A 72,089-nucleotide genomic window follows, 5' to 3' on the forward strand; every position below is an offset into this window, starting at 1 on the left:
TATGTGATATGACTTTTTGGTTCCAAAATGTTTGCCAGCAGCTTTTGGTGATTCGAAAGATTACCAGGCTTTTTCGTCTCCCTCATTTGAAAGCTGAGAATCTAGCACAGTATGATTAATAAGTGATTGTTGCCATTTCTCGACCATGCCATTTTCCCTTCCTCTCCTCTGCATCTCTCCTTCTCATCTCTTCATCCAAGTATCATGCATTTGAAGAGCTTCTAGCTTTACACTATATCCTGACTTACCATTAGAATCACGCCATATCTACTCTGACATTCGGCCGTCTCCAAGACTTGACCGTTACATTATTTTCCATGTCTTGAAATTTCTATTTCACTGATCATATGATGTTTGGGTATCAATCCTTGCTGTAAATTATTGTATTTACATAATTATTATCCTTTTAGTATCTTTCTTTCCAGTTATGTGCAGACCAATACTCATAGTCGTCAAGAGTCTCTGGTGCACTAAAGTCATGGAACAATCAACTCAGCCTACAATTGGAGTTGCTTCTGGTGCTGCCCAAATATCCCATTCTGCCCATACATACCGGATGCGGTAGGCACTATACCGTCCCATTCTGCAGACTTGATGGATCCTGAGAATCGGATGCTAGGTAGAAAGTTTAGATGGTTGGGAGAACCGAACTAGCAAAAAATCCTGATAAGTCAGAAGGACTGCATATCTGGCAAAAGGACTCGGTGTATCAGTGTAGATCAGACGTTGAGTCAAGAAAAGACCTGATGGATCAGAGATTGAACTTCAAGCATGGAAGTTTGACACATGGTAAGTGAGGTAAGCTCATAGAGTGAGTGCAGTGAGGTCGTGTCCCAGTAGAGATAAACTTTAGATACTGATCCAACTAGGTTTCTAAATTGAGATCAAGACAATCATAATTGTCTTTATCATGCATATATCTATTCTAACATTGTTTTGTAAGCAGGGGCATAGCTAGAATCTAAATTTACCTAGGGTTGATTGTCGAAATGTAATAAATTAAATAATTCAAAACTATAAACAAAAAATATGATTATTAATTTTTAAAACTATAAAACAAAAGTATTTAATATTTAATACATTCAAAATTAAAAAGCGCGAAAAATACTTTTGAAGTTGTGCGCTTCAATTCGTCTTAGAATCAAACTCATTAATTATTATATTATCATCAATTTTTCAACTAACTCCCGTTCAATGTAGATGAGTTGTTTTAACAAGTTTCATAGCTAAAAATACTCATTCATTGTTGCTGTAGAAACGGAAAGAGTTAAAACAAGGCGAATTAACCTGCCAATTAAATAAATATATTAGATTTAATATATAAGTAAATAATATAATTTTAATATAAACTATAACAAATAAGAAAAAATTACTTGTCAATCAAATGATAGGTTCCTGACTTATTTGTTTGAATTAATCTTCGACATAATTCAGAAATAGTTGATAAATTTTTAAATCTTTCATGACCAACAACATCAAACTTATAGTGATCTAATTATATTCTCAAGTGGTGTAAATCTTGTGTATCAAAATCAAGAGGATAGAATTTTTTCAGCAAGTCTATAAATGTGATTAACATTAAGAAGCTAAAATTTCCTTTAGGTTCCAAAGCACAACTAAGTTTAAAAAGTTCGACTACCTCATCCTTGAATCTACTATTAAGTTCTTCAATTTAAAAATCTATTGCAGCAACAGATACATCAAATCGATAGTGGTGCTTAACTGTAATTGAGTTATTTTGTTAACAAAAACGACTTGTAGCATATTTATAATGAGCTTCCATATGAGATATCTTAATGTCATACTTGACACAAACTTCTTTCACATAACTAAGTAGAATAACAAAACCTTCTTCTCTCAAAGAATGAAGCAAAGTTTTAGTAGTTGAAACAGAATCTATTGCAATTAAAATATCTAGAGATTTCTCTTGCAATGCTCAACAAAACAGATTTATTATCTCCATTATCTTTTGCATAAGTGTAATATGAATAAGAAATCAAAAGTCTTCATTACAATCAACAAAACACTAGCTTCACCACGGATGGAGTTAAATGACCCATTAGCCACTATATTTTCAAACACGGTAATCACAGAGCTATACATATCAATCATGCAACAAATTGAGTCAAAAGTAGAACTCCAACGAGTCTTTCCAGGTCATAGTAAATTGCCAATTTGATTACTTCCTCTACCGGTATCACGTTCACCAGTAGCTATCATATGTGCAATTTCAATTCTTTAAATAGAATGTAACTCAGCATGGCATTTAGGAGATGCATTAATAAGATTATAAATTTAATTTAATTTTGAAAAGAATAACCAAATGGATACTTCTTTTTCAACCGCTACAGTTAATGTTAGTTGAAGTCGATGAGTGAAACACTGTACATAATATGCACATGAACAATCTTTCAAGAAAAGAGCCTGTGTAATCCATTCCAAGAACCACATATCCTTGTCCCCGCATGTTGTGAATATGCAAGTCATAACAACCAAGAGCATTAGATATTTCTATCTTAAGTGAATTCATTCCAAGAACCACGCATATTGCTAGCACCATCATATCCTTGTCCTCGCATGTTGTGAATATGCAAGTCATTACGACCAAGAGCATTAGATATTTCTTTCTTAAGTGTTATGTTACATGTACAATGACAAAAAACCGCTCTTGTAAAAAACATCAATATCTACAAATCTTAATACAATATCCATCTGCTCCTTATTAGATGTACCTCTTGTTTCATCAACTAAAATGCAAAATTTTACATCACCGATTTCTTTACAAATTTGGGTTCTCACTTGGTTGGCAAGAATAGTTAAGATATCTTTTTAAATATTTGGTGAAGTATACTTTACATTTTTTGGAGCTTTCTCTAAGACGATGTTCCCAATACTCTCCTTCATTTTCCCCATAAATTTTATCATCTCAATAAAATTTCCGTGATTATTAGAAGATAGAGACTCATCATGCCCTCTAAATGCACATGCTTGTAAAGTAAGCCATCGAGTCCTCTCGAGACAATGCGGTGGTTAAAGCATAGGGTGTTGCCACATTAGGTCATAGGATCGAAATTCGGTGCGTCCGAGCATGCCTTCCCCCATGCCTTGGCCACTGCACTAATGGTTAGAAGCAACCCGTGATTTACCTCCGTGTTGGCCTAGGGACGAGTGATTTACCTCCGTGTTGGCCTAGGGACAGGTTGACGTGGGGGCTGGAGGCAAGCGAATTGACTTTTCCTATATTGTAAGGTAAGTCATCGAATGCTTTCAATAGTTGTAAGCCGCAATCTGTTCTTCAGCTTTTCTTCTAAAGATTGTGCATTCATCACTCTGTTAATATGATGAGGAATATTTATCAAATTATCAAGATATTCCATAACATTATTATGTGGTGATATGTTGCATCCTATATGTATTAAAAATATGCATCTATCCCCATCATTAACTCACTTCTAATATTTGAATCCGTCGATCGTAAATGCAGGACTGCGAGGATGCTCATGTTCAAACAAGAAACATGGAAAGCAAAATGTAGCATCTTTCGAAGGAGAGTACTCAAACCAAGTAAATTTTGTAAACCAATGACTTTGAAATCACCGTTTTTGACTTCCGAATTTGGTAGGTGGATACTCATTCTTAATAGGTTGATATTGTCTCATCATAATATAAGCTTGTCTAATTTCATCCCTTCTATTAACAGGATATTTCCATATCGGAGTACGTAATGCTGGATTAAGTTCAAGAGAACTGACATCAACATGATCACTGGAATTTGATATATCAATATTAGATGGAAGATTCCCCTGACTTGTCAATGTTTGCTCTTTTGCTTTAAAAAATGAATTGATAGAATACAAAAATTATCATCATCCAATGAGGAAGAAATACTCCATTATGATCAATTTAATAGCAAACAATAAAGAAAAGTAACTATTGACAGTATTAAGGAATATTCTGATTTGATTTGACAACATTAAAGAATATTCTGATCTGATTTGATTTGATATGATTAAGGAAATGACATAGAAGGAAAGGAATTAATTTGATATGATTAAGGAAATGACATAGAAGGAAAGGAATTAAACCTGTGATTGAGAGATATTTTTATTTTGTAATCTTCCTTTCTAATGTCTCTTGCATCCTCCTATTTTAGTCGGACTCCTTGTAAATTATACAATAATGAAAAAGAGTTATGTTCTTTTTCTCTTCATACAATTCCACATGGTATCAAAGCAATAGGATGTAAGGATGAATTTTAAGGAAGCTATGGTTGGCTATGGTCCAGCATCTTCGGATGCCGGAAGTGAGATGATACTTTTGGAAGCAAAAGCCCAAGCAAATGCTCAACTGATGGCGGGTTTTCTTCCTGACAACTCTACTGGATCTCTCCAAATTACTCTTCATAAACTGAATGGAAAAAAATTATCTTGAGTGGTCTCAGATAGTACAATTGGCAATAGATGGCAAAGGAAAACTTGGGTATCTCAATGGTGAAATCAAACCTCCAACCACAAAGAATCCAAGATTCGAGCAGTGGCGGTCTCAAAATTCTATGGTCACTACTTGGTTAATAAACTCTATGGATCCTATGATTAGAAAGTCATTTATATTTCTACCCACAGCTCGAAATGTGTGGGAAGCTGTTAGAGAAACGTATTCAGATTTGGACAATCATTCTCAATTGTTCGAATTAAACACTCGACAGTGGAAAATGAAGCAAGGAGATCGTGAGGTAACAGCTTATTATAATGAGATGATGATTGTTTGGCAGGAGTTGGATTTGTTTGAAGAAGAAGATTGGGAAAATCCAAATGATAGTGCTCGCTATAAAAAGAAGATAGAAAGAGGTCGGGTATTTGTGTTCCTAGCTGGTTTGAACAAGGAACTCGATGAGGTTCGAGGGCGTATCCTGGGACGAAAGCCTTTGCCTCCTCTAAGAGAAGTTTTCTCATAAGTACCTAGGGAAGAAGCAAGACGATATGTGATGCTAAAAAATATTCCTGAATCAAAACCAGAAATGGAAGGGTCCGCTCTTGCAGTTCGTGGTGCATAATTTGAAGGAAATAGACAAGGAAACCAAAGGCCTTGGTGTGACTATTGCAGAAAACCGTGACACACTCGTGAAAACTGCTGGAAGTTGCATGGAAAACCAGCATATGGGAAGAGGAAACAAGGCAGTGATAACAAGTTAGGGGGAGCGCATGAAAGTCGTGCCCTTCATGTGAACCATTCAGATCCAAAGCAGCAATCTTCCTCAGAATCTTTTCCCTTCACTAAGGAACAAATGGAGCACTTACAAAAACTATTTCAGTCTCAATCCTTAGGAAATTCTAATTCTTCATGTGCCCTTGCTGATTCAGGTATTATTACCATCGGTACTCTTGCATATACCAAATCTAATGGCTCCTGGATCTTAGATTCAGGTGCTACTGATCATATGACTAGTATTTCGCAATATTTCTCTTCTTATACACCAAGTGCAGGGAATCAAAAGATCAAAATTGCAGATGGTTCCTTTACTACTATTGTAGGAAAAGGACCAGTACCTATTTCTCAATCTATAACATTGAAAGATGTTCTACATGTTCCCACCCTTTCCTACAATCTTCTATCCATCAATAAATTCACCCATGATCATAATTGTAGAGCTAATTTTTGTTCCTCGCATTGTGAATTTTAGGATTTAACCTCGGGGAAGATGATTGAGGATGCTAAACAGGATGGTGGGCTTTACCTCTTTAATGAAGGGTCAAACCATAAAACTTGTTTCAGCTCTATTTCTGTTCCAAATAATAGTGAAATTTTGTTATGACATTATAGATTGGGTAATCCTAGTTTTTAATATTTAAAATTGTTGGTTCCCAAGCTGTTTATTAATAAAGAGCAGCCAGTTTTTCAATATGAATCATGTGAATTAGCAAAACATCATCGATCTATTTTTCAACCTCAACTATACAAAAAATCAGCACCTTTTATTATGATTCATAGTGATATTTGGGATCCTTCTAGGGTGACCACTCTTTCTGGGAAATGATGGTACATTACTTTCATTGACTATCATACTAGGGTCACATGGGTTTTTTTGCTAAAAGAAAAATCAGAGGCTGCAATGATGTTCAAAATTTTTTATAACATGGTTCAAACTCAATTTCAGACTCAGATTAAAATTTTTCGAAGTGATAATGGAATGGAATTCTTTAACAATATGTTGGGAAATTTTTTTATGAGAAAGGAATTGTGCACCAAAGTTCATGTAATTATACACCCCAATAAAATGAGATTGTTGAAAGGAAAAAACAAACATCTCCTTGAAGTTGCTAGAGCCTTGAGTTTTACAACTAAGGTTCCTAAGTATCTTTGGGGAGAAGCAGTTCTGACAGCAACCTATTTGATTAGTCGAATGCCAACCCGAAATTTGTCGTTTAGAACTCCAATCCAGGTTTTCACATAATGCTTTCCTGATTCTCAGTTAGTGACAAACATCCCTTTAAAAAATTTTGGAAGTGTTGCATTTGTTCATAATTTTGATCCTAGAAAATCAAAACTTGATCCAAAAGCACATAAATGCATATTTGTAGGATACCCCAACAATCAAAAGGGTTACAAATGCTTTGATCCAATTTCGAAAAAAATATTTGTCTCTATAGATGTCACTTTTCTTGAGGGAACTTCATACCAGAACACTCATCTTCAGGGGGAGAACAAACCTAATAAAGATGAATGTGTTGATAAATCTGACTTAACCTTTGCGCTTGTTCCTAATGATGCTCTATCATTAAAAGTAAAAGAGGTAGAAAATGGGGAAAATATTGAGTCTACCGACAAACAAGAACACTCAGTGATAATGCCATCTCAAAATGAACAAAATGAAATAACAGAAATGGATGGGAAACGATATAATGGTCTGGTCTATTCAAAGAAAAAGGAAGGTCCTAGTTCCCAACATCCTCAAGTATCCAATCAGAGGTTCAAACATGAAATTCATGATTCACAAGACCCAATCTTCCAAGTAATCCTGAGTTTTCTAGTCAACTGGGTCTTCCCAATGCTCTTAGGAAAGGTGTTAGATCTTGTACAAAATATCCCCTGTCAAACTTTGTGCCTTATGAAAATATTTCACCTTCCTATTGTACATTTATTTCACAATTGTCTAGTGTATCCATTCCTAACAGCATCCAGGAAGCCCTGAATGTTCTTGAGTAGAGAGAAGTTATTCTTGATGAGATGAAAGCTTTGGAGAAGAACTCTACTTGGGAGAAAGTGGATTTTCCTAATGGGAAGACAGTTGTTTGTTGTAAGTGGGTATTTACTGTGAAATGCAACTCAGATGGATTCTTAGAGAGGTACAAGGCCGCCTGGTAGCTAAAGGATTCACTCAGACTTATGGAGTAGACTACTCCGAGACTTTTCTCCGATTGCTAAATTAAACACAGTACGAATACTTCTATCTATAGCTGCTAACCTTGATTGGCCATTGAATCAGCTAGATGTGAAGAATGCATTCTTAAATGGGAACCTAGAAGAGGAGGTTTATATGGAACCTCCACCTAGATTCACTGAGAAATTTGGGGATAAAGTGTGCAAGCTGAGAAAGTCTATATATGGACTCAAATAGTCCCCTAGAGCTTGGTTTGACAGGTTTACAAGGTTTGTTAAAGGTCAAGAATATACTCAGGGTCAATCTGATGATACTCTATTTACTAAAAGATCCATCAAAAACAATATTCCAGTGGTGATTGTTTACGTGGACGACATAATATTGACTGGTGATAATGCTGAAGAAATGAGCAAATTGAAGCAAAACTTAGCAAAACAATTTGAGATTAAAGACTTGGGTCAACTAAAATCCTTTCTGGGAATGGAAGTTGCAAGATCCAAGAAGGGCATAGTGGTTACCCAACGGTTACCCAACGGAAGTATATTCTGGATCTTTAAAAGAAACTGGATTGAATGACTGCAGACCATCAAAAACGCCAATAGATGTTAGTGTTAAACTTGGAGAAGTCAAACAAGGAACTCTTGCAGATGTAGGAAGGTACCAAAAATTGGTTGGAAGGTTGATTTACTTGTCACACACACTTCCTGATATTGCTTTTGCTGTGAGTATGGTAAGTCAATTTATGCATTCTCCATTTAAAGAGCGCCTTGAAGCTACATGTCGAATTCTCCGATATTTGAAAGGGACTCTAGGAAAAGGACTCTTCTTTAGGAAAATTGATAAGAGAGGGATTGAGGTGTATACTGATGCTGATTAGGCAGGATCAATCACTGATAGGAGGTCAACTTCAGGGTACTGCACATTTCTTTGGGGTAACTTAGTTTCTTGGAGAATCAAAAAACAAAGTGTAGTTGCAAGAAGCAGTGTCGAGGCAGAATTTAGATCTATGGCTCAAGGGATATGTGAGGTTCTTTGGATTAAGAAGGTCCTAGAAGATCTTACTAAGGAAATTAATCTTCCTATAAAGTTGTACTGTGATAACAAGGCAGCGATCAGCATTGCTCAAAATCCAGTTCAACATGACAGAACAAAGCATGTTGAGATTGGCCAACACTTTATAAAGGAAAAACTCGATGAAGGGATAATTTGCATGCCATTTGTGCCAACTTCACAGCAAGTGGCAGATGTGTTGACTAAGAGCTTGTTGAAACAAGCATTTGAATTTCAAGTCAACAAGTTGAGGATGATAGATATCTTTACATCAACTTGAGGGGGAGTGTTGACAGTATTAGGGAATATTCTGATTTGATTTGACAACATTAAAGAATATTCTGATCTGATTTGATTTGATATGATTAAGGAAATGACATAGAAGGAAAGGAATTAATTTGATATGATTAAGGAAATGACATAGAAGGAAAGGAATTAAATCTGTGATCGAGAGAGATTTTTATTTTGTAATCTTTCTTTTTAATGTCTCTTGCATCCTCCTATTTTAGTTGGACTCCTTGTAAATTATACAATAATGAAAAAGAGTTATGTTCTTTTTCTCTTCATGCAATTCCACAGTATCCACTTATACAAATAAAAGTAACCAAATTGATTAATAAATCTATTATTCTATTAATAAATTTAATCAATTTATCAAAAGAAAATAATAGTAGTTAACTTGTAGAGATAATATCAAAAGAAAATAAACCTGCAGCGATAGTCATATAGATATCGTGTGTTATTTGAGAGAAGGGATGTCGCGGTTGTATTCATCGAGTCGCTGTCGGATGCCTATACAGGACATGAATATGAGATATCAAGTGAAGGATAATGTAAAGATCTTTAAGAAATAGAGAGATTATGTTGGATCGAGACCGCGCTAGAGGGGGGGTGAATAGCGCTCGTGGCTATTTTGTTCGATTATCGGAATCGTAAGAATTATTGGAGTAATTAAGCAGCGGAATAAAACAAAAACAAGCACACATAGACAGGAGGATTTTTACTTCGTTCGGAGCCTTGATCGACTCCTACTCGAAGGCCCGCGATCCTTGATCGCTTCTGGTGGGCAACAACTATAAGCTCGGAAAAAGGATTACAAGATGAAGTACAAGTAAATGGAAAAACTAGTTATACCGACGACAAGAGTAGAATTTTGGAGCTTCGGGTCGTCGGAGACTTGTAGCAGCACTTCCGGGTGTCTTTCGGAGCAGCACGTTGAAGAGAGAAGACTTGGAATGCGTTTTCTTGAAGTGCTGGTCGAATCCCCCTTATAAAGGGTGTTCAAGGCGCCTTGAGGGCTGTTCAAGGCGCCTCCATGCTGCCTGGTCTTCCGCGTGGATCAAAACTGACCTGGTCGAATTTCATCCATTCAAGTTCAAGGCGCCTCCAGTGGTGCTTCGAAGCCAGCTCAGCTTTTGCACCCGAGGCGCCTCCAAGCTCCATGGAGGCACCTCGGACACTGTTCATCCGAGGCTTTAGGTTGCTCCTTTGCACCTGCAAGATACGTTAGTCCCAAACACTATCCTGCAACACAAAGTTAGCACAATACACATGATAAATGAAGTATAGACAGTCTCCGGACTGTCCGAGTCTGACTTCGGGTTTTCAACCGGAAACCCTAGGTCGAACCGACGCCTACTGTTCCCTCTTCGGGGAACGCGTCCTCACCTACTCCACTCAGGAGATTTACCTGTTGCTAGTCGATCCTCCAGATCGACTGGACTTTTGCTTAGCACTCGATGCTTCCGGACTTTCTGCTGGACATCCGCTTCCCCGGCTAGTTCAGTCTTTCACCTAGTTCGCGACACCAGGACTTTCCACCTAGGGTTACCACCCCCTAGGACTTTTGCCTGAAGATATCGACCTACCAAGACTTTCCGCATAGGGTTACCACCCCCTATGACCTAGGGTTACCGCCCCCTAGAGTTTTTCCTTTGCCTAACCGCAGCTAGGACTTTTCTCCACCTATGGTTACCACCCCCTAGGACCTAGGGTTACCACCCCCTAAGATTTTCTCCTGCCTAACCGCAGTTAGGACTTTCCTGAAACACTCATTCAACATGTTAGATAACAGAGAATCTTAACTTTGAATCTCTTTGCCATTATCAAAACTTAGGTTCGATCGTCGGATGCTTCCTGCACCAACAGATTATACAATTGAAAGAACGGATCTGCTCAAACCCAGTGAAGGAAAAGGACAAAGAGGATTGAAACCGAAATGATTCGCACCTGTGACTTTGCAGCTATGAGGAGGAACAAGCAAGGTTGCGACATTGGTTGTCTTGCGGTGTGCGGCAGAAACGTCGTGTGAGGGGTAAAGCATTGCAAATTTTTTAGTTTAATTAAAGTTCTAGGCGTATAACTTTAATTAAACTAAATTTAATAGGAAAAAAGTCACTGGACTTTAATAGGTAAAAAAATAAAAGAAAATTAATAATATTGTTAGAATAAGTAAAAGGGTATTTTTGTCTTTTGGTATATATCTTCTTTCTTATATAAAGGCCTAACTCGTGGTTCCCAATACACGAGATTTTAGGTTTTGCTTTGAACATGGTATCAGAGCCAAATTAAAACCCTAATTTCTTTCCTCCTGCGCCGTCGTCTGTCTCTCTCTCGCGACACCCATCCTCTCGACGTCGTCCTCTCGCGACGCCGTCTCACGACGTCCATCTTCTTGCGGCGTCGTCGCGACGCTGCAACATCGTTCCTCACCACCAGTTCCAACGCCAGACGCTGACTTCGCCGCGGCCCTCTCGCGTCGCTTAGGGTTTCACCGTTGACCCAGACCTGCGCTTCGACGTCGTTCCTCGCCACAACACCCGGCGCCAGACGCTGACCGCGACTGCGCTGGCCCTCTCTTCGAATCCAACCTCACGGATCTTCTCGTCCGTCGCTCAAGCTATGGCGTTGCTTTCGTCGTCGGGGACCCCAGGCCAGGCCTCTCTTCTCACCCTAGACGTCTTCTGTCCTAGCTTCAGTTCGAAGCCAACAAGCCCGGTCCTGTCAACATAATCCTTCGACGCTGATAGTCGAAGACGTTGGCCGCTGCTCAGAGGTATTCACTGTCGCCGGTGTGTCCAAGTCTTCTAACGTTAGCAGCACCAAGCTTCGACGCTGTTGTCCGGAGTTTTTCCTCTGCCCTGTCACCAGCAGCCCCTCTCTTCCAGCACAAGCAAATCACTTCATATATTCTAGCAGCCCGGTTTATTCATGGCTACATCTGGCGCCCCAAAGCCAGATACCCCAATCTTTACCAACCATATCATTGCACCTCTTTCTTTTGAGCAGTTAGATGGTAAAAATTATATCTCTTGGGTATTTCACATTGAGCTTTGGCTTGTTGGACAGGGTTATGAGACACATCTCACTCAAACTGAAGAAGATGTTCAAGTCGCCGATCTTCCTCTATGGAAGAAGGTTGACGCTCAGTTGTGTTGTATTATCCGAGCCACCATCCATCCATCTCTTAGAAATGTCTTCCGTACTCACAAAACCTGCAAAGCTGTCTGGACACAAGCTCAACAACTCTTTACAAACACCTCTCGGCGACTCTATCAAGTTTGTGAAGATCTTATGACCATCCTCAGCGCCCATCAGATTAAGGATTCAATGTCAACTTATCTGGGTTCAGTCTCTAACCTTCTTTGTGACTTCAATGAACTGCTCCCACCTGCGGCCGATCCTGTTGAAGAGCTTGAAAATCAGAAGAAAGTTTTTATGTCTCTGGCTTTATATGGTCTGCCCACAGATTATTCTCATGTCCGTGACCAGATCCTGGGCAGCCCCACAGAAGCTACTATGGAGAATACCTGGGCGACTCTTCTCCGTGTCCCGGCCAAAGTCTTGACGATGCCTTCTTCTGTTCCTGTTGACTCGTCAGCTTTGGTCTCTCGACACAAAGGACCTCCACCTCGCAAGGGTGGCAAAGGTCGTCCTTGGTGTGATCACTGCCACCGACTGGGTCACACGATTGATAAGTGCTGGAGTCTACATGGCTGTCCTCCTCGTACTGCCCAGGTCGTTCAGAGTTCTGTTGCTTCTTCAGCTTCCACTTCATAGTCAACACCGGATTCGACTCCAACACCTTCTTATACTGACTTTTTGAAATGGTTTGAGGATCGTCAGGCTTCAAGTTCCACTGCTACCATTGCACACGCTGGTACTTCCTTTGCTGACATATCTCGTTCTTCGGGTCCTTGGGTTCTTGATTCTGGGGCCACCGATCATATCACTGGTAATAAATCTCTATTTTCCTCCCTCACTACTTCTGGTAATTTGCCAATTGTCACCATGGCCAATGGTTCCCAAACTCAATCCCAGGGTATTGGCATTGTTCATCCTTCTTCATCTCTTTCCATTCATAATGTTCTTTATGTTCCTGGCGCTCCCTTTAATTTATTATCGATAAGTCAACTTACTCGATCTCTTGATTGTATCATTTCTTTTACTAATACGTCTGTTTCTTTACAGGACCGGAGTACGGGGAGGATGATTGACTTCGGATGTGAATCTCATGGCCTATATAAGCTTCAACAACCCTCTTTTGTTGGTTCGGTGGCGGCATCTCCACTACTTATTCATGCTCAGTTGGAACATCCAGGTCTTAATAAGTTAAAGCAGTTACATCCTAGTTTTTCTCACTTAGAGTCTTTATCTTGTGAGTCGTGTCAATTGGGTAAACATATTCGTAGTTCTTTTTCTCCTCGTATTGAGAGTCGGGCTATGTCTCCTTTTGCTTTGGTTCATTCTGATGTTTGGGGTCCGAGTCGTGTTTCTTCTACAATGGGGTCAAGGTATTTTGTTACTTTTATAGACGATTTTTCCCGTTGTACGTGGTTATATCTGATGAAGGATCGTTCAGAATTGTATTCTATTTTTGAATCCTTTTTTCTTGAAATAAAAACTCAATTTGGTACTTCCCTTCGAACTTTGCAAAGTGATAATGTACACGAGTATTTATCTACTCAATTTCGTACCTTCTTGACATCTCATGGTGTGTTACATCGCACGTCTTGCCCTCATACCCCTCAACAGAATGGGGTTGCAGAACGCAAGAATCATCATCTCCTTGAAACCACTCAGACTCTTCTTCTCCATTCTAATGTCCCTCATCAGTTTTGGGGTGATGCCGTACTTACTGCATGTTATCTCATCAATCGCATGCCTTCATCCACTCTCCAAGGTAAAATACCTCATCAGATACTTTATCCGCATCGGCCTCTTCATCCTCTACCACCTCGGGTCTTTGGTTCTATATGTTTTGCTCATGCTCTTGATCCCGGCATTGACAAACTCTCTCCCCGGTCTCACAAGTGTGTCTTCCTTGGGTACCCACGATCTCAGAAAGGGTACAAGTGTTATTCCCCTACTCTTCGTCAGTACTTCATCTCTGCTGATGTAACATTCTTTGAGTCGATTTCTTTTTTTGGTCCTTCCGCTTCACAGGTCGAGGTTTCTCCCTCTCCACCAGCACCAGTAACTATCTTTTATCCTCAGGAGGCGCCTCTATCATCTCCAGCGTCTCCTCCTTTGCAGGTTTATCAGTGTCATCCTCGTTCTGCTTTGCCGCCGACCAACACTGACACTGTTGTGGGCACATCTTTGGAGCCAAGTCCTTCATCGTTTCCTCCGGTCCCATCTCCTGACTCTGATGTTCCTATTGCACTTCGAAAGGGTATGCGTTCCACTCGTAATCCTTCTCCTCACTATGTTTCTTTAAGCTATCATCGTCTTTCCCCATCCTATTATTATTGTCTGTCTTCCTTGTCGTCTGTTTCTGTTCCGAAGACTGCAGGTGATGCCTTTGCCCATCCAGGATGGAAACAGGCTATGCTTGATGAAATGAGTGCCCTACAAAGCAGTGGGACTTGGGACCTCGTTCCTCTACCTCCTGGGAAGTCAGTGGTTGGTTGTCAATGGGTGTTTATGGTGAAAGTTGGTGTAGACGGCATGGTTGATCGGCTTAAGGCTCGTCTTGTCGCTAAAGGCTATACTCAGGTATTTGGATTGGATTATGGCGACACCTTTTCTCCTGTTGCCAAGATGTCTTCTGTGCGTCTTTTTCTGTCTATTGCTGCAATTCGCCATTGGCCCCTTCATCAGTTGGACATCAAAAATGCATTCTTACATGGTGACCTACTCGAGGAAGTCTACATGGAGCAACCTCCGTGTTTTGTTGCTCAGGGGGAGTCTTCTGGTCTTGTATGTCGCTTGCGGAAATCTTTATATGGTCTCAAGCAGTCACCCAGAGCATGGTTCAGTTGATTTAGTACCATAATTCAACAGTTTGGCATGACTCGAAGCGAGGCTGATCATTCTGTTTTTTATCGCCACTCATCTACTGGTTGTATCTATGTAGTGGTTTATGTTGATGATATTGTCATCACAGGTAATGATCATCTTGGAATTTCACAAGTAAAACAACATCTTTTCAAACATTTCCAGACAAAAGATCTCGACAAACTCAAATATTTTCTAGGGATAGAAGTGGCACAGTCTAAAGATGGGATCATTATATCCCAAAGGAAGTATGCAATGGATATTCTAGAAGAAATAGGAATGTTAAACTCAAAGACAATCGACAATCCCATGGATCCTAATGTCAAGCTCCTACCAAATCAGGGGGAGCCTCTTTCAGATTCTGAACGGTATATGCGATTGGTGGGGAAACTAAGCTACCTTACTGTCACTCGTCTGGATATCTCATTGCAGTAAGGGTAGTAAGTCAGTTTCTTAGCTCTCCATGCAAAGAACATTGGGATGCAGTAACTCGCATTGTTCGATAAATCAGAGGTGCACCAGGAAAGGGTCTTTTATATGAAGACAAAAGACATACTCAAGTCGTAGGGTATTCTAATGCAGATTGGGCAGGATCTCCCTCTGATAGGAGGTCCACTTCTGGATTTTGTATATTTATCGGAGGTAACCTTATTTCTTGGAAAAGCAAAAAATAGAATGTTGTGGCAAGATCCAGTGCAGAGGCAGAATATCGAGCTATGACTATTGCTAGTCAAGAACTTATATGGTTAAAACAGTTGCTTCAGGAACTAAGGTTTGGAGAGGTTACACAAATGACACTCATATGTAACAACCAAGCCGCTATGCATATTGCGTCAAATCCAGTCTTCCATGAGAGAACAAAGCATATTGAAGTTGATTGTCACTTTGTCAGAGAGAAAGTCATATCTGGAGAAATATCTACTAGCTTTGTCAACTCAAATGATCAGCTAGCAAATATATTCACTAAATCACTTAGAGGTCCCCGGATTGACTACATATGTAACAAGCTTGGTGTATATAATCTATATTCTCAAGCTTGAGGGGAAGTGTTAGAATAAGTAAAAGGGTATTTTTGTCTTTTGGTATATATCTTCTTTCTTATATAAAGGCCTAACTCGTGGTTCCCAATACATGAGATTTTAGGTTTTGCTTTGAACAAATATGATGGGGCTAAAATTTAGTTTTTTTTATAGGTGGGGCTGGAGCCCACCCTAGCCCAAGGGTGACTCCGCCCTTGTTTACAGGGTAAATGTTTTATTTGTTCTAACCTTGTTTTGCAGGACAAAATGCTCTAACTCTGTTTTACAGGTGTCCCGTTAACTAAAAAATATGTTATTGTTATGAATCCGTAAGAATACAGAAACGTCGTAGTAATATAAAAAATTGTCGAATCCACAGGGACTGTTGATTAAGCACTAGAGATGGCGCAAAATAAGCTATCTAGACAGTCAAAAGTTGGCTTTGGCACTTGCGGACTAACGAGAGAGATTGAAGAGAGAGAGAAGGTTGAGAGAAAGAGAGAGAGAGAGAAGAGAAAAGAGAGTAGAGAGAGGGAAATAGAAGCTTAAAGGTGTAAGTGATTGTGGTTGGTTTGGGAAGGCAACTCTAGGACTTCGGTTTCATTGTAATACTAGTTGATGTCCTTGTATTGGTAATCTCCTACCCTCAATGTGTATGACTTGTAAGAATTTCCTACTATATTCCGGCACGATCCTCTTGAGCGGATGCTCTGGAGTGCCTCTCCCCATGAGTATCGAATGCTCGAAATAGAGAAGGTAACTTAAAGAGTTCAGTTAAAGGGATACCCTCTGTCACATGAGAGCCCCCAGTTAGACATCTCTATGTTACACAAATTTCTTCTAACACTAGATAGGGAGAAGCCCATTAATTAAGCATATAGACAATTCCTTGTAAAGAATTGACCTCTATTTCAAAACAACTCTCGAGATGTCTAGTTAAAGAAAAATACCCTTTGTCACAAATGGCCCCCCCAGTTATACGATCTTGAACGTTCCCTCTACGTGACGACCAATCAATACAACACGTTCATCAAACAACACAAATGTAGCATCGTTACACATGTGAGAAGGGGATGAATCATGTGGTTTTAGAAAACTTTTCTTTTTTGATTTTATAAAGCAAGTAACGCAGAGGAAAAGATAGAGACAGAAACGAAAAAGAACTAAAACTCAAGCGGTTTTACTTGATTCGAAGTCTTCGATGATTCCTAGTCCAAGACCCAGGTCCTTCAGACCTATCGATGGATAATCCACTAACTTTTCTTCCGGAATAGCTGGAAGAGTGATTGAATACAAAGAAATAAGATAAGAAAGTGTACATTTTCCTTTTTCAAATATGTATAAGTATAACTGTAAAAACAAGTTACCAACATGAAAATGTCGAAGTAAGAGCGCTCGTGTGTCGGTGGCGGTCTGTCTACAGTAGTCGGGCGTAGCAGTGTCATATCAGAATAACAGCATGAAGTTGGAGCAGTCGAAACGTCGCACGATTGCGTAGAAGCTCGTAGAAGAAGTGTTTTTAAAGCACTGGTGAAGACCCTCTTTTATTGAGCATTGAAGGCCCCTTCCATGGCACTAGAGGTGTCTTCAATCCTCCATCTTTAATCCCGAACAATGTGCCTCTTATCGTCGACGAAGTCCTCAATGCTATCCAATTGAAGGCACCTTCAAGTCTCTCCAAGGCGCCTTCCTTCGCATGGAAGGCGCCTATGGTACTGTTCACCCTAGGTATTTTGTGCTCCTTTCGCCCTGCAACATGTGTTAGTCTAACAAAACAAAGTATACCCTACCAGACGAAGTTAGCACAATAAACTAGCCATATCAATTAGATCTTGTCTTCCCGAAATCAAAATCTAGTCATGGTCTCAATTTAGATTTCCAAAATGGATCTAAATTGAACTTACCCCTAAAGTCCCTAAATGGGGCCCGTCCTCACTGGAACGCTCTCCTCCAATGAATTATCTTACTCATCTTTGCAAAATTGTTTAATTCTTCCTTGGTCCATTAGGTCTTCCCGCCAGTTGTCAGGTCCACAGATCCAACTGGACTTCGGCCAACTATCAGGCCCGCTGACCTAGCCAGACTTGCCACGAGATATCAAGTCACTCCTTAACATATCTGGACTTCTAGATCAGCTATCAGGTCCTCCATACCTAGCTGGATTTTAACCTGGTGCAAGACCACTCAAATAATACACACTTAGTAGAAAGATTAGATCACAACACATCTGGCTTTAATTTACTTGTCATTCATCAAAACTCAGGTATAATCATTGGTGCCAACTGCACCAACAACATATACATAATTAAAATTCACACAAGCATTTAATCAAACATGAAGAAGGCACTCACATGTCATGGAATAGAAAATTATCAAATACATAGTGTTTATATCAATAATCATATCACAACTATTCCCTACGATCTAGAGTTCGGAGAACTACTCCATAAACACGAGAATGGATCCAAAAGACATAAGGTAGGCAAGTCTAATCTAATATGAGAAGAGAGAAAAACCCGAGTCTTCAAGATCCAATCCCTTCCTTTGGAGAGGATGGCGATGTGGAGCACGACTTCAGATGTTGACGGATGACCGAAAAAGTGGTAGATGTAGACCTCTTGGGTCCAAAGACAGGGTGTCATGACCATTCAATAGATATTCCATTCAAGACGTTCATTGATCATGTGGCAATAGGTGATTCGCTCGTAAGATGTTCATTGATCATGCTATGAGTAATCCTCATTTATTGGATTATTACTGATGTGGTAGAGATAATCATACCACGTGACATGGTTCATAACTCGATCAATACAACCCTCTCGATAACTTAGTCAACATAGCCCTCAATCTGTCTGACTTAGGGTAGAACTTGGGTCAGGGTCAACCGACTCGAGGTGGGACTTGACTCAAGTTAGTCAGTTCATGCCTGAACTCGAGTCAAATCAGCCAACTCCTGATCGAGCTCAACCCGAGTCATATCGAGGATAACCCTAACCTGCTAGAATTCAAGGCACACGATAATTACCAAATAGGTGTCGATTATAAAAAGACGTTGATGGTCATAATTGTGCCAATTAGAGAAAGAGGCACATCAATTACAGATATACGCCCTCATCACTTTATCTCCTATATAAGGTAACGGTGGCAATATTAAAAGGTACTCAAAGAGATTTAGTTCTACTAGTTTTCCCTTGACTACTGTCTTTTATTCGACTCTCCTATTAAATTTGAGTTGAACGTCGGAGGAGCCTTTGCCTCTCTTCTAACTTCTTTGATTAGTCTTTCCGCTCCGCATTGTCTAGAGGACTTCACTCAGTACTCTGTCAATAGAAGTTGAAAGAACTGGCTCGATAACAATAAATTCAACAATAGCCAATTCAACATAAGCTGACCCAACATGGGCCAACCCAATAGAAGTTGACTCATAAGGAATCTACTGGATGCAACCAAAAGAGCTCAACCGCAATTGTGACTAGGAGTCAACTCAATCCTGGATCTCAAACCGAATTAATTACTAATGTAATTATAAAAAGCTATTTAAAAAAATAGACTTGGCTTTTGAATAATTTAAATTTTCTTCTAGGTCAATGTTAATTCTTTGATATTTTTTTTTTATGAAAGTATCCTTGATCCTGTGATAATGAGTGGGACTAAATACTTTGATTGGAATTTTCGCTGAATCATACCATATAATTCCAGTAAAGCTACCAATATAATTATGAAAGCTTTTTTTTTAGAATTTTAGACCAAGTTTTCCATAAACTTAGATTATTGTATAGTTTAGCATTAAGTTTTCGGTATATTTCTTATTGAAAATATACTTGGTTCCACTAATAAAGGAGAGCAAATAATTCGATTAGAGTTATTGCTTAACCCAATAGTTCCAACAACAATAGCGATGTTTGGAAAGTATAGTTTTAATATTGGCCATGTACAATCCTTTGACACTTACACAGGATAAGTCTCACAGATCATGAGACTGATATTGTAGGGTCGTTGGGATGACAGATTCCATCTTTTACTATCACTTAAACCGAATATGCCCAATATACCAGTTGAAATATAATGAGAGGCAATTCCTCTAGGAACAAAAGGATAAAAGCCTTCAGCAATCCATGTTAGACTACAGGTTTACTTTTCCAGTTAGTCCATAAGGATGAACACCTATGTTACACTACCATACTAACCTATTTCATGAAATGTGTCAAAATCAAAGCAAGTCAACCCTAAAAGCATAGTCCAGTGCATGAAGCTCCCGCCATGCGAGGTCCTAGGGAAGGATTCATTGTACGTTGCTTTATCCTGCTTTTTGCAAGAGGCTATTTCCAGGATTCGAACCCATGACCTTTTGGTAAGAAAGTAACAACTTTACCGTTGCGTCAAGGCTCCCCTTCTAAAGGCAAATCAACCCTAAGATAAATAAATTAATTCCATTGATCTTTGCAAATCTAAAGAAGGTTTGCTCCGATGTCCCTAGCATAATGTTTTTAGGTACCAATACACCTAACGTTCGATAGTTTTTTAAAAAAAAATACAAACTAAAAAACATAATATATGCCCTTGCCACAAATTCATAACTCAATTAGTTTCTCGTGAAATACTTCAACCATCTCATGAATTGATTATTGCTAAATGAGTCATGAAGGATATAACAATCATATCTTCTATATGCATTGGATTAAGAGTGAAGAAAAGTTAGACCGGTCATCTCAAAATTAGTCGATGTAAACTGAATATCTAGTGTCAATTAATGTGTATATAATTCACTTGATCGATAACCAAGGTTGTATGCATTATGTGGACCGAAATAAAAATCACAAGCAAACCCATAAAGATATTGATGCAGGACCAACCTAATATGACTCCTTAAACTTCATAGGGATGACTTTTGACTCGGAACTCGAGACTCAAAATCAAGCTATGTAGGCAGTCACACGTGCAGAATTCAAAAAACTACATTTGTTACAAGGGAACACGTAATCGCCAAATTTCAGGCCCAAAAAATAATATTTAGCCCCTCGTTGGAGCTTCCGAAGATTTTTATTACAAGTTTTAGTTATTTCTATTTTTACAATATTTAGAGTATTTTTGATATTTCTGATATTTATAGGATAGAGTTTGTCTATATCAGCGTCCTGTAATATTAATTTCGATTTCTATCAAGAAATTTCTTTTTTATAAGAAATTTCCATTTTTTATGAGATTCCATAAATTGAGATTTCTTTTATTTGTTTGTTTTAGGATTTAGAGTTTATATAAATATCTATTTAGTTGTATGAGGAGGGAGTCTATCTATTAGTAAAAAGTTTCTTTTTTTGACAAACAAAGAGATTTCTCTTTGCCTTTTTGATTTTCTCTTCTTACCTTCTCCTCAATTCCTCGTCTCATCCCCCCATAAGATAATTGCTATCTTTTCTGACGTCAGATACCCCTTAGTTGGAAAAAAGATACTATTTCAATTTAATTTGCTATAGACCTAACTTTTCAATAGATTTTACATGAAAAAAGATTAATATTTATTCTATTTCCTTGAAAATAAGGGAACAATTATGTTCATAAGAACAAAGAAAAGCAAATCAATTCGATACCCAATAAGTACGGAAAAGTAACGGAAGAATTATTTTTAGGAAAAAGTATTTACATACTTATCATTTCTCTGTATTCATTTTTACTATACACTTTTAATTCTATGGATAATACTCTATGTATAAGATACAATAAAGAAAAAAAAAGATAAAGATAATAAAGCCATTCTTAAGTTTCTATATTGATATAGTACTCAATTTTATCTTTAAACTAATGCTTATTGGTGTTCTAAAAATCAAGGTTTAAAATTTCGATCCGTATCAAGATTTCGATCTTGGACTGAAATGATACGGTTTCGGTATCGTATCATGTCGTGCCGATATAGTTTTGGTATTTTTTAAATATAAAATATATTAATTAAAAACTAAAATATTTAACATAAATATTTTAAAAATAAATCAGATAAAAAATAATCTTTTAAAAAAGGAAAAGATATTTAAAAAGATAAATAAATAAATAAAAATTTTATCATAATTTTAAAATTAAAATAAATGAAATATAAAATTAATTAGATAATTTTATTAGGGTTTAATAAAGTCTCTTTAGATTATCGCCATCATAACTAGGAGTTGATTAAAAAAATTAACCTAAGTTTAATTATAAAAAATCTGAAATCTAACACCACTCGCGAGCCCGCAAGACTTTGGTGCTGTCGCAGGTTGCGCGACCAGCCATAGCCGCGGGGATTGCATGACTCTTCGGCGCGACCACGTTGGTCATGCGACCCCTTGCAGTGACCGCAGGGTCATTCGATGTCTCCACGACGGCAGCGGAAGGGTTATGCGACCTCTCTGCTACTATTGCAGGGTCGAGCGACCCCTACCACGGGGTCACGCAACACGTCGCACCTGTCGTGGGTCCGGTGCAGGGTCGTGCCGGTGTCGATCGTCGAGCGGAACGAGACGTTTCACCCGTTTCGATCGTTTCGACACGGCACTTTAAATCATGCTAAAAACACCTTTTTCGAATGCTTGAGAGGAAGATGCAACTTGAGTTATAATGTGACTTATTCCGCATAAAAAATAATTTTTATTTTGAAATTCCAACAGTACTTGGGTAATGAAAAATGGTAAAGTTGTCTCCATTGTATCCTTTTCTGTCATTTCTTATTTATGTAAACCTTTTGTAGTTTCAATTTTTATTTTATGCAAGTGGACATGAGTTAAATTCTTCATTCCCCTAGTCACCAACACCAGAGATCCACCATACATGATCAAATCATCCATTTACGAGGTCATCTGCAACGTCGTATGCAAGTTCATTCGTTTCTGAGCCAGTAGCTAATCCTTCATTTGTTTTGTCACGAGTTTCATCTTCGTTGCAATCGTTCCACATGAACTCATTCTTTGCTAGAGCTAGCAACCCCCAAACCTTCATTTTCTAGCCGCAAGGCATGAGCAAAGGCACAACAAGGCAAAGCCCCTAGCCTTGATTTTGTAGCCGCAAGCTATGAACACTGGCATAACAAAGCAATTGACTAGGTATTTTCACAATTAAATCTCATTTGTCTTCTTATACATTTCTTCCTCTTCATCATCTCTCCTTCTCCTTGGTGATTCCTTTTATTTTCTCTTTCATCCTTTTCATTTATTTTCTGTTTTTTCATGTTTTGGAACCTTTAGGAAATTTTTTTTTGAAAAAAAAAACAATAATTTTACAATAATAACAAGGATTGAAATGTTTTTCCCTTGTATGATTCTCTTTGGGATGTCCTGCGTATTTAAATTTTTAATTGTATTTGTATTTTTTACTTTTTCCTCTTCTTTTGTAAAACATTTTTTGGACTGTGCCTTGATTTTTATAGCCATCAATAGTTTTTGAAAATGTTTATGATCTTTTACACCACACTTTCTCACATAGATGCAAGTTTACTACTTAGGTATCAACTCAGCTACGCCCTAAGTACCACACTTTCTCATATATTTCATGTAACAGTGTATATTTCTTAAAATATATCTACTTTCATTGAGACTATGTTTCAAATCTACTTCATTAAATTAGTAGTATGTTAATTCCAAAAGGAACGCAAAATGGCTAACAACAAAAACAGATTTTTCTTAAAGATAATTTCAGTGTGTTTTTATTTTATTTGATTGCTTATTTCATTATCAATACTCTGCAACTAAAACAACAGAAGGCCGGTTCCCCCCTCCTTTTTCAAGGTATCAGGTGCAGTGAGGGTCTTCGGTAACTGGAACAATAATGGAAGATGACTCAGAAGCAAGTTCTATTGATGTTGAATTGAAGCAGTCTGAAAAGGTCAATGCATTTTCCTTCTTTATATATATTACATTGAACAGTAATCATAAAGAATGCAAGAATTTGTATTTGACTAGCTAGCCACCAATATTGATGTCACTTCCTTGCCAATTGATAGTTGTATTTGTTTGGTTGAAAAAGTAATCTTATTCTAATAGATTCAATAACCTTTTAAATCCCAATGCTCAAGCTCTTAACTTGAAAGCATGTGATCAGTCATCCTACAATTTTTAACTTGATTTTTTTTCTTTGGAAAAAGATTTGAGTGACATGGCTCTTCATTGACTATGACTAGATCAGAAGTTGATGCATCAATATACGAGGACACCATGGCTGTAAACAGAACAAGCCCACAAGCCATTGAGAAAAATGCTAAAGAACTATATTGTGTAGCTACATTGACCAAACTGAAGAACAAAATGAGAGTTATGAGACCAAGTAACACACCTAGAATGTAAGCCAACTATATTTCTGAAAGTTTCCTGGCAGAAATGCACATGGATCTCTGTCTGAGTGATCTTTAGATGAGCACTCTCTCTGCCTACCTTGGGTCTCTCCATCCTAGCAGAACTAATCTTGTCTTCATATGAATGTATTGAACAACTTAGAATTCTTATTTAATGACACGAGATAGTTTTATCATCTCTTTTGTCTATATAATATAACGATAAAATGAAAATGCTTCATAAATCCATCTTAATTGTTAAGTCAGAGGATTCACATTTGCACCTCGACCAGCAATCTTGTGAGAGAGGAGTATCTTAAATAAAGATGAAAGGAATAAAACAATAAATTAAGGCCTTTTTATTTTTTTTTTAACAATACTTTGACAAACAGAATACTTTGGTAAAAATAATAAAAACAGAAATATTAAAATTATATTTATGTGCCAAATAGATATATACTAGAACTAGATTTAGACTATGAACCTTTTGACTAAATTACTTTTATTTGAATCATCCTCTACCAAGAAAAATAACTGGATGAGTTTGAAATGAAATCATCTTCAAGAGCCAAAGTATTTGTTTGATTGTCAATGAAGGAATAGAGCGATGCTTAGAGGTTTTTCAAAATGATTTACAATAAGTGCTAGCATTGTGATTAAAGGAGGATCCAGTGAAAAATCATTAGACAGAGACTTCAATGTCGCATTTAGTAGCAAATTTAAATTATACAAATTCTTTAACTCAGTTAGCAACTTACAAATAAAACAAATTCAACAAAAAAGATAGATTTCAAAAGATATTAGGAATATATCAACTGGAAATGAGTAAGTCTGTTGTCATACATTCCTATATGGAGAACCATAAAACTCCGTGAATAGGGAATTCTTATATAGAATCTTGAAAATGATAGCTACTTGTTAATGACATTCTAGTGTGAACCTTTAACTAGTTTGTTAAAAAATTTATCACAGGAAAATGTTGTTGAACAAGGAAGTGGAGAAGAAGAGGCTTCATTGGATGGGGAATTCGTTAAGGTAGATAAGGAATCATTAGATGAAAAAGAAAGCTCAAACTTGCTCACATCAACAGATGAATCAACAGTGAGCTTGAATGCTGGGGAATTAGAATCAGCAAATTCAACATCAGATCTTAACTTGCCCCTGGAAGGGAAAGACAGTTTCAGTTACAAGCTAAAACTGTAAATCTGGAACTCGAACTTTTAAATAGGAAGGAATCATTAGATGGAAACGAAAGCTCAAATTTGCTAGAACCAACAGTGAGATTGAATGCCGGAGAATTTGGATCAGCAAATTCAGCATAAGATATTAACTTGCCACTTGAAGCAGAAGACAAAGAGCAAGAACTTCAATCTGAAACTATAGACTCACAAATCAAAGTCGTAGATTCAAAGGAATCATTAGAGGTAAAAGAAAGCTCAAGCTTGTTTGAAACAACAGTTCAATCAACAGAAAGCTCGAATGTTGGGGGACTAAGATCACCAAATTTGGCATCAGATATTAACTTGCCACTAGAAGCAGCAGACAAAGAGCTAGTGTTTCAACTTGAAAGCATAGACCCAGAACTCAAAGTTTTAGATTCGAAGGAATCATTTGATAAAAAAGACAACTCAAATTTGCTCGAAACAATAATTGAATTGACAGCAAACTCAAATACTGGGGAAGTAGGACCAACAAATTCAACATCAGGTAGTAATTTGCCACTAGAAGAGGAAGACAAAGATCCTGAGTTTCAACTTAAAACTGTAACCCCTGAAATCAAAGGTTTGGATTCCAAGGAATCATTAGAGGTAAAAGAAAGTTCAGACTTGCTCAAATCAACAGTCAAATCGACAGGAAGTTAAAATGCAGAGGAATTAAAATCTGCAAATTCAGCATCAGGTATTAATTTGCCACAAGAAATGGAAGACAAAGAGATTGAGTTTCAACTTGGAACAGCTAACCCAGAACTCAAATATTCTGAAGACACATTGTTGAGGTTGGAGGTTGAGGTAACAAATGATGAGAAAATCAACAATGAATTTAAACTTGGGAAGGAAGTGTTGAATGATCAGATTCCAAGAGCCGAACAAAGTTGCAATTTTGATATTGAAGAACTCGATGCATTGTTATCTGATGGCATAAAGCAGAAGAACAATGTTGATATAAATGAAGTATTCAATGCTAGCCAGTGCAATGAGCTGAAGATTCCAATGGAAAATATTGAGATTGAAGCAGAGTTGGCGAAGTCAGCTGGTGATGCTCACTCAGTTGAAGAGCTCTATAAACCTATTGACACACAAGAAGAGTTAGAATCAATAAGAGCTGTGGGTCTGGAGGTTGAGGTAACAAATGATAGGTTATAAAAAAGCAACAATGAATTTAAACTTGAGAAGTGTTGAGTGATCAGATTCCAGAAGCTGAACAAAGTCACAAATTTGATCTTGAGGAATTCGATGCATTTTTATCTAATGACATTAAACAACGGAACAATGTTGATATAAATGAGGCATTCAATGTCAGCTGGTGTGATGAGCAGAAGACGCCAATGGAAAATATTAAGGAGATTGAAACAGAGTTGGCCAAGTCAGATGGTGATGTTCATTCAGATGAAGAGCTCTATAAATCTATTTGCACACAAGAAGAGTTAGAATCAATAAGAACTATGGGGCTGGAGGTTGAAGTAACAAATGATGGGTTAGAAAAAAGCGAAAATGAATTTAAACTTGAGAAGTGTTGAATGATCAGATTCCCAACAGAGTCACAATTTTGATCTTGAGGAACTTGATGCATTGTTATCTGATGGCATAAAACATCAGAACATTGTTGATATAAATGAAACATTCAATGTTGGCTGGTGTGATGAGCAGAAGATGCCAATGGAAAATATTAAGGAGATTGAAGCAGAGTTGGCAAAGTCAGTTGGTGATGTTCATTCAGTTGAAGAGCTCTACAAACCTATTGGCACACAAGAGAAATCACAAAGAACTATGGGGTCGGAGGTTGTAACGAATGATGGGTTAGAGAAAATCAACAATGAATTTAAACTTGGGAAGGAAGTGTTGAATGATCAGATTCTGGAAGCCGAACAAAGTCAGAATTTTGATCTCGAGGGACACAATGCATTTTTACCTGATGGCATAAAGCAGCAGAACATTGTTGATATAAATGAAGCACTCAATGGCAGCTGGACTGGTGAACAGGAGATGTCAATGGAAAATATTAAGGAGATTGAACCAGAGTTGGCAATGTCAGCTGGTGATGTTCATTCAGTGGAAGAGCTCTACAAACCTATTGGTGCACAATAAGAGTTATGGGGTTGGACAATTTGGAAATTGATAAAGTTAATGCTAAGAAGATGGAAGACGAGATAATCAAGCTAGGGAATGAGCTATCAGAAGCTCAGGCTAAGGTTGAAGAAAACAATGAAGAAACAAAACATACTGAATCAAGGGATCTATCAAGCAAAACACAAATACGCTCACCAAAAACTGTGCTCTCCTTTTCCAAAGAAGATTTCAAAGCAAAGTTGATGTTCCTGGATGAAATTGAATGAAAACTTAAAGAGAAGGATGAAGAGTCACCCAAATCAACCACAGAAAATGAAGCTTTTCAAGGCACGGCAGAAGATCTTAAAATAAAATTATTGTTGAAAGGAAGAGTATTGCATTCAATTAGAGGCAAAATTGCATTGGACAAACAAGAACCTTGCTAAGACAGAGTCACTTCTGCAAGAAGCATTATCGAGTAAACATGAGCTTCAACAAGAGCTGGCAGAAAAAGTGCAGAAAGACAAAAGTTAGAGGACTTAACTACAATTCAGGGTAACAGTCTTTCTGAGTACGAAAATCTAGTTTCTGCTTTGCAAAATGAAGCAAAATCTTTGAGAGCTAAATTGGAGGATGTTGAGGAGAAACTGGAGGCTTCAGGTGTACAAGAGAAAGGGTTACATGAAAAGCAAGGATGCGCTAGAGATGAGCTAGAGCAGCAGCTAAAGGCAACTGAGGAAGATAGTACAAGATACCTGGATTTGAAAACTCTTCATGAGACATCAACAAAAAATTTGGAGTTGGAACTTGAAGAAGCATAAGAACTTTAAGGAGAAGGTATACAAAGCCAAAGAATTGCAGGAAAAACTGAAGTCCCTGGAAGATCATATAGACTACTTTAAAGGTCAAGCTATTGAAACTGCTCAAAGATTTACATCACTGAAGACGGAGATGGAATCAAATGCCACAAAGGTGCTCTCTTTTGTGCACAATATTGAGGACATTAAGCAGAAGGCCTCAATTGATGCAAAATTCCGGGTTAGTGTACAAAAATTATGCAAATTTGGAGCTGACTGACCAAATACTTTTATTCATTTTGGAAGTACTCTATGCATATGAAATTTAGACATAATGCAAAATGGTTTTATTTATCATAATAAACTGAAGAATGCTATTTGACATAGCACCTGTGATGGAGGATAATGTGCTCACTGAAAATTATGGATCCTAGATATAACAATTCATTCCATAATAGTCCAAGTTAAAGTACCATTGAATAAACTTTAAAAAAATTCACATGGTGATCTGGAAAGTGTTGTAAGAGAGTGCAAATAATTTATCTAGAAATTCACAGTATTTTGATCTCAAGGAAAGCATTCTCTAATTCAGATAGCTTATCTCCCAGATCACTGATTGATTTATCAGAAGTTTCTGAGTCATCAACCATCAGAAGGGGCTTTAAGAAAAGTATATTTGTTGAAAGGTAAAAGAATGTATACAAGCCACATCTTTTTTGGTAGAAAATAATTCAAATGAAACTACTGAAGTGTTGGAGAAAATTGACTGATGAGATTTAGTAACTTTCGGACTAATATATGTTTATTTAAAATTAATTGTAATGGTTGTCATGCCAATCTGGACATAGATTCAATTAAGCAGGGATTTCAAGTACTTCATGGAGAAATTGCAATTCTTAAAATTTTGAGGACTACTACTTTCAAGATTGCTAGTACAAAATGCAAGAATGGCTATGCAAAGTAACTTTTATAGCAAAGTGTATTATGTAATATAATGATGGACTTTTCTTAGTTCAATTACCATTCGAGATTCGACTACAGAGCTGTTTTTTCAAAAAATTCTCGAAGTTTCAGTCAATCTTAACCCATGTTTATCTGTAGTATGTTTCTTACAATGATATTATGTAGCCTTTCTTCATGCATGTCATGCTATTGAAGTGCAGGATTGACTCCACTAAGGAAATTTGTTCAAAGATTAAGAACAATTATTATTTTTGGATATGCAATTTTCTAATATTTGGCAAGCATATGGATAATTACAGACCACAAAACAAAGTGAAGAGCTCTCCCTGGTTAATGAAGAAGTCACTGAACTGAGAGAGAAATTTAGTCAAACATCTGAAATTTGGTGTGAGTTTGGAGCAGGAATTTTGTTTCCATTCATGCTTAGTTTTGAATTTATTTATTTCACTTTGTATGTGGCGATGTTTTTGACAGTATCAATGCTATTTGTTTTTTTTTTTTTGATGATGTAATAAAGGGTTGTTTTTGATATCTGAGTGGTTGCTATCTAATTGTTGATTCATAAGTTGTCCCAAATATTAATCACGTAATTTGATAAAATAGCAAAAGTACTTTGCTTTTTCAGTCCTTGTTTGGTTAAATGATTATTGATTAAAACTTTGTTTAATTCCTAGAAAAAAAATTAAAAATTCAAGAAAAGATTTTTTTGGTGTTTGGATGTGATACTAAAAATTTTTAGAAAATATTTTCTGTAAACTAGCCCACTCGACCCCTAGCTTACCTGGCTCAACTGAACAAGATGGTCGAACCATTTGACTCACTTGAACTGACCTAACTTCCCGACTAGACCACCCTACCCAACCAAGAAAGAGCTCATACAAACAATGTTATCAACAAATGCAGACATGTGTAACGAGGTTGTAGAGAAAGCAAGCGATAGGGATGAAACACTATCGTACCCTTGTTGGTCCTCGATTTCTGAAGCACGGACTCGGATTTTGCTATTGGTAATGGGAACGTGGGAATGTGGGTTACCTATGATGTCCAAGTTGTCTATATTTTCACATGGCAAAAAAAAAAGGATAGTCCGGTACACGAAGTTTTCATCATGCGGGGCCCGAGGAAAGAGACATTATACGCAGCCTTACCCTGTCTTATATTTTCACAGGGCAATTTACTAATATATATCTTAGTATTTTTATTATATAACGCGTCCAAATAGAGAAAAAAAAAAGAAAAAGGGAAAGAAAAGAGAGAAGAAGAAGATCCATTAGGTGACGAGATTTGGTTTATAGAATCGTCAAAAAGCATTCGTCACTATGACCTTCTCGCAGACGGCAAGAGATGAATTTCTCCATCCAGCGTTTCTTCTCCTCCTTCGAATTTCACTACAACGAGGTATGATTTATTGTTATGTACAGTAAATTTCAATTATAATTTCTTCATTGGTATTAGAGCATTAGGAATTATACCTAATTGTCATTTCTCATCGTCGTTTGCATGACTAATGTGTCATAGTAGATGAGTGCCACGACTGCATCACGACACTAGGATGTCGACAGTAGGGTCACAGGGAGACCGAAGACAGGGTCACGGGTAAGCGACCGAGTCGCTCGTTGGCATTAGCGTCGCTGCTTGGCAACGCACTGCACCAGTTTGAAAATTACGACAGTGTCACTATTTCCACTGGAGGCGGGCTTTAGGCTGTGGGGAGATGCTGGCGAAAGCGTTTCGGAACCGGAGAAGGCTTCCCGTCTAGCCGGCGATGCGCTAGTGGCTCAGACGCATTGAACAGCAATCGACGACGTCATTAGGCCGAGGTCGACCTGTCTCCAGCGTTAGAAAGGACCGACGATCGCTCGAGTAGGCCAAAGATTGGCCTTTGTGGCAGGCGACTGTCTATCATGGTTGCGTGGAGGCAGTGGTGCGTGACGTGGGTGGCATGTGGCGGAGAAAGTGTCGAGAAAAAGAAACACGAAGCACAGTACTTCGTGAGAAAAAGTTTGATTTTAATAAGTCAAATAAATATAAAAAAGCAAAATAATATTTTTTTTCTTTCATCTGCATGATAAGTTTTGTATATAGAAGAATTTAAAATTAATAAAAAAACGTGAGTAGTGGGCTTCACATAATGACCAGTCTGGTTCAAGTTGAATGGGTTTGAACTAGATGGTCTAATTAGATCATTAGGTCTTAATCAGGTTCAAATCATTAGTTGATTTAATGAACCAGTTTAATCAAAATCAAAATCAATTTGGGTTGATTTAATTGGGCTTGGACCAAATATGATTAAATGATCAGATTTGTTTTATTAGGTCAAATTTGATCAAATGGATTAGATTTGCTATAATGGTTTAGACTTAATCCAATGGATATTGGTTTGATCAAACGAAAATGAGTTTGATCAATAAGTCTGAAATTGGTTGAAATGAGCTTAGATTAAACCATAATAGAACATAGGTACAGAAAATCTCTATCCAATTAGATTAGTTCTAACGAGAACAATGGACCAAGCTTAGGATCTGGATTCTCGATCGATCAGTCCAATGGGTCAGTCAACTGAGACTCCTGTAAATCGAGAAGATTTATTTTTCTTCATTTATTATGTTGGTTCTATGCCTATATAAATTGAATTAAGACAGTTTTGTACTGGTTAGTCAGTTTTGTACTAACTTATTTAATTTTAATTTTTCAGATGACTAGTCACAATATACAACAACATGAGCTTTGACAGGAGATTAAGGAGCTTGATTATGACTCGGTTCACTGAATCGGATGGCTTATTTGTCGGCTCGATCGGTTGTTCTGGAAACTCGAACAAGAAGAGTTTTCAGTACACACACAGAAGATGGGCTCTAGTTTATTCACTACCAGAACATCTTAGGCAGATAGCACTCCAACTTTGGGATGATTCTGAAGAGTACGTCTCATATTCAGAGATGTGTAGACATTTACTTCATTTAGTTTAGGGGCCCTCAAGAATCAGAAGAGGGTCCAGAGGAGGATCCTGACGAATCTGAGGATGATTCAAAAGATGATTCTGAAGAATTTGAGGAGGATCTGGAAGAATGTGTGGAGGATCTAGAAATGGATCCAATAGATAATTTCTGAAGCTATCCCACCTGAGATTACCCTAAATGAGTTTATGTTGAAAAGGATAATGTTAGTCACAACACTAGTGTTTGTCCTAGTGGGAGCGGTGTTAGCCTATCTAGTTTATTAGAGTTATGTTATTGTTATTGTCATTATGTATGAACAATATTAGTACATTTAGTTCATAAAAGTTATATGTTAACAATATGCAGCATATTTTTATGTTAATGATATGTTCATTCATATGTTTATTTATGTTGTTTACTCTACATAATGTATGATAAATGATTAGTTTATTTTATTAAATGATTAGTTCATTTAACTAAAGAAATCATGATATAATCAATGATTAGTTCATTTGTTAGGATGTGTGTAATAGAATTAATTAATATTGATTTGATTGGTCATACGAATGATGAGTGAAAATAGAGTTATCACTTGATTTTGTAAACTAACTCAAATTAATATTGAGTTAATCATAAATTGCATGCATATAAATTATTACACTAAATATTAAATAATGTGTTTATTTATAATAGATTATGACAACCAAAAACTTTATAACTGAACTCAACAAGAGTGAAAAATTTAATGGGGATAACTCTAAGATCTGTACCTCATGATACAATATGTACTTGAGAAACAAAAAGTTCTGGAGGCTATTAATCAGGTTATGGTAGAACCTGTAGATGGTCTCACTACACAGCACAGACGAGATATTAATGCCTATAAGGCATGGAAAAAAAAGACTCCACTACAAAGGGCATATTGATTAGTTCAATGATAGATGACATAACTTTTGAGTATGAGTCATATCTTACGATTCATGCAGTCTGGGTAGTCCTTAAAGAAAAATATAGTGGAGTAAGTCTGAGCAAGCTTCGACAACTGTCGATCAAGTTTAACATCTACAAGAAGTGTCCGAATGTTTTGATAGTCCAACACCTTAGGGAGATGAGGAACATGATTCGGAAGCTTAAAATCATTGGTTATGAGTTAACTGTTGAATAACAGGTTCAAGCAATTATTCGTTCCCTTCCAGATTCTTAGGAGATCATGAAACAGACCCTAACTGACAGTGAAAGTATCAAGACTTTCATTGACGTCTCACGCCATGTAGAATTGGAGGCAGAGAGAGTTTAATCCATAAAGATTTCTAGACTAGCCTATGTGGTTATTGGTTCTGTTGGATCATCTGGATCCATGAAAAAGAAATGGTTCAAAAAAGGGAAGGGAAAAAAGAAAGAAGAAAGAAGAAAAAAGTTGCTACTGTGGGACAGGGCCCAATCAAGAAGATAAGAAAGAAGACTGGAAAGAAATCTAAAAAATAAGTTGACTTGTTTTAACTATGGCAAAAAGGGCCACTTCACTCGAGAGTACACTGAGTCAAAAAAGGTAAATCCAAATGTGTCTTCTTTTTCCGAGCATTTTTGTTACTAGTTCAGTGTTGTTAGCTGATTCTTATCCTTTGTGGATTATAGATTTAGAAGCAACCAACCATATAGCTCAAGAGCGAGTTATATTTGTTAAGTATCATCGGGTACCAGCTGACAGCAAATGGATCTATATAGGAAACAATGTAAGAGTTGAAGTCAAAGGAGTCAGCACTTGTAAACTCAACCTCCATGGTGGTAGTGTTTTGTTTCTACATGATATCCTGTATGCTCTTGAAATTCTACGAAATCTTATTTCCGTGACATTTCTTATTGATTTAGGGTACTATATTAATTTTTAAAGTTGATGTGTTGAACTTAAGATTGACTCAGTGTCAATCGGATATAATTTTTTAACAAATGGTTTTATGATTTTTGAAGTGGAACCAGATGTCAATTGTGCTATTGAGGGTTATTTTTAAAACATTGCTCTAACTAGTGATCCATGTATAACTGATGAGGTTTAGCATGCTAGATTAAGACACATAGGATAAGAACATATGAGTCGGTTGGCTAGAGAGAGTCTATTAGGCACTCGGGCTAAGATTTACTTGTCTATATGTAAGTATTATCTTGTTGGAAAAGTAACTAGGAAACCATTTAATAAGACTATTAGAGTTGTATCACCATTATAATTAATTCATTTAGATATTTGTGGTCCAATGAATGTGAATGCTAGACATGGAGCTTCTTATTCCATTACATTTATTGATGATTTCTCTTATTTTGGTCATGTATATTTGATTTCTCATAAATCTAAAGCATTGGATTGCTTAATTCATTATATGAATGAAGTTGAGAATCAAACAGAATATAAAGTTAAGACTTACACACTGACTGTGGAGGGAAATATTTGTCTGATATGTTCAAGATAATATGTAATGATAGAGGAATTATTAGACAATTGATAATCCCTGAAACTTTATAGTAAAATGGGATAGCTGAAAGAAGAAATAGGATTCTTCTTGAAATAGTTAGGTCTATGATGGCGCAGACTAATTTGCTGATCTCCTATTGGTGAGATGTATTATTAACTATGACCTATATTTAATAAAGTGTCTTCAAAGTCAATTTCATCTATCCCATATGAACGTTGGACAGACAAAAAATTATATTTAAGTAATTTGAGACCCTGAAGATCAGTTGCTTATGTTCATAATTGTTAAATACGACAAATTTAATAAGAAATATTATTGGAGGAATAACCTTATAGAATTTTCTAGGATTTTTTGGATTTTTTTTTGGAATTTAAACGGAGCCTGTATGATATGTATAAGAGGATGAATCAATTGGGGTAGAAGAAAATCTGCTTCGATTATCCTTTAAATGGGAGTTGATTAATTCCATTAACATAATCTTTAATTATAAAATGTAGGTTTGCCCTTCTTATGTAACGCCCGAAAATTCTCAAAATAATTATTAGAAATATCCTAGTATTTTTCTGGAATTTTAGGATATTTTTACGGAATTTTTAGAGTAGCAGAAGTAGCAAAAATAAATAGAATCATAGAATAGCCTACACGGGAATTGAACCCGAGACCTATGAGGCCCTATGTCTTATAGATAGCTTTAGTAACCAAGTGAACCCAGCAGGGCCGTGCTGAAAGGAAAGGGGAACAATTATATTTATATTTGAGTTGGGCTGAATTACCCACTTAATATAAATAGGGAATTAAGTGAAGAGTTATTTTATTTTAGCGTAACTCTCTCCTCCCTCACCCTAGTCACGCCGCCCTCTCTCTTTCTCCCTCATCTTTCGGCGCCAACCACAAGCAAACCTAGGGTTTCGCCCTAGGGACATAAGGGCTCTTTCTGGCGACGACTCCGACACGAGGACGCTTCTCTCCACGAGAAGAATGCGTAGGCGCAAGGGAATCGTCGAGAAGATCGTCTCCACCGGAAAACTAGCAACTAGATTCGTAAGAAAACTAGCGCAGGAGGTAAGAAACCCCTCACCTGCAGTATAAGTAGTTCTCGTGTGATTGCATACCTTAGTTTAGTAGTTTAGGGATTTTTGGCACATAGGGTGTGCAACAACGCACGCCAAGTGCTCAATAGTATGTTCAGCACAATTAAAATGCGACTTAGGCATTTTAATAGATTAGCTAAATGCGATTGAAGCATTTAATTAGTATATATGCAGTTTATCACAGTTTTATAGGACTACGGTCCAATGGGTGGGCTCCCACAGTCGCCTCTAGGTTCAGACAACCTAGCTCTAGGTTCAGATAACCTAGAAATAGCAAAATAAGAAGAATTTAGCTATAACCAGTATTTTATTTTAGCAGTGGCACTGTACTGGATTAGATATCCATTGGGTTGGGCTCCCACAGTCGTCCTTAGGTTTAGATAACCTAGTAAACCCTACTAAATTCGGGACTTGCAAACCCGTGTCTAGTTAGGGATGCGCGCATAGCAAGTACAGTTGTCGGGCCCAAACAGCAACATGATTATTATTTTCATCTATCTATGATAAATAGTTTTCAAAAACTCACAAATCAGTTGTGTATACAGTTTAAACTCAGTTCTAGCTTAGTTTTAGTTTTAGCTCAGTTCATGCTTCAGCTTAGCTTCATCATTGATACATGTGATAGTTCTATGATCAGTTTTTGATTTTCATGTTGTATGATACCATGCCATGCTCTCACCTGTTCAACGTATATTTCAAATAGCATGTTTTCAAATCATAAATTACATCGTATGCATGTTTTGTGAGGTAGATGGTTTCTTACTAAGCTCTCAAGCTTACAGATACTCTTTTCCTTATACTGCAGATAAAGGTAAAGGAAAGATGGACTAGTGGAGGCTGAAGTTCAATGCGATGAAGATGTGTGTGGAAGGAACCTGGAATGAAGATCTTGGATAAATTAGCAAACTAAGACTTTAGCTTTTATATAGTGTTATTTTCCGCATTTCTAGTTATTTTAATACCTTGAATCATGAAAGACTTGTTTAGATTGTTAGTACTTATGCTCATAATCCTAGTTATGTGTTATTAGCATGTTCCCAGCTATTGTAGAATTCTTGTAGGTGAGTTTGGCACGAAACAGTGCTGAAATCAGACTTCTGATACGAAATCAGAAACCCCAATTGATCAGTGGATCGATTGGGGGCCCTCAATCGATCAGTGGATCAATTGGGGGCCCTCAATCGATCAGTGGATCAATTGGGAGCCTGGTTCCGCGAACAGTAAGCTTCTGGATCGATCAGCCGATCGATCTAGTCGCATTCTGTCGCGAACAGAGAGTTTGGGGATCAATCGTTCGATCGATCGGGGAAATCACTCCCGCGAACAGAGAGCTCTGGAATCGATCACTAGATCGATTGCCCAACCTGGATCGATCAACCGATCGATCCAAATTAGTCTCTGTGCACAGTAGCATGCTGGATCGATCCGTGGATCGATCAGAGGCCTAGTACTAGCTGAAAACACTTTAGTTCAGCCCCAGATGACAACAAAAGCCTAGAACACCCCTTCTAGCATAGCCACAGCAATTCAAGGGGTAGTTTAAACATTAAGTTCAGCTAGTATAGCGATTAACAGAAGCATATTCATTAGTTCAACAAAATTTTAATCAGATCAGCTTTCCGCACATGAATTAGACAGCATAATGTAACGATCGGCCTTACAACCTAGTTAGTAGAAGGCGGGTCCTTACATCTTATTTTCATGGATTTCTCCCTTATTTGCCCGATCCCTTTCTCCTCCATCGCCGACTTCGCCGACACCACACTCGACGCCATCGTCAGTGCCACTCGACTATCGCCGACCAATCACACATGACCCACCGGCGATACAGTAGCCATCACGGGAGGCGAAGCTGTTGACCCAAGCGAGAGGCCTCCAGATCTCTCCATCCCGATTCCCCTCTTCCTTATGCCCTAACCTCCGCCTTTTCTCACCGACGTCGACCGCCCAAGCTTTGATCTAGCCACCGTCCTTCCACTCTTGTCCGCGGACGCACCCGAGCTCCCTTTTCAGTCATGCCCTAGCTCTTGATTTCCATCGCCGCTTTCCCTCAAGCCATCATTGATCATCGATTGTTGACAGTGTCGTCCATGTTAGTGCTTCACCTCTCTTTGTAGCAGCAGCAGTCGTTACATGACTGACCCAAACGATGTCTGTGGTTTCTGAGAAATCAAAGTTATTGCCTACTATCATCATTTCCACTTCCATTGATGTCATCCGTAGAATTCAACCGGAGCTCTAGTGGTTCCCATCATTGAAAAATAGTCGTGAGCCCTAACCTCTCTAGCCACCTCCTAATGTCGGTTCTTTTCCGGATAGAGGGCTAGGTTGGGCTATGGAGGACTACTGCTAGAGAGCTCAGTGTGGGCCGGAGCCCCCCTTGATGCTCCTATTAATGACCTTAGTGTTGTTGCGCTCTAGGGGCATTGTCGAGGGAGGGTAACAAGTTGTTCTCATCTGCCTCCACCCTCTCGTTAACAAGGAACAACTCCGGTGAATCATCGCTGGAACATTGACATCTGGCCATTGTCCGTTCAGTGGTATATTTTGCTTTTAATGTTTCTCTCCTTGATTCCAGCTTATGAGATCTATCTTGTTTAAGTATTCTTTTAGATTGTAATTATGTACCATTGCAGTAGTCCATTACTTGATTAGAGTTAGGATGTTGTTTCCGATACGACTCAGTTAAGTTGGATCAGATACCCTAAGCTAAGATCAAGAAGCGAAGAGGTTGAAGCTAAGTTAGGTTTCTGATTCATGACAGGAGCTTAGATCGGAGGACGTTTAGCTCAATCTACATTAAGGCGGGTACTTCTTAACTTATTTCTTTAGATATTTGACTTTAGTGCATGATCTAGTTTATTGATTTAGCAATACTGATTTACTTACCTTGACTCTACTCTAGATCGATTCTTGAGTTTGATACTTTATTGCTTGCCCTTATATTTTGATCTATTGGATATCTATGTAGTCTCATTTATTATTCATGATTGGGTTGGTTATATATATGCATGACATTACCAGACAATAGTCTAGTTATAGGCTTATGTTTGTGCATTTATATTATAATATGGTTATATATTTAGGCTCTTGCCTACAGGTTATTGATATCATATGTAGTATAGTTGTATACTTATGTAAGAGCATATATGTTAGTGAGAGCATACTTACCTATACTTGATAGAAATCACTCCCCAGGGGTATAGCATATCCCACTTGGCTATCTTCTTCAGATCACCATTTAAGACTATTTGATCTTGATCTCATTATTCATTATATGTATGATGATACCATAGAGTTCGAGGGGATATTATAACTAAATGGCTAGGATCCCCTTGGATTGAGAGTGTTTCTATTGTACTTGCTATTGTGCTACCTAGACATATGTTATTAGACTTGTTATTTAATGTATGTCTATGCATTTAAATTGGCCATTAAATCAGATAGTGATCTTGAACTATCGCATGTAAATCATAGTGAATAGTTGAATATCCTACTAGATCCTTTGCTTGTTATGTAGGCTCAAATCTATACATTGGTAAGATTATACTGCAATATAGGATATCGAGTATCCTACTAGACCCTTGGTTATTATTTAGGCTCATGCCTATCCACTGTTGATTTCAGATTGTAGGGTAGCTTGAAGAGCATTATCCTAGGATAGGTTGTTACTGCTTATTTGTCATTGTGACTTAGTATCTGTATATACCTTGTTTGTCCACGGGGCCATCCGTGGTATAGTGTTCTCCCACAGACAATGGCCACTTATGCATTCTGTCTGCCCATGTAACTATTCGTGGTAGAGCATTCTCCCACAGACAGTGATTGTTTGTATGCTCTGACTGCCAACGGGACTATCAGTGGTAAAGTGTTCTCCCATAGTCAATAGTTGAGGTGCTAGATAGCTACCTCATCCTATTCACCCACGGGACCATCTATGGTAGAGCGTTCTCCCGCGGACAATGACTATTTACATACCTTGACTGTCCACAAGACTCATTCATGGTAGCATATTATTGAGCTAGTCAGGATTTGTTATTTGCTGGTTATGCATTTATTTGAGCGGGGTTTGGATGTACTGTGAGTACTATTGATTTATTGGTCATACCTAGTTAAGCAAGTTAGTGGAGTATTATTATTATTGGTTATGCTTCTAGTTAGCAAGCGATTACAGTGACACTCTTACTTTTTGTAGTAAGTATTTTCCTGAGACTGTCCCATTTGATTTTCTTATGTTATTATCATGCACTATCTTCTTATACCTGCGGAGTATGTTATACTCACTACCCCTTACTTTCTCTATTGTTTTCATCTTTGCAGGTAGATGACATGTCATGTCACTCAGAGGTCCTGGCTGTCAATCCCATGTCGCATCGAGAGTTTTTGTTTTTATTGTTACTCTTACTTGTATTTTGGCTTTCTGAACTAGTTCATGTGTTGTATAACTTGTGTGTGGATTTCTGGACTTGTGGTGTCTTTTTGTCTGTTATGTATTTGTTGAGGTAAGTCGTGTCGATACGCAATCTAGTTTTTTTATTTTATGTGGTTGTGTTTGTTTTCAGCCGTGTGGGTTGTAGATATTATCTTATATTACCTTGTGGCCATGTATCCATGTTTTATATGTTGTCATAAGGGGGGAGAAGCTGTCCGTTTAATGGGCAGGGGCTCCTTCGGGGCGTGACAATAATAGTTCTCACAAGTATAGAAAACTGAGGGTAAGAAATATATTTTTATTAGATATTATGAGACTTCTAAAAGTTATGTTTTCATAAGTGAGCAGCAAGATGAAACCATTTCCGAAATAGATTCGAGAGATGCGACTTTTCTCAAAATAGAGTTCCCAACTAGAGGTGATGTTGATAAAAATGTTCCTCTATTTGAGGAGAATGAGATATTATCAACAAGGGAGGTGTCAAAAGAGACACCTGAGTCTAGTCAACTGAGTGAGAATGATATGCCAAGTAGAGCTGTCAAACGGGTCAACCCATGGCGGGACGGGTCGGCCCGTGGCGGGCTAACCATTTGGCGGGGCGGGGCGGGCCAACCCGCCAACTTGGCGGGTTGGGAAATTTCCAACCCAACCCATTCTAAGGCGGGTTGCGGGTTTGGCGGGCCAACCCGCGGGCCCATCAAAATTTTTTAAAAAAATTTAAAAATATTTCATATCTTCAACATTTTACTTCGAAAAAGTTTTCTACAATTAAATGTATACATAAACATGTATTTTAAATATAAATGAACACAAACGAGTACTTATGTTGGATGAAAAATACTATTTTTATTTCAAAATTATAACAAAGAAAGATAATAAATTGACCTAAAACTTAGCATACATGTGTTTTCAACCCGCGGGCCAACCCAAGCCCGAGCGGGCCGACCCGCGCGGGTCGCGGGCCTAGGCGGGTCGGCCCACGACGGACTTGGGTTGATAAAATTCCAACCTAACCCGCTTAAATTGTTTGGCGGGGCGGGCCAACCCGACGGGCCCAACCCAAATTAACGGCTCTAATGCCAAGTCATGAGTTGACTTCTCAACATCCCAACTTATGAATGAGTGTTCATAAAATCAAACCTAAGAAGAGGTTTGATATTGAGAATGAGGCATTGATAATACTTCCAGTTGACGATGATAAACCTCAATCCATTGAGGAAACATTGGGACGTAGACTTAAAAAAAAGTGGAAAGTTACAATGGTTGAAGAAATGGAGTATTTGATTTAAAATAATAGTTGGAACTTAGTCGATCTTCCTCTGGGCCGAAAGGTTATTGGGAATAAATGAGTTCTTAAAATAAAGAGGAAAGTTGAAGGATTGATTAACATATACAAAGCTCGTTTAGTTGCAAAAGGATATACCCAAATGGAGGTTATTGACTTTGAAGAGACATTTTCTCCCGTAGTAAAATTTATGTCAATACGAGTTATTTGACTTTTATGGCACATTATGACTTGGAATTACATCAAATAGATATAAAAACTACTTTCCTTAATGGTGAGCTTGACGAGGAAATCTATATAGTTCAACCAGAAGATTTTATTGTTGAAGGTCATGAGGAGAAAAGTATGAAGACTTTGAAAGTCTATATATAGGCTAAAGCAAGCATCAAGACAATGAAACATATCATTTAACAAAGTCATTTTATCTTATGATTTTAAGATAATCAATAAGGATCATTGCATTTTCTTAAAAAGAAAATTGAAAGTATATCATTTTATCATTATATGTTGATGATATGCTGATAGCTGGAAATGACATTAGGTATGTGAATGAAGTCAAGAAGTGACTTTCATCACAATTTGATACAACGGATATAGGAGAAGCTAAGTACATCTTAGGGGTGAATATCATTAGAGATCATTGTTCTAAAAGACTTTTAGGTCTGTTACAAGAGTCTTATATAAATAAGATGTTATATCATTTTAGCATGTCTAATTGCAGCATAGAACATATACATATTATGAAAGGTACTATTTTGAGCAAAGGTATATGTGCCAAAACTCCAGAGGAAATAGCTTAAATGAATAAAAAATTATATGTCAGTGCTATTGATAGTTTGATGTACACTATGTTGTGTACACGTCCTGATATCAGCTATATTGTTGACTTAGTCACTCGCTTCCAGTCAAACCCAGGACTGAGACACTGGAAGGTGGTAAAAAGGATATTCAGATATCTGAAGGTGACAACAGATTATTGTCTTTGTTTCCAAGAATCAGATATGAGTCTAAAAGGTTATTCAGATGCAAATTGGGTTAGGGACCTGGATGATAGAAAATCCATATCAAGCTATGCGTTCTTGTTGAATGATGGCATCATCACATGGGACAGCAAGATACAAGCTTGTGTAGCTTTGTCAACTATGGAAGCTGAATATGTTGCATGTTTTACGGCTGTGCAAGAAGCAGTCTGGTTGAGAAAGTTCCTGAAGAATCTAAAGATTGCTAAGGACAGTAGGAGTAAAGTAACTATCTACTGTGATAGTCAAGCTTCAATACCTTTTTCTAAGGATCCCAAATATCACAGCAAAGGCAAGCATATAACTATAAAATATAACTTTGTGAGGGATATTATGCTAAAAGAAAAGTAATTCTTAAGTATGTCTTTATACATACTATGCTTGAAAATCCTTTTACTAAGCCAATGACTAAAGAGTTATTTAAAGAATATGTAAAGTTATTGGGACTTCGTAGAATGTAACAATATTGTAATAACAATCAGATATTGTGATTTGATTGTGTGATTTGTCATAATTTATTTAGTGTATATAATTTTGTTACATTCATATAAGATCTCGATGAGCATGTGGCAAGTAGTAGAGATTGATCTACTCACATGGACAATCATCTCTATTTGTTAAGTATAAATAGAGGTAAGACTGTGTTGGTTGCTACTCGGAAAACCTAGAGGTTCCACTGTACAAAAATTTTGTACAAAGGTCTGAACCTTTTCCTAGCTACCATGTGTTCTTTTAAATTAAATTTTGGATCGCCTGCGGAACTTAACACGTTTGATCCAAAACTTAATCTATTTGTTCTTTTAGGTTTTGACTTGGATTTCCTGCGGAGCTTAACACGTTCGACCCAAGTCACCTTAAGTTATTAATTCCATTAAATATTAATTTCCATAATTGGTTCCCAATACTGACGTGGCGAGGCACATGGCCTTCTTGGATATGGGAGCAACCACCACCGACTAGACAAAACCTTTTATAGAAAGCTAATATTTAATTTCCTAAAATAACTTTAGGTTAACTGAAAAGAACAATCAAATCACAAGGAAAAGAAAAACAAAAGAATACTATATCGAAAACAAATTCGAAACACTAAAATCGTATGCCTCTTGTATTTGGTATTATTTCCAAAAATAACTAGTATGATATGGAAAGGAAAAATACTAGTTATACCTTTTAGAAAGACCTCTTGATCTTCTATCGTATTCCTCTTCTAACCTCGGACGTTGTGTGGGCAACGATCTTCCGAGATGAGAACCACCAAACACCTTCTTCTTCCTTGCAAGTTTTGGCCATCACAACTTCTTCTAGGATGAAGAGGTTCGGCCACCACCACCATGCTCCAAGGGATGCTAGAAACAAAGCTTTCTTTCTCTCCTTCTTCTTCTTCTTCTCTAAACTTGATCTAGCCACCATATGAGTCTCCACAAGAAGGATGAGGTTCGGCCATCAAAGAGAAGAAAAGAGGAGAGGATGGCCGGCCACACCAAGGAAGAAAAAGAGAGAGGAAAAATAATAGAGTTGTTCACCATGAAGGCACCTCTACCCTCTCTTTTATAATCCTTGGCCTTGACAAATAAGGAAATTTAAATAAAAATTTCCTTAATTCTTTTGCCATTGATAAGGAAAATTTATTTAATTAAAAATAATTTTTTCTCATCAACAATGTGGCCGGCCACTTTAAACCAAGCAAAGGAAATTTAATTCAATCAAGAATTAAAACTTTCCTAATTTGTTTCCGGAAATTTTATAAAAAATTTCTCTAATAATTTTTCCCTTCATGATGGTCAATAAAAAGGAAATTTTATAAATTAAAATATTTCTTTTAAACATGTGGATTAAAAAGAAAGTTATCTTTAAAAATTAAAATCTCTTCCAATCTACAAATAAGGAAAGATATCTAATCTTTTCTTAATCTTTGTAGAAGCTTTATAAAAGAGATATTTAATTTTTAAACTCTCTTTTAAATCATGAACATGATTAAAAGGAAAGTTTTTACCAAAATTAAAATCAACCTTTTAATCTACAAATAAGGAAAGAGATTTAACTCTTCTCTTAATCTTTTGTAGAATCTTATAAAAGGAAAGATTTAAATTTTTAAACTCTCTTTTAAATCATGTTATCCACATAAGAAAAATTTTAAAAATAAAATTCCTTTTTATTTTAATAGGGCCGACCACCTAAGCTTGAGTTCAAGCTAGGGCCGGCCACATGAATTCACCCATGAACCAAAACATGGCCGGCCCTAGCTTGGTCTCCAAGCTATCTTGGCTGGCCCCTATAGGATGGGTAAGAAGGTGGGTATAGGTGGGTATAGTACTCTATCATTAAGAGGCTACGATAGGGACCGAGGGGAGGAATTGGTTTTGGTCTCCCGATAAAATTAAGCATCCCGTGTTCGCCCCGAACACACAACTTAATTTTATCAATAATAATTCATTCCACTAGAGAATTATTATTGAACTACCACACCAATCCCAAATTACATTTTGGGCTCCTTCTTATTATGAGTGTGTTAGTCTCCCTGTGTTTAAGATAACAAATGTCCACTAATTAAGTAAGTTACTGACAACTCACTTAATTAATATCTAGCTCCAAGAGTAGTACCACTCAACTTCATCATCATGTCGGACTAAGTCCACCTGCAGGGTTTAACATGACAATCCCTATGAGCTCCTCTTGGGGACATTCTCAACCTAGATTACTAGGACACAGTTTCCTTCTATAATCAACAACACACACTATAAGTGATATCATTTCCCAACTTATCGGGCTTATTGATTCATCGAACTAAATCTCACCCATTGATAAATTAAAGAAATAAATATCAAATATATGTGTTTGTTATTATATTAGGATTAAGAGCACACAGTTCCATAATAACTGAGGTCTTTGTTCCTTCATAAAGTCAGTATAAAAGGAACGACCTCAAATGGTCCTACTCAATACACTCTAAGTGTACTAGTGTAATTATATAGTTAAGATAAACTAATACCTAATTACACTACGACCTTCCAATGGTTTGCTCCTTTCCATCTTGGTCGTGAGCTACTGTTTATAATTTATAAGGAACCAATAACATGATCTTCTGTGTGTGACACCACACACCATGTTATCTACAATATAAATTAATTGAGCAACTATATTTATCATAAATGTAGACATTTGACCAATGTGATTCTTATTTCTAGATAAATATTTATACCAAAAGCTAGGATTTTAGTATACACTCTAACAGACTGTTACTTATGGAACATCTTATGTAGCTGTAAACAGAGACAGATCTATAAGTTAAGGTCACCTTGATGATTGTATTAAGATGAGATCATTTATGTTGAATAATGACTAAAGTAAATAAACTCACCATTTACTAAATCTGTTGAAGACCAGATTGAAATTCATATGTTGATGCAGGATTATACATTAGGTATATCTAGATTAAAATCTGTATGATGTTAAATTTGAGAAAAACATGTGCTCTTTTTAGTAAAGAAAATAACATCGTAGTATGTGATTCATACCGCATGTGCTATTGCAACAATAAAGATAGTAGGAGAATAGATAGTTGTTTCTCTACTATGTAAGACCTTTGAGATTATAAGTTAATCTCAGTTTTGTCCTAAGTGACTATTTAGCTATTTACTTAAAATTTTAATCAGTGACTGCTACTTTAGCAAGTATCCTATTGCTATGGATTATTCGGTCTATGAAGAATAACTAGGAAAGCGATTGATTAGAGTGAATAGATTCTAGCTAAAAAGGAAGATTAAATAGATTCACATCTTTTGATGTTATTAACTAGTCGACACATTTCTGTTATGTATAGAAATGATTGTGAATATTGAATATGAAACATGCTCTTGACATAATATTCATTATAAGGGATTAGAAATGTTTATATTAATGTAAATGAAGATTATTTATCTGAGTAAATAGCAATACATGAATATCTCCAAGATAATGACTGTGTGCCACTGGGAGATTGGATGCTTTCTAAATAAACAGATATATACGACCAAGAGAGAGGCTATGTGCCATAATGAGTATGTCTCTAATTCATTTGAAAGAGCGGCTAAATAAAGTGTAACAACTTTATTAGTATTAATCACTCTAAGAGTGACTATGTACGGTGTAACAAACTTCTTAGCAACTATCGCTCATTGTGCTTGCTGTCGCACAAACCATTTTCTCTAAATATGGATTGGATGTTCTGATATAGTTTTTATGACTAAACTCTTATATAGTCTATGTGACTTATTTCGTCTTTGTGACTTAATTCTAATTTGGTCTTTATGGCCTAACTTGGATGAGTGGGAGATGCTAGTAATGGGAATGTGGGAACGTGGGTTACCTATGATGTCCACGTTGTCCATATTTCCACAAGGTAATTTACTAATATACCCCTTGGTATTCCCATTATATAATGCGTCTAAGTCTTTCATCGAGAAAGAAAAAAGAAAAAGGAAAGAAAAGAGAGAAGAAGAACATCCATTAGGCGACGAGATTTGGTTTGTGGAATCGTCGAGAAGCGTTCGCCACTGTAACCTTCTCGCAGATGGCAAGAGACGAATTCCTCCATCTAACGTTTTTTTCTCTTCCTTCGAATTTCACCACAATGAGGTATGATTTATTATTTTGTATAGTAAATTTCAATTATAATCCCTTCATCTACTACTGTGACAATGAACTACTTGTAGCCGCCTCCCTCTCATATAGGGTCTTGCAACGAGGAGTCCTCTCTTATGTAGGATCTGCTTAGAACGTTTTCCCACCATTGACGCCTTTATTGAGATCTGCTCGGAACCAGATGAGACTCCGCCTTAGACCGGACTTCTGCTGCAGGAAACTCTCCAACAACCCACCATTATGCATATTTAGCGACGACACTCGCTAGGGGTCCGCGCCACTACCTCGCCTCTTAGTTCACTCTTTGAACATCTGTTTAATTTATACCAACAAGAACTACATCATTTCCAAAATGTTCCATAAACATTTATGAATGTTAAACTATCTTTCAATATTCAGCTTTTTATCAAATCATGTAACTAAGTTTTTAAAAACATCAAATCGAGTAAGTTAGTTTTAAAATTACCAAATCATATACTCATTTTTCATTTTACCCTTAATCAATCGACTAATAAAAAAATCAATCGAATCAATTTCTATTTAAGAAATCAGTCGACTGATTTTTAAGATAAGTCGAATCAATTTCTCTCTATGCTCAAGTTTCAAGCAAATCAATCGACTAACAATGAAAATCAATCAAATCAATTTGCTTACGTATCAAAGTCGATTTTGGACAAAATTAGTTGATAGACCAAACGATCTCGGATTGACATGGAACTAATTTCTATATGTTCGGCTAGTTCTTCTAATTATATTCATGCCATCAAACATCAATTTAACTCAATATATTGAAAATAGTGATTTTTTAAACATAAATATATTTGAAAATTTTAATCTGTGGTCCATGAGCTAGTTTTGGGCAAAACTGGTTGATAGACCAAATGTCATCGAATTGCTAGTTCTTTTGATTATATTCATGCCCTTAAATATTAATTTAACCCAATATATTGATAACAGTGATTTAATATCTTGAGTTAAATTGATATTTGAGAACATGGATATAATCAGGAGAACTAGCCGAACACATAAGAACTAGTTTCATATCAATCTAAAAATGTTTGGTCCATCAACAAGTTGGATCAAATGTTTTTAGATTGATATGAAACTAGTTCCTATATGTTCATCTACTTCTCCTGATTATATTCATGTCTTCAAATATCAATTTGACTCAATATATTGAGAGCGGCAATTTTTTAAATAGAAATTAAAATTTTTAAATATATTTGTATTAAAAAAATCATTGCTCTTAATATATTGAGTCAAATTGATATTTAATATCATAGTTATGATCAAGAGAATTAACCGAACATATAAGAACTAGTTTTATGTCAATCCGAGGGTGTTTGGTCCCTCAGCTGGTTTTAAGAAAAATTGACTGATGGACCAAACAATCTCATATTAACAAGAACTACTTCCTTTGTGTTCAGCTAGTTCTCTTAATTATATTCATACCCTAAAATATTAATTTGATCAAATATATTGAGAATAGTAATTTTTTGAATATGAATTAGATTTTTTGAACACATTCATGTTAAAAAAATCACTGCTCTCAATATATTAGGTCAAATTGATATTTGAAGGGATAGATATAATCATGAGAACTAGCCAAACACATAAAAACTAGTTTTATGTCAATCCAAGGATATTTAATCCATTAGTTGATATTGACCTAAAATCAGCTGATGGACCAAACAATCTTAAATTGACATGAAACTAACTCCTATGTGTTCATCTACTTCTCTTGATTATATCTATGCCCTCAAATATTAATTTGACTCAATATATTGAGAACAATGATTTTTTAATTATGAATTGAAGTTTTTGAACATATTTATGCTCAAAAAATCACTACTCTCAATATAAGGTCAAATTCATGTTCGAGAGATAGATATAATCAGGAGAACTAGCTAAATATATAAGAACTAGTTTTATGTCAATGTTTGGTCCATCAACCAGTTTGCCCAAAAACAGATGATAGACTAAGAATTGTTTTTTTTTTTTGAATATATTCATGTTTAAAATATCACTGCTCTTAATATATTGAGTCAAATTGATGTTTGAAAGTATGAATATAATCTGGAGAATTAGTCGAATATAGAAATTAGTTTCATATCAATCCAAGGTTGTTTGGTCCATCAACTGATTTCGTCTAAATTCGACTTTGATACAAAAGCAACTCGATTGATTGATTTTTATTTTTCAGTTGATTAATTTTCTCGAAACTTCGGTACATAGAGAAATCAATTTGACTGATACTAAAAATCAGTTGACTAATTTTTAAATAGAAATCGATTTGATAGATTTTTTTATTAGTCAACTAATTAAAGGTAAAATAAAAAAATGAGTATGTGATGGAATAATTTTGAAACTAATCTATGTGATGGGGTAATTTCAAAAATTTACCTATGGTTTGGTAAAAAAACTGATATTCATTAAATATTTTAGTAAAGGTTATTTGATATTTAATAAAATGATAAGGCATTTTTTAAAAAATATTAAACTTTCGTAGAGGTTTTAATAATTAGTAAATTAAGAGAGGCTACATCTGCAATTGTTCCCATTTGTGATTTCCCCCTTGATTTTTCCTTAATTTGGCCCGTCGATTTCCATCCTGTGACGGCATCTCTTCTTTAACCACTGCTACCCAAACATTCTCTCTCTCTCTCTCTCTCTCTCTCTCTCTGTGGAAGCGATGGGTCGAGCTCTCCTCTCCTCTTCCCTCTTCTCGCCGAGGCTAAGGATTCCGGCGATACGCAAATCTTTCTCGCCCAATTTGACTACCAGGCACGCGCTGGGATTCCGCACCCGCGCGGCTCTCTCCGTATCCCCTACCGAGAGACGATTCCCTAAAATATCGGCGGAATCAACAGGCTCGATCCCCCCGGCGGAGCTGCTCAAGGTCGTCGAGACCGCTGCGCAAGCCGGCGCCGAGGTTCTCATAAAATTTAATTTGCTATCTTTTGGTAATCCAAGTGCAAGTTTGTGTCTCTTTCCTTTCTCTTTTGTTTAGAGTTGGAGATTCTCAGTCATGATTATCCCCTTCCATTTGACGACTTTACAACATCATCTTGTACGCTGTGAGTTACATTATACGTTTGTAACTGGAGCTGCGTACATGGGTTAGATAAGTAACAGTTACGTCAACTGTCAAAGTTAGGGTTTTTTTTTTTCAATGTGCATTTTTGATGACCTTTTCATCAATGTTTAGCAAATCTATCTCTGTTTTCCAAGTTAGATTCATTTTGCATTTCATGTTCTATTGTCTTGCCACTGCTGGTCTCTTTAGAATGTGGGATGATAAAAGCAATTTTCTGCCAAAATTGCACCTGTAAATCTGTGGACATGCTTGATTTCCATGAAAATATTTGAATTTCATAAAAATGGTTAGGAGAGCCTTAACATCACTAAATTTCAAGAGAAAATTATATCTTGCCCCGTGATGTTCGCTGACTATTTCATTTTACCCCTTAAGAGTTTTTAAAATAGCATATTACCCCTAGAGATTATATAAGCATATTAGATCATGCCTAGTCTTAATTTTGTCTAGTTAGATGACAGTGGACATCAATTTCTCAATTATGTGAACAAGGGAGGGTATATGAGGGTGGTTTTGTCGATATTATTATCCTTGATCCATCTTGGCAGTTCTAAGGACCATTGTGCTTCCTCCTCTATGGATGTATCGATGAGCCAGTCGAACAACCTCCTAAAGATGGTGAACCTCTAAGTTGTTGCACCCTTTGCCTCCTATCGTGCTGTCACCACTATCAAAGAGGACGAATGACTAATTCATTCGACACTAAAGGAAATGATATTGACAAAAATGCTATTATATACCTTCATATGTTGGTCATGTGGTTGAGAAATTAGCGTAGACTGCATTTGACAAACAAAATTAAGGCCTGTAGGTGTTTTGGTATGCTATTATAATCTAAGGTAGTAAAATATTATTTTTGAAGGGGAAAATTGAAAAGTTCAACAAACTCTAAGGGACAATATAAATTTTCTCAATTTCAAATACTCCTTGTCCATTGTTTACCACCATATTTTAGATAGAAGAACAGACCTACTTGGAAATGCTTGCAGATTTACATGCTTGCTCAACTTGCACTCGGAGTATCATCTATTTGTTAATTGAAGAGTTATTAAAGATGTGTATTATGCAAGATATCCAATGAAAAGTTGCACTAACTTTTGTGTCAATGATGATCTTCAAGCATATAACTCAGGCTTGATCTCTGTTTTCACTCTGTTATATGCTTGCTATATGCTTGTTATATGATGATCTTCAAGCATTTAACACAGGCTTAATCAAGCCAATCTGAGCTCTGTTACAAGCATATAACAAATGATCTCTGTTTTCACTCTCCCTTTGACAAAGAACACAAGCTTGGTCTTCAATGATGATACCCTGGTGTGAACTCTGTGAAGCAACACTAACCATGTTCAAAGAAGATTGTGTAATCACACTACTACTGTTACATTGTATTTGATATTTTGATATGCTGAATGCACCAGAGTGATTTAAGTTTGTTCCATCTCCAAACAATAACATCTTCATCTTTGCTAGAATTCAAACACATTGGCATATTGGTGGCTGTAATATTTGTTATTTCCAGAAACAGTTAATATCTATATTTCCAGGAAGATTTAAACCACAATCCAGCAAATAAATTCGATCTGGTTCGCTGAGATCTTTGTTCAAACTCCTTTCAAACATTAGTGGCAGCTCTTCTTCAAGAATAGAATCTGCAATCTATCTTTCCAAAATCTAGGTTTTAGCATTGCCAAGCTCGTATCTGATTCTAGGTTTAAAGAAATCTTGTGCTTGTAAGAAACTCTTCCATAAGTAAACCAATTTCTGTTTTGGCACTGCCTCAGCCCAGCACAAATTTTTCAGACAATTAACACACCACCAAGAGCATAAAATGGAAATATTGTGGTATTCAAGATTGATGGCACCTAGTCCTCCAGCCTTCTTAGAGCTGGTTACCCAGTCCCATCTGACTAACTTGGAGACTTTATCAGTATCCAAAGAAGCTCATAGGAATTTTCTTCTAATTTGTCAATCTCTTTAATCACTTATTTAGGAAGGATGAAAATGCTTGATATAGTGTCATGTGACCGAGTATATTATTAATTAAAATGAATCTTCCCCTAATAGATAATGATCTTGTCTGAAATCGATGAAAACTGGACCACTGGTGAGCTGTCACTAATGTTGACCAAAAGGGGGAAGTGATGAAATCCCCAAAAAGCCCTCCTCTCTTTCCCCCACATCAGATAAGAATATATGTTTCCATGCTTTAAGCTTGACTGAAACTTTCTGAATTCAGTTCTTCTGGTAACTCTTGCTCAATTTCCTGATTCCAAATTGAAATCTCAAGTATATGTTGTGTTCCTGAGCTCCAAAAGTCTCTATCAATGCTTTCCCCTATCTTTTCCTTTGCCTATATAAGGAAAGAGCCAAACTAATCTTGGTGTGCAACAGCTCTTCTCATCAGCTTTGTTAAAGATTAGTATCATTTGCATATTGAATAAGCATGGGGTTTTTGAGAAATTGACTTAGCAATTGATACATCTTGGACAAGACCAGTATCTGAGGCTAAAGATAAAGACTTCTGCAATGCCTCGGTCAATAAGATGAATAAAAGAGATGATAATGGTTTACCCTAGTGAAGAACTCTCCTATTTTTAAACCATGTACCAGCTTTCCCATTTATTATTATAGCAGTATGGCCAGTTGTATAATCATTTCTATCCAGTAAACTCATCTTGGTGGAAAATTTTGCACCTTCATAACTAGAAACAAACTATCTCGACAAACCATATCAAAAGGCTTTCTCAAAGTCAACTTTTTATCATAACTACGTCTCCATCATGTTTGCTAGCCCTCAGTAGTAGTTAGCAAGTGATCCTTAAAAGGCAAATTGAAGAGGTGACACTAGTTGTGCCATGAATCATTGTAATCTAATTGCCTGGACTTTTGAAATGACCTTAATGATACAATTCCCCAAGGCTCTTTAGGTTCTTTCTTGGGTATGAGGACCAAATCAGCACAGTTGAGTTGCTGGATCTGCAGGTTCCGTTCATAAAACTGTTTGAACAATTCAACAATATCAGCTTAAATTAGCCCCAAGCCGCTCTGATGAATTCATTATTATGCCATCAGTACCTGGTGTTTTAAGTTTAGACATTGCTTTCATTGTGTATCCAATTTCTTCCAATGTGAATAGCTCAGCCAGAGAATGCAAGGAACTATTTTCAGCATAGTAGCTTTCAGGTTTATTGGCAATTTTGACACAATCCTTGACTCCAGGTAATGATTTGAAATAGCATGTAAATTCCTTGTGAATGTCTGCATGAGTTGTCAGATTTTACCAGCAATGGTAATAACTGATCTGTTGCTTCTTCTTCTTGCAATATGATGAAAGAAAGAGTTTTTATCCCCCTCTCTAATCTACCTAGTCTCTGCTCTTTGCTTCTTCTTATTCTTCACAAGGATGAGGAACCCACAAATTATCATTAGCCATCTGGTATCTATTAAACTTTTCTATGCTATTGTTTTATTTGTTTCCTTCTACATTCTTCTGCGATTCTGTTTTTCCTATTCTATAGTGTTGGATTTTGCAAATCTCAATCATGTCATTCAAATTACAAATCACGAACTTATCACTGTTTATGGATTCTGATAACATATTTTCTTACTTTACAAATGGTTGTCGTTGTTTTTACTCTATCTATGCTACCCATACAACCTAGATTTGGTTTGCTTTTCATATGTTAAATTAAGTTGATGGCCATTTATCAGAAAGAGATCAAGGCCTAGTTTTGACTATGTTATATTGATTATATCTTAATATCCTTAAGAGTTGTATAAGATAATGGATATTGTTTTATCTGTTTCCTTCTACATTCTTTTGGGATTCTGTTTATCATATTCTATAGTGTTGGATTTTGCAAATCTCGATCATGACATCCAAATTACAAATCACTAACTTTTCACTGTTTTGGATTCCGATAACATATTATTCTTACTTTATAAATAGGTGTCTTTGTTTGTACTCTATCTATGCTACCCTTACAAGCTTGATGTGGTTTGCTTTTCATATGCTAAATTAAGTTGAGGGTCATTTTAGAAAGAGATCAAAACCTAATTTTGACTATGTTATATTGCACAATTTACGGTTTAACTCCTTTGCGCAATATTTCATCTCTAATGTTTTCTGCTTTAATTTTTTTGAAGGTTGTGTTGGAAGCTGTCAATAAACCTCGCAACATTAGTTACAAAGGAATGACAGACTTAGTTACAGAGTAAGAGTAATTAGTTATACACTTTTGCCTGCTGCTCAATGATGTATGATTTTATAAAGGGTAACTGGCTGTGTCTTTATTTTTTCATACTTTTGTGTCAAAATGCAAAGGTACCATTGAAATATGCTAGCAATTTCACATTTTTGTAGGTTGCAAATCTGAAGAGGAACAATTTTGATTTTGATATGATGTTAATATTGTTCTTAACTTGATGAGAGCTGAAGGTGTAAAAGGTAGAAGGATAGGGAAAAAACTCAATTTGATGTAATCAAGAGATTGGAAGATTACCGACGATATAACCTTGCATAAATTTAGGTAATGTCTTAAATAGAGTTTGCCAACTCTCCCTTGTCTTTTTAATACCAACCTTTCCTTTTATGTTGTAACCTTCACTCTTTACTCTCGAACGTGAAGGACTACTTGGGGGGGATGTTTCTTGAAGAAAAATCTGCAATCACACTTTTTTTTTGTAATGCATTGGTGTCATTAGTATTTATTTGTAATATAGACAATGCAAGCTTAGTTATATTATCACAAATGTATTTGTTGTATGAGCTTTTTGAAATTGTTTGTGGAAGTCTGCATGATATATTATTGGTATAGCACAGAATTATCTTAGTTTTGTTCCTTGAAAGCTCATGCATAGCTCATTCATGCTTGTCCAATTTCCTGCAGCACTGATAAACAGAGTGAATCAGTAATCCTTGAAGTGGTGAATAAGAATTTTGAAGATCATCTTATTCTTGGTGAAGAAGGTGGCCTTATTGGAGACTCTTTGTCAGAGTACCTTTGGTGCATTGATCCCTTAGGTTGGTTTTCTTGGAATTGTTTTTTCCAAGTAGTTCTTTATATGAGAGATCAGTTTAGATTGTGATCTAAAATCTAAATAGTATTTAACAGTTTGCACTAATTTATGTTCTATACAAGCTTTCATTGTGTGAGATATACAGCTTTAATTTATACACGATAATTGAAACTCCTTATAGTTTTTATTTTCTAAAATCAAACAACTATTTGTGAGATATACAATTTCTTTAATTTATACAAAACAATAGGGAGTTCATGTAGTTTTTATTTTCCTACTGGAGACTAACAACAATCCTTTGTTACAATTACCAAGTTATTTTCTTATTAATTCATAAGAGATCACCATGTTTATTGTAACACCATGTTCACAGATCTCAGGTAAGGGATAAATATTATATATTACTACTGGACTGGTATGATAAACAGAGTGTTTCATATTTCTGCCTTCTAACTGTCTCGATTTAATGCCATTTCTTCCTTATCGATTTAACTCTTAAGTTGGAGTTGTCTTGAGATGTTTGTACCTGATATGTAGATGGCACTACAAACTTTGCTCATGGATATCCAAGCTTTGCTGTATCAGTTGGGGTACTGTTCCGTGGGAAGCCAGCTGCTGCATCTGTGGTACTTGTTTTACTTGCATTAAAGCATATTATTATCTGAAAAAGTTTTCTGGCTGGCAATGGAATTGATGTTCAAACATCTGTTCTAAGACTAATAGTAGCTCCTCAATAAGTGCTGATGAGATGAAAGTCAATATCTTCATTATCTTGGATAATTATGATCAGGCGCATCTTGCCTACATGACACACATAGTACCTGTGTTTCTTTCTACTTTCATTAGTTTCCTGCATTTTCATCAAAATGATGGCATTGTGACATTCTTATTTCCTTTCTATCTAATAGAACTTCCTCAATTTTCTTAGGTTGAGTTTGTTGGTGGGCCAATGTGTTGGAACACTCGCATATTTTCTGCAACTTCAGGTAACAATTTAAAAATGAATAGCAAGGATGTTTTCTTTCAAGATAGTCTGGATTATTTAGGAAAATTTTTATTTTTTTTTTCTTTAAAAGGTGGTGGAGCCTTTTGTAATGGACAAAAGATTCATGCTAGTCAGACTGATAAGGTAAATGGTCCTCTTCATACATTTCTCTTTTTTGCTATAGCTGTTGGATTTCTACAACCAGAGCTGTTTATAGTCCTTGAAATTCATTGTCTAGAAGATTGGTTCAAAATATTTTTCACATTTCTAACCAGTTCAATTGGGGGTCAGAAATTTTTCTTCTATTTCTGCTATCCACTGTGTTGGCAGCCTAACCTGGATATGATCTTCCATAAAAGGATATTCGTGCAGCCCTATCTGACACTGAAGACCACCATGCCAATGCATGATTTTTATGATTTAATAGGGGAAAAAATAAAATCAAGGAGGGAAAGAAAAATTAAGATAAAAAATAGAACAAGAACTAAGATAAGGAGAAGGGTAATCTTGAGAAAAGAAAGCATAACAGGAAAGGATGGAAGAAATGAGAGGGGGTGTCCTCTTGATTTGCTTCAATGAAATTGTTGATTCTGGATTTTCTTTGCCTTCTATTCCATCCATATTCTTCACCTGTAGGTTCCTATTTGATCCCCAGTAGCAGCCTATTCCAGAATCAATTAGGAGAACACCCAAGAGGAAGCATCAGAAAAGATCATTTATTGTGTTTTCAGGATCCAGATTCCCATTCTATGACATAGGCCCACCTATATTAAAATCATCAAAGATATAAATAGGCTTTTCTAGGGTCAGTGCTGGTTGCTGCTGTTTTAGGTACTGTTAATTTTGTTTGTTTTACCTTTTTGCTATACCCATAAAGCATACTTAGTAACCTAATCCCCGAATTATACCTAAATTCAAGATTCAATTTTAATATGCTAAAATGTATTCGCTCAAGAAGGACTCCATAAGATATTAATCGTAAAAAAGAAGATTGTTTACAAGGAAACATTAATAGAAATTCGTATTCATATATATATAAATTATATAAGAACCAAAATAGTCTTTTATTTTCTTTTGAAAATACGTAAATAGATTTTTTCGGAATAATGAGACTATTCCAATTATAATATTTGTGGAGAAGGAACTGCAATAAATGTTATGTTGCATGTTGGATAAACTATTAAATTTTGATTCTTGATAAAATTTCATAAACTCCAATAAATACTCAGGCGATGTGAAACTATGATAAACATGCATATCAAACGAGGAAGAGGAAGACCAAAAAAGTTTGGTTAGCAACAATAAAACAAGATAAAATTTATTTAAATATAGATGATGATATAATAGGAGATAGATCTCAATGGCGTAAAAGGATTCATACAGCCGACTCCATCTAGTGGGAAAAGGCTTGGTTGTTGTTGTATAAAATTTCATGAACTGATTAGTTTTTAGTTATGATATGTATAATTAAGCACTCTATTATTTGCTAATATGCTCAGTGGATATAGTATATAACATAACAAAAACCACAAATTCTGAAGGAGAGGGTAATTTTGTGCCTGAATGTCCAAAGACAATAGACATCCTATCTTTTCGACTCTTATCTTCAGCTGACATTTATTTTATTCTCTAGGTGGAACGTTCTCTCCTGGTAACAGGATTTGGGTATGAGCATGAAGATCCCTGGGCAACCAACATGAACTTATTCAAAGAGTTTACTGATGTTAGCAGGGTGTGTTTTCATTTAATTTAATCCTCCAAGTTATGTTTATTTGATTTACCATCATTGTTGCACTTATAATGTATAGGGTGTAAGGAGACTAGGTGCTGCTTCTGTTGACATGTGCCATGTTGCCCTCGGCATTGTGGAAGCCTACTGGGAATATCGTCTCAAGCCGTGGGACATGGCCGCTGGTGTCCTGGTAATTTTGTTTGTCTAAGATGCATTAACTATGCAAATTATGGGCAATGCAAATATCTTTCACTTTTTACATTATTTCATCATATTTTACCCAATCCAGATATTCAATAAATGGAATTATGATTTAGGACGTTCTCAACAATTAGCACTAGGGAAAATTGTGTCAGCTTCCTACATGTTATTTTTCTCGAGGTTTTTAAGTGGCAAAAGGTGACTTGCTCACCCTAAGCGCCCCTCATCGCAGGCCCCATAGTAAAATGAAGGGAGTAAATCATGGAGATCGAGTGGCCTCTTTAGGTGGGAGGAATCCCCCAAGGGATTGCTCTCTGGGAATTCAATCACTGCTTTCATGTTGTGATCTACCACCCAAGTACAAACTTGACTATGCCCATGAGGGCATTTCTCAAGGTTTTCAAGTATTTACAGGAGTGCCCATGAGTCCTCTTTTGTAGGCCCAAAAGTGTCTTTCCAGAAGATGATGTCCTTATCTTTTGTATTTTATGCCTCTCTTTTTCATGATTTCTAATCTCCTTCACGAGAACACTCTTGTTGTATGTGATTGATTAAACACAACATAATTTTATGTATATTTTGGGCTGGTCATTTCTCTTTTTTTCCACTAAAAAATATATAAACTAGGAATCTGCTTAATTTAGGAGGTTACATTTTTGTATCATCTATTGCTATCAGCTCCTCTGTCTAATTTGATTTTTGATGCAAACTTTTCAGCTTGTTAGCATCCTCTTATGTATTGGCTTAGAAGATTCTTTCTACTGCAGATGGTTGAAGAAGCTGGAGGAGCTGTAACACGAATGGATGGAGGAAAGTTCACAGTCTTCGATCGATCAGTATTGGTATCGAATGGTGTTGTTCACGAACAGGTTCATTCTACCTAATTCATTGCTGCAAATTTCATACTGAAACCTTGTGTTTTACTGTACTTGTGTTGGATATAATGGGGAAGCTTATCTACTTGTGTTCAAGAACAATAGTTAAAGTTAGGATCTTCACATGTTTCTTTTTCCATCTTGCATAGATTTTACTTTAGCTTTTCTTTCATTTCCGAGTAAAAATTGTTGTTTATCTGTGACTGAATGCTTTAACTGCAGCTCCTGGAGAGGATTGGCCCTGCGACCGAAGAGCTAAAGAAGAAAGGCATTGATTTCTCACTGTGGTTTAAGCCAGAAAACTACATTACTGATCCCTGAGTCGGTTTTCCCCCTCAACTGCAGCAGTTAAAGCAACATTTTCTTTCGTCACAGATCAAAAGTTAGCCATTTCACCAATTACTTCAGCTGAAGCCTGGTTAAAGTTCTCCTGCAAAGTTATTGATTGGTTTTGATCTGTAAGAAATGAAAGTACTTATACCATTGCAATAAGCTCCTTCAATATATCTTACATTTGTGTAGTAAAAAAAAACTATATCTTATATATTTCTTTAAATATATTATTTTATTAAAAAAAATGAGGATTTTTAGAGGCTAAACTCATGTTTCTATGATCTTGTATTGCTAATTTCTAGAGAGAAAAATACATGGTTGCAGCTGAGAACCTTCTTAGGTACCCTCAAGACCAATCACTAAATGGACCCACAAGTAATTCATGTGCATATCATAGATTCATGTGCTTTGTGTATGCTGAAGTTAAAATGGGAAATAAGCGTTCAACCTTCTTAGACCCGACCATAAGAAATAATGCATTCACGAGTATCATATATTTATGATGTAAAATCTCGAGTAGTATAAGAATTTCAGTTTATTTATAATTGGAATAATATAATTTTGATATTGTATTATCGATATGATTTTAATATTTTTTTATAAAATATATTAAATAACATTTTTAACTTAAATATTAAAAAATAATATATATATATATATATATATATATATATATATATATATATATATATATATATATATATATATGAAATCATGGTATTTTCATATGGTAAGTACATAAATAATAAGAATTTTATTATACATTTTAAGAATTAAAATAAATTTATATATATAATAGTTTTATTAAAATTTGATTAAGTATTATTTTATTTATTAGTAACGTTTTTTTCTTTTTCATCCCACCTACCCGGGCAGCATTCTCATCATTGCTTGCTCGTCGTACGCTCGTGGCGTCCCTGTGGTGATCCATGGAGGTTACGTTGGCCTCCACAATGTCACGGAGGTCGCTGTGGGATTGTGACTTGTGGAGGTCATGGTGGTCTCTATTGTTGGGGATCGTATGATCGGTTAGAAAGGGGGTTGAATAGACGTTGATTTCAAATTGATCACTTCCTATGTATTTGTTAGTGCACAGCGGAAAACAAACAAATACAAATATGAAAGCTAAAGACAAGACAAGAGAGCAAACCAAGATACACGATCATTTATGTGTTTTGGAGATAATTTGCTCCTACTCCACGGTTATTTATAAGGTGGACGATCTCGCAATCCTTAGGTGGATTAGCCTCCGGTAAACTCTGGCTATCTCAAGTGTCCTTGTGGATGGAGAAATTTTACCATAATTCCAACCAAGACCTCTTGAAATACAAAGAACTCTTGAGCACTTGTTGACTACTAATTAGGATTAACCACTACTAAGTTCGTCAACTTTGGCCAGTCATCCCAAGCTTCATTTTATAGAGATTGGGAAGAAATAGTCTTGTTGTTTATTGTTACCAGTCGATTGGTCCTTGCACCAGTCAACTGATGTCTGACCAACGGCTCTCCAATGACTCTTTACCAGTCGACTGGTCCTTGCACCAGTCGACTGATCCCTGTCGTTCAGGGACAAAAACTCTTTGTGTTCTGCCCTAGTCAACTGGTCCCAGTACCAGTCGACTGGTAAAACCCTAAACATAGAGTTTCCTTTCTCGAGTGCATTCTCTCGCACTCGGTTGACTCTTCTTCGCAGCTTTGACCTCTTGCCTTCAAGCCTACTTTCTTTGGCTATCGTTCCTCGGATGCATTCAAGTCCGCGGCTGATCTCCAATGCTATCCTTCGTGTATGCCTCGAAGTCGCTTCCCTCAGCCTTTATCTTTGTTGTCATGTTCACGATCCCTCAGATGCTTCATTCTTCACCAGACCTAAAGCCATCAAGCTGAGTCATATGTGTATCATGCACACCTGCACACTCATATACACATATCAAATATAAGGCCGAACTTAACTTAAAACCCTTTGCCCAAATATCAAAACACATGATCACACGAATCATTGGATTGATCCAACAATCTCCCCCTTTTTGATGTTTGGCAATACGTTTAAGTTAGAGAAAATATAATAGCAAAATAATATGTTAATAACAAATGGACTTACGTTGCCAAGGTTATACACTTAGATTTACACCGTCGAATGGACTTATGCTGCCAAGGCTACACATTTGGACTTACACCACCGAATGAACTTACGTTGCCAAGGCTACACACTTAGACTTATACCGCCGAATGGACTTATGTTACCAAGGCACACATTTGGACTTACACCGCCGAGTCAAAAATGCAAACATGCATTGGAACCTGTCACAAGGCTCCCCCTACACTTATACTCCCCATGAGCTAAGAATTTTACCACAGGAATATTTAAGAACCTATCACAAGGCTCTCCCTATATGCAAAGACATTTAAGGTTTTCCCAACTAAATCTTACTTTTCCTCTTTTATCTAACATTAAAAAGCTTCCAACAATATCCCAATTGTCGAAACTTGATCATCAAAACTGCTTCTAAACTCATGTATTTATCCCCCTAGGATCTCATACACCTATACGAGTTGATCCGGTAAAAAATCAATGCTGAAAATAGTTTCAAACTGGTATTAGTTGACAGCCTCAAACACCAGTCGACTGCCTTTTCGAAACAAACTCACAGAAACATTTTGTATTCGAAAAACACTGTTTCCAGTCGACTGGTAACTGCACCAGTCGACTGGTACCCTTTTCAGCCCAATTCAACATTTCTGACTTGATTTCAGAAATACACCAATAATTTCATAAATATACAAAAATCTCTAAATTTTGTGGAGCGGCATGTTTTACCCATGTCTACTTGGAAAAAATACTTTTAAAAATATATCTATCACCAATTCCAAGATTGACATAAAACTTAAAACTAGCTAAATGGTTCAATTGAACCTTGACCTAAAGTCCTAGTTTTGGCTTCCTCTTAATGTATTTGCCCATATTAACCCTCAATGCATCCCTAGCATTGGTTTATATGACATCTATACATCTAAAATCAATTATCATGCAATATGACTCTAATGTCATATATTCATGTATGAAACATAACTCAATCGTGCCAAATTCCTAGGTTTGAGACTCAAATTCGTCTCCAAACCACTTGGCACATTCCATGATTCATCTAGAATCTCAAGTATTATCCACTTGAGATTCATTGGTCATGGGTCCAAAATTGACTCTTTGAGCTTCCCTTAGAGCTATAAACCTCAGCCGCCTCCCTAGGTGACTCATCTATTGTGGTTAAACCACAATGATGCTCCTTAGAAGATTTCCTTATCTTCTTAACCTTAGACACTTTATCCTTGCTATAATTATATGCAACCCTAGCATATTTCTTCTTGTTGGTCTTGGATGACTCTTTCTTGCCCTTATCATTTGCCACCCTAGCATATGATTTCTCCTTGCCCTTGGAGGAACTAGATCAGTATTCCAAACTCGATTTATCATTGTTGGGTCTTTGCCTACCAAACACCAGATTTAATCTCTTAGATCCAACATTGAATATCTTAAGGAATTGTTCTAACTTATCAAGCTTATCCCTTAAAGCTTGATTCTCCTTTTCTAAATTCCTAAATCTAGAGTCAACATGTCCACTTTGAGCATTCCTAGACCTACCCATTTTTCTAGGCATATGTCTCCCCTTCTTGAGATTTTTGCTTAGGTTCTCCATTACCTTCTTCGGAATCTAATATGTCTAGGTTTATCATGCTTAGGTCTCCTAGGGTTATGATCTACATTGACCCTATTTCTAGCATGATATTTAAAACCAAAATTATGCATGGACATACTATGATTAACAAAATCATTTCTCCTAGCATGCATGGGAAAATGACAATTTAAATTAGGGTATACCTCCCTTACCCTTGAAACTCCCCCTCGACTTGAGCTCCTCTTTCTTCTTCTTCTTCTTCTTCTCCATTTCTTCAATTGCGCAAGCTCCTTGATCTCCCACTTCTTGGGACATTTGGTGTGGTAGTAACCGTTCTCCCCACATGTGAAGTATATGATGCACAATCTCCTTCCTTGGGTTTCTTCATTCCTACAATCCTTGTTAGTATTTAAATTAACTTAAATGGGTTTAAGAAGTTACCTTCTTCTCACCCAACAGACACCTACTCTTGTAATGCCCTTTCTCATTGCACCCGAAGTAAGTGATGTGATCCTTTGACTTAACTTCGATGGAGATGCTTGCTAGGTTGACTTCCAAGACTTCTTCTTCTTCTTTGCTTGTGTTGGATGTTAGACTGGTTAGGCCAGCTGGAGAGCGTTGAGTCACCTGAAACACTAAAACAAACACCTTCTCGATCTTTTGATTCAGATTAGCAAAGCAATTAAAACATAAATAACAACTTAAAGGAAATAAGTAAAAGGCCAATAATTACTTGGTTACAACCTAGATGATTGTTAATCTAGAAAGCTCACTAAGAATTTCCTTCACTAAAGGTGGAGAAGTCTTTTACACATAATGAAAGCTCAGAAAAGACTAGGAAAGTGAATACACAAGTTGTTATTTCTTTCCTAGGTCCAAGGGTCTTTTTATAGCCCTTGAAAAATCTTATCCGCAGGCTGAAGGCGCCTTCCATAGAGTTGGAAGGCGCCTCCAGCGAAGCGCTCATGGATAAAACTTTATCCACAACCAATAGCTCATTTAAGCCTGGTCGAAGGCGCCTTCCACAGCCTTGGAAGGCGTCTTCACATCATTGAAGACGCCTTCTAACTATGGAAGGCGCCTTCAACAGCCTTTGAAGGCGCCTCCAGCAGCACTTGCAGCTCCATTTCGCTCATTTGCTGCTGTGATCTTCTGGGTGATTTCGGCCACCGGAATAGGGCTCACCCAAACCCAATTTCCGGCCTTCTCCTCGAGCAGCCTTCCTTCCCGGCTTCTCGTCCCTCGAACATCGTGTACGTTCTTCTCGTCCACCGGTGTACTCTTCCGCGGCACCTCGCCCCTCAGATGCACCAATCCTGTTGGCTCTCTTTCATGTCATCCTTCTCGCTAGCCGCATCTTCCACTCGACTTCCTGTGCTCCTAAGTTCCTGCACACTTAGACATAGGGATCAGAACATAACAGGACCTAATCTAACTTGGTTGATCACACTAAAAATAACCTTGGGATTCCAACAATATTCACCTTTTTTGATGTGAGCAACCCAAGTTAAGTTAGGGTAAACCAACCATCAAGTAGAAATAATAAAATTGTAATACCAAGTAAGGAATATGTAATAAAGTATAAAAAGATTTTTAAATTTAAATTTAACTACTACCTTCCCCTAGACTTAACCTTCCTTTATCCCCTTTGATCACATAAAAACTTGAGGAAACAAATCTAAGGGTAAAGAAAAAAATTTAAGAAAAACTTAATTTCTAAGTAACTTGTAAAAAAAAATTCTAAGTAAAATTTGCAAGGAAATAAAAATTCTAAGTGAAATTTGCAAGTCAAGAAGAAAAAACAATAAATGTTAAACCATTGACAACTATTAATTTAATTAACTATTTCATATTTATCAGTTTGTCAATTAAATATTCAATTCAGTAATTGGCTTGCAGGTTGTGACGAGGTACTAGGCCATCTTGGTTATTGGATCATCAACCACTTCTAGACAAAGCCTCTTAAAGAATTCAAATATTTAATCTTCTATCTGAAAGCCCTAAGTCCAATTTTACTTTTAATTTATACAAGTTTTTGGAACCCAATATAGATTTCTTCCTACAAGATTAATCAAGAATTTTAGAGGTACGTAACTTTTTAAAAAATTTCTAATTTAACCCTTATGAAATCTAAGATACCAGCTTAGTCTTTTAAAATTATGAGTTTGAATAATTGAACATGTATGATTTTTCAAGTTTTCTACTTGTGTCTTTAATTTATCATTTTTCAATTTAAATTTTCCAAAATCTTCTAACAGACAAGATTTGGTTAAAATTATTTTTCATTCTTTGTTTTCTTTTTCAAGTTTGCAACAATCTTTAGTTAATAATTTCACAAATTTAAATAACTTGTCAGGTGGGAGAGATCGTATTTGACTTACCTTGTCGATTCCATCATTTGTAGCTCCCCCTGAACTGCTGTTTTCTTCTGATGTAGCTCCCCCTTCATCGATGCTCTCGATGCTCATTTCGGACGAGCTTTCTTCGTGTTCGTCTTCTTGATGACTTGCCATCAACGCAAGTCTGGAAAAGGCTTCGACCTTCGATTCGGATGATGTTTCGTCCCAAGTCACTTTAAGGGTCTTGTGTTTGTATGTTTGGACGGGCTTCTTGTCTTTGCTTTTATCCTTTTTCTTCAATTTAGAGCAGTTGTCTTTTACATGCCCTTTTTCATTGTAGTGGTAGCATCTGATTGTCCTTTTCTTTCTACCCTACAAATGGTTAGATTTTCTAGTTTTAAATAATTTATTAAATTGTCTTACCATCATTATTGTTTCGTTGTCGTTAAAAGAGGACTCTGAATCTTGTTCATCCATCTTTGTCTTAAGGGCAATGTCGTGCTTCGGCTCCTTCTTTGTATCTGCACATCTCGATTCATGGACTTCAAAAGTTGAAAATAACTCTTCTAAGGTAACAGATTCTAAATCCTTAGAGATATAGTAGACATCTACTAATGGTGCTCATTTCGTATTTCTAGGGAATGCATTAAGAGCGTACCTTAGCGAATCTCGGTTGCTTACCTTTTCTCCAAGATTCGAAAGTCCGATGATGAGCTCCTTAATCCTCGAATGAAGGTGTGTAATGGTCTCGTCTTCTTCAAATCGAAGGTTGGTGAGCTAGTTGTGAAGTAGGTCCTGTCTCGTAAGTTTCGCCTCCGAGGTTCCTTCGTGCAGTTCTAGGAATTTCTCCTAGAGTTCTTTTGCAGACTCGTAGGCTCCGATCCGGTTGACTTCTTGTGACGGTAAAATGCTCAGCAGATGAAACTCTGCCTTGTCGTTTGTCACGAAGTCGACTTGTTCCTTCTTCGTCCATTGAAACTTTTCCTTGCCCTTGGGTGCTTCAAAACCAAATTTCATTATTAATAATAAATCAAAGTCTGTTTTGAAAAATACCTCCATTCTCTTTTTCCAGCTAGCGAACTCCCCCTCGAACTTTAGTGGGTAGATGCTTGGTCCGGCCATCTCGTGTGCTTCATTTAACGGTTAGTCCTCCTGAAGCAAACCTCGCTCTGAAACCACTTGTTGAACTGGTTAAGCCGGCTGGAAGGGTTGAGTCACCTGAAACACTAAAACAAATACCTTCTTGATCTTTTGATTCAGATTAGCAAAACAATTAAAACAAAAATAATAACTTAAAGGAAATAAGTAAAAGGCTAAGAATTATTTGGTTACAACCTAGATGGTTGTTAATCCAAGGTAGTAGAAAGCTCACTAAGAATCTCCTTCACTGAAGGCGGAGAAGCCTTTTACACACAATGAAAGCTCAGAAAAGACTAGAAAAGTGAATACACAAGTTGTTACTTCTTTCCTAGGTCTAGGGGTCTTTTTATAGCTCCTGGAAAATCTTATCTACAAGCTGAAGGCACCTTCCAGAGAGTTGGAAGGCGCCTCCAGTGAGGCGCTCGTGGATAAAACTTTATCCACGGCCAACGACTTATTTTAGCCTGGTCGAAGGCGCCTTCCATAGCCTTGAAAGGTGTCTTCGCACTATTCATCGAAGGCGCCTTCCACTGAAGGTGCGGAGGCGCCTTCAACAGTCTTTGAAGGTACCTCCAGTAGCACTTACAGCTCTATTTCGCTCCTTTGCTGTTGTGATCTCCTGGGTGATTTTGGCCACCGAAATAGGGCTCACCCGAACTCAATTTTCGGCCTTCTCCTCAAGCAGCCTTCCTCCCCGGCTTCTCGTCATTCGAACGTCGTGTACGTTTTTCTCGTCCACTGGTGTACTCTTCCGTGGCACCTCGTCCCTCAAACGCACTGAGCCCGTTGGCTCTCACCCGTGCTATCCTTCTCGCTAGCCGTGTCTTACGCTTTACTTTCTGTGCTTCTAAGCTCCTGCACACTTAGACACATGGATCAGAACATAACAGGACCTAACCTAACTTGGTTGATCATACCTTAGGGTTCCAACATTGGATTCTTCTTTAACCTTTGAGGATATCTCCTCATCCACACTTGTGAATGGCATTTCCTCATCCTCCTTCTCCTTGGAAGTTGAACACACGTCACCTCCCGATTGCTCCTCCTCTACTTGAGCCACCTCATCCTTTTCTTCGAATTTTTCTTCCTCTTGTGCAGGCAAAGTTTCTTTCCATGGAACCTTCTTTATTTTTCTCCACAAATCGTGGGTGTTCTCATATTCACCTATATAACTCATCACATCGTTAGGCAAAATATCAATTAAAATTGAAATTACTTTTGAATTTGCCTTTGATCATGAGGCTTGCTCCTCCATCCAATAACGCGGTCGGAGTCTCTTTCCTTTCTTATCTTTTAGAACTTCAAATGGCTCCTTGACCACTATCATGGTTTCCCAATCCGTGTCGAAAGAAACCTCCATCTTCATCAACCAATAGCAGATGCCCCATAAGCTTCCTCTTTTATACTTCGGAGGTTCAATCAAGCCGGTCATCTTCTTGAATTTGCTCTTCTCGACGGTTAGTCCGGTGAAGTGCGACCTCACTTTGATATCACTTGTTGGGGATCGTATGACCGACTAGAAGGGGGGTTGAATAGACGTTGACCCTAAGTTGATCGCTTCCTACATATTCGTTAGTGCATAGCAGAAAATAAACAAATATGAATATAAATATAAATACGAAAGCTAAAGGCAAGACAAGAAAGCAAACCAAGATACACAATCGTTTACGTGATTCAGAGATAACTTGCTCCTACTCATGACTATCCATAAGGTGGACAATCCCTCAATCCTTCGGTGGATTAGCCCCCGGCAAACTCCAGCTATCTCAAGTCTCCTTGTGGGTGGAGAAACCTCACCACAACTCCAACCAAGACCTCCTGGAACACAAAGAACTCTTGAGTACTTGTTGGCTACTAATTAATGTTAACCACCACTAATTTCATTGACTTTGGCCAGCCATCCCAAGCTCCATTTTATAGAGCTTGGGAAGAAACAACCTTACTGTTTATCATTACTAGTTGACTGATCCTTGCATCAGTCGACTAGTGCTTAGCCAATGGCTCTCCAACGACTCTTTACCAGTCGACTGACCCTTGCACCAGTCGACTAATCCCTATCGTTCGGGCACAGAAACTCTCTGTGCTCTGCCCCAATCGACTGGTAAAATCATATGTTTGTGCGGTTAGCATTAACGATCTAACTCAGGTTTTGATAAATGACAAAGTAAGTTAAGTTAGGTTTGTTATGATCTAACGATCTGACAGAGTGTGCAGGAGAAATTCAACTAGGTCAACGGGTCAATTGGATAGTTGGTACAAAGTCCAGCTAGGTCGACGGGCCGACCGGATAGCTGGCACGAAGTCTAGCTAGGTCGACGAGCCGATCGGATAGCTGGCATGAAGTCCAGCTAGGTCGACGAGCCGATTGGATAGCTGGCACGAAGTCCAGACTAGTTGATGGGCTGACCGGATGTCTAGAAAAAGGTAAGTCACTAGAGGAGAGTGACTGTGAGGATGCGTCCCAGTTGAGGGACAATAGGTGTCGGTCCAGTTTAGGTCTATTTGGGTGAAGGCGCTAGAATTCCGTTCCGTTTAAATTTCCTTGTACAAAAATTGTACAAGTATATAACTTTTCCTAGCAACCCGCATGTTCGATCAGACATGTGTTTGATCAATCAAGCAAGTTCTTGACGAATCAAAGCACACCTTCATCGAAGTACAAGATCGTTGGCCTCTTGTGTTGATATTCAAAATCGATACAAAGAAAACTAAACTAATTATGTAGCGGAATCAAAGAACTAGTTGTACCTTTTCTTTGTAACTAAAGACCTCTTGATCTTATGCTGTATTCCTTTCCTCTTCTTGGGCATTGTGTGGGCGACGATCTATCAAGACAACAAACACCCTTCCCTTCTTCTCTTCCGAACCGCCGGCCACCAAGTGAAGCTCTAGGATGGGGCGCCTTCTCCTCTTCTTCAAGCAGCCACCCACCAAGGGAGAAGGGGGCACCGACTCTAAGTAAGGAGGAGGGGGCGCCGACCCTAAGCAAGGAGAAGGGGGAGGGGGGGGGGGTCGAAGGTAGAGGGTGGCGCCGAAAACAAAACAACGCGATTCCTTGGATGGGTGGATGCGAGACTTTATATAGAGGCTATAACAGGGGCCTAGAGGATGAATTAGTTTAGTCCTCCTGATGGGCTTGGGCTTCCTGTGTTCGACCCGAACACCCAACCCAAGTCCATCAATAATAACTCATACCACTAAAGGATTATTATTGAACTACCGCACAATCTCATATTACAATATAAGCTCCTTGTTATCATGAGTGCGTTAATCTCCTTGCGTTTAAGATATCGTACGTCCGTTAATTAAATGAGTTATTGACAACTCAATTAATTAATATCTAACTCCAAGAGTAGTACCACTCAACTTTATTATCATGTCGGACTAAGTTCACCTGTAGGGTTTACATGATAATCCTTATGAGCTCTTCAAGAGGACATTATCAGCCTAAATAATTAGGACACAGATTCCTTCTATAATAAACAATACACTATATAAACAGTACTATTTTCAACTTATCGGGCATATTGATTTAATGAATAAATCTCACCCATTGATAAGTTCAAGAAATAAATACTAAGTATACGTGCTTGTTATTATATAGGGATTAAGAGGACGCACATCCATAATAACATAGATTCTGTTCTTTTATGTAGTCAGTATAAATCGAACAACGTCAAACAGTCCTGCTCAATACACACATAGTGTACTAGTATAATTTTATAGTCAAGACACACTAATACCAAATTAACTACAACCATTCCAATGGTTTGCCCCAATCCATCTTGGTTGTGAGCTACTATTTATAATTTATAAGGAACCGATAACATGATCTTCTGTGTGGCACCACACACCATGTTATCTATAATATAAATTAAATGAACAACTGCATTGACATATATATAAATATAAAATGTAAACATTTGATCAAAGTGATTCTCATTTCAAAATATTTTAAAATAGATATTCATACAAAAGCTAGGCTTATAGTATACATCTCAACAATCTCCCACTTTTACTAAAAGACTATGCTACCATAAATGTTGTCATACATCTGATTCTCATTCCCTCAACATGCCTATCAAAAGCACTCGCCTGAAGGGCCTTAGTGAAAGGATCTGCCAGGTTATCTGCTGATGTAATCTTGGCGACTACAACCTCTCCTCGTTTTACGATGTATCGTATCAGATGGTACTTGCGCTCAATGTGTTTACTTGCCTTATGGGCTTGTGGTTCCTTCGAGTTTGCTATTGCACCACTGCTATCACAATAAATTGTGATAACTTTGGGCAAACCAGGAATCACATCTAAGTCCATCAAGAATTTTCTGAGCTATACAGTTTCTTTAGCTGCCTTAGAGGCTACCACATACTCAGCTTCCATGGTGGAGTCTGAAACGTATTTCTGCTTAACACTCCTCCATTCTATGACTCCACCTCCTAAAGTAAACACATATCCTATGGTTGATTTACTATTATCCCTATCTGATTGGAAGTCCGAATCCGTATAACCCACAGGGAGCAAATCATCTGTCTGGTAAACCAGCATATAATCTCTAGTCCTTTTCAGGTATTTTAATATATGTTTTACGGCAGTCCAATGTCCCGATCCTGAGTTAATTTGATATCTATTAACCATGTCCACAACAAAATAGATATCCGGTCTCATACATAGCATTGCATACATTAGGCTTCCTACAGTCGAAACATAAGGAACTGCCTTCATCTCCTCTATCTCCTTTGATGTTTTAGGACACATTTCTTTAGATAAAGGTACTCCATGCCGAAAAGGTAGAAAACCTTTCTTGGAGTTTTGCATGCTAAAACGAGCTAGGATAATATCGATGAATGAAGCTTGGGATAAGCACAACATCCTTTTCTTGCGATTCCTTATTACTTTGATCCCAAGAATATGTCCACATTCTTCCAAGTCCTTCATATCAAACTGCTTGGACATCCATACCCTTACGTCTGACAACACTTTGACATTGTTGCCAATGAACAAAATGTCATCTACATATAGTACAAGAAATACCACCACGTTTCCGTCACTTTTCTTGTATACACAAGACTCATCCGGACACTAAATGAATCCATAAGACTGGATCACTTCATCAAACCGGATATTCTAAGATATCGAAGCTTGATTCAGTCCATAAATGGACCGATTGAGCTTACAAACAAGATGCTCTTTGTTCGTCGCAATGAATCCCTCTGGTTGCTTCATATAGATGTTTTCTTCAAGATTTCCATTAACGAAAACTGTCTTGACATCCATTTGCCAAATCTCATAATCCATATGAGCAAAAATAGATAAAAGAATCCATATAGACTTAAGCATGACTACCAGCGAAAATGTTTCCTTATAATCAATTCTCTCTTTCTGAGTATACCCCTTCACAACAAGCCTCGCTTTAAGGTTCCCACCTTCCCATATATTCCTCTTTTCTTTTTGTATACTCATTTACATCCAATGACTTTTACACCATTTGGTGGTTCTACAAGCTCCTAGACCTGATTAGAATGCATAGATTCTATTTCAGAGTTCATTACATTTTGCCAAGATGTTGTATCTTTATTTTAGAGTGCTTCATCATATGTCCAGGGATCAACTTCATGTTCACCAGGGATCAAGTCCAAAGACTCTCCCAAAAATATGAATCTTTCAGGTTGTTTAACAACCCTCCCACTACGACGAGGTACTACTTATAATTGTGCATCATTTGTGACACGTGTTGCAGTTTCTTGTGATATTTCATATTGTACTGTTGGTACTAGACTAGACGTGTCCTCTCTAATTTCTTT

General features: G+C 37.1%; 2 protein-coding genes across 3 annotated transcripts; both read left to right on the forward strand.

Annotated features, from left to right (window-relative positions):
• The first annotated feature begins 23,359 nt into the window (after positions 1–23,359).
• On the forward strand, positions 23,360–26,707 carry LOC122045459. 2 transcript variants are annotated; one of them, XM_042605685.1, is made up of 2 exons: positions 23,360–23,571; positions 24,989–26,707. In XM_042605685.1, exon 2 carries the CDS (start codon positions 25,936–25,938, stop codon positions 26,377–26,379), a length of 444 nt encoding a protein of 147 aa, XP_042461619.1. In that variant the 5' UTR covers positions 23,360–23,571; positions 24,989–25,935; the 3' UTR covers positions 26,380–26,707. Both variants share the same exon structure in this region, with proteins under 2 accessions (XP_042461619.1, XP_042461620.1).
• Positions 26,708–49,537: 22,830 nt separating this feature from the next.
• On the forward strand, positions 49,538–59,313 carry LOC122045460 (phosphatase IMPL1, chloroplastic-like). Its single transcript, XM_042605687.1, has 10 exons — positions 49,538–49,825; positions 54,140–54,207; positions 54,883–55,016; positions 55,550–55,638; positions 55,941–55,998; positions 56,089–56,141; positions 57,631–57,729; positions 57,806–57,919; positions 58,698–58,799; positions 59,028–59,313. The coding sequence occupies exons 1-10, from the start codon at positions 49,586–49,588 to the stop codon at positions 59,124–59,126; spliced, it is 1,056 nt and encodes a 351-aa protein (XP_042461621.1). The 5' UTR covers positions 49,538–49,585; the 3' UTR covers positions 59,127–59,313.
• Positions 59,314–72,089: the final 12,776 nt, after the last annotated feature.

Source organism: Zingiber officinale, chromosome 2B (genome assembly GCF_018446385.1).
Source record: "Zingiber officinale cultivar Zhangliang chromosome 2B, Zo_v1.1, whole genome shotgun sequence".
Lineage (NCBI taxonomy): Eukaryota > Viridiplantae > Streptophyta > Magnoliopsida > Zingiberales > Zingiberaceae > Zingiber > Zingiber officinale.

Bases quoted from the DNA above. Each gene is read 5' to 3' on its own strand.
- LOC122045459 (XM_042605685.1), top strand. From the start codon at position 25,936: ATGGAAGACAAAGAGATTGAGTTTCAACTTGGAACAGCTAACCCAGAA.
- LOC122045460 (XM_042605687.1), top strand. From the start codon at position 49,586: ATGGGTCGAGCTCTCCTCTCCTCTTCCCTCTTCTCGCCGAGGCTAAGG. The intron at 49,826-54,139 runs GTTCTCATAAAA...ATTTTTTTGAAG, and splicing joins CTGCGCAAGCCGGCGCCGAG to GTTGTGTTGGAAGCTGTCAA. The intron at 55,639-55,940 runs GTACTTGTTTTA...CAATTTTCTTAG, and splicing joins AGCCAGCTGCTGCATCTGTG to GTTGAGTTTGTTGGTGGGCC.